Source organism: Hyperoodon ampullatus, assembly GCF_949752795.1.
Source record: "Hyperoodon ampullatus genome assembly, chromosome: 19".
Classification (NCBI taxonomy): Eukaryota; Metazoa; Chordata; class Mammalia; order Artiodactyla; family Ziphiidae; genus Hyperoodon; species Hyperoodon ampullatus.
The window spans coordinates 47,746,527-47,806,363 of record NC_136932.1 but is presented as its reverse complement, the minus strand read 5'-3'; the positions used below and the strand labels follow the sequence as shown (position 1 = coordinate 47,806,363).

The 59,837-nt window shown below is 36.2% G+C and overlaps 1 protein-coding gene across 2 annotated transcripts; it reads right to left on the bottom strand.

The window, feature by feature from the left end:
• Window positions 1–8,532: 8,532 nt before the first annotated feature.
• On the bottom strand, window positions 8,533–46,580 carry SUZ12 (SUZ12 polycomb repressive complex 2 subunit; the record flags this gene model as incomplete). 2 transcript variants are annotated; one of them, XM_079726200.1, is made up of 16 exons in its annotated part: window positions 8,533–8,878; window positions 10,509–10,588; window positions 11,067–11,265; window positions 11,648–11,805; window positions 12,287–12,430; window positions 12,640–12,731; window positions 14,232–14,409; window positions 17,816–17,921; window positions 22,131–22,224; window positions 23,354–23,585; window positions 25,362–25,447; window positions 28,892–28,941; window positions 38,739–38,807; window positions 43,788–43,852; window positions 43,937–43,983; window positions 46,307–46,580. In XM_079726200.1, the coding sequence occupies 16 exons, from the start codon at window positions 46,578–46,580 to the stop codon at window positions 8,533–8,535; spliced, it is 2,220 nt and encodes a 739-aa protein (XP_079582326.1). The 2 variants fall into 2 exon arrangements, with proteins under 2 accessions (XP_079582326.1, XP_079582327.1); XM_079726201.1 differs by lacking the exon at window positions 38,739–38,807.
• Between the last annotated feature and the right edge of the window lie 13,257 nt (window positions 46,581–59,837).

The window sequence follows — 59,837 nt, the reverse complement described above, 5'->3', positions numbered from 1 at the left end:
CTTCATAAATGGTCTTTTAGTGGACCAAACAAATGTAGGGTAAATACTTGACCTATTTTTTGGAAAACTTAAATTTGTTTAAAATATTTATTTGAAGGACTTAGGATGTAAAAATGATTATCTTGCTATATAACAGCTTAAGATCTTTTTTCTTTAATGTGAATTTTTTTTTTTCATTTTTAACAGAAAAGTGGAAAAGCAAGTTTGATATTTTTGTGAGATAATTTATTTGGGGATTCCAGTTCCCTATTAGACAATCATGACCTTTTCCCCTTGCCTTTTTATAAGTAAGCTGTTTTTCACTTGCTTAGTGACTGTTAAGAAGATGTGCTAGAATGTAGATGCCTCTCGTCCAACTGTCTGAAACAAAATAAAAAACTAAAAGGTATATGTGTGTATTTTTTTCTTTCATGAGATTTAATTCAGATTTAATTTTTTAAGTAGAGGGAGAAAAGTCATCTTCACTTTTAAGTGGGAGGATCCATATATATATAAAATGAGTAAGTTATATATACATATATAACATATATATTGGCAAGACTGTACTCCCTCCAAAGGGTCTAGGGGAGAATCCTTGTCTCTGGAAGTTTCTGGTGGCCGCAGGCATTCCCTGACTTGTTGCTGCATAACTCCAGTCTCTGTCTTCCCATGGCCTTTGGGCTTTGTTTTTAGCTGGGCCGCACAGCTTGTGGGATCTTAGTTCCCCTACCAGGGATTGAACCTTTGGCCGCAGCAGTCCTAACTAATCCCTGGACCACCGGGGAATTCCCTCCTTTGGTCTCTTAAAAGGACATTTCTCTTAGATTTAGGACCCAGTCAGATAATCCAGGATGATCTCATCTCAAGGTCCTCAGTTTATATCTTCAAAGACCCTTTTTCCAAATAAAATCACTATCACAGGTTCTGGTGTGGACATGTCTTTTTGTGGGCCACCATCATTCAACCCTGACGATGGTGTTTGGCTGGAGTGGAGTGGTGGTTGGCTGTAAGTTTGTCTTGCTAGGCTGCCCCTTTCCTGGTCCTTTGGCTACAGAGAGCAGGCTTTTGTTGGGGCTTTTTTGTCTGTGTCTGTTGGTATTTCCATGTTGCTGGCTTCTTCAGCCCCAAGTCGGAGATACATAAGACAACAGAACCCTAGGAATGCACAGTACTGAGTTCCTTGAGTTTTGAGGTCCCTCGGCCATCTGTCAGAATCTTCTTATGTTTGTTTTATATTTTTTCCAGGGTTTTTAGTTGTACTTAGCAGGAGGAATAGGGAAATTATGCTATTCCATCTTCTCAGAAGCATGAATTCTGAAGCTATATAATAGATTTTAATATCAAAACAAAAATAGAAGTAGAGATGAAAGGTAAATACATCTCTTTATGAGGGGTTTTCCTGCAGAGGGAGCAGAGTGAGCATCTAGCTCCTGTGTTAAATATGAAGGATTTAGTTCAAGAAGTGAGATTTATTCAATTATTGAGAACTATTGTGACAACTGTGATTGACGGTCACACACTCATTTAGGTATCTCCTAAACTGGTTCAGAACTTTCCATATGTATGTAAATCAACTAGTGTCAGAATGGATAGTTTGCTCAGCTCAAATCTACTGCTGCATTACTTGTTTCCTGTGTCCCATGTCTTCCTCCTTCTTGGATTATTCCTTTATTTTAGTGGAGCACTTCCTCCATTTCCTGAGAAAGGGTGCCCAAGAGGTAAATATTTTGAAAGGTGGAGGTCTGAAAATCTCTTTATCCTACATTTGACTGTGACTCATTAAGAATTCTAGGTTGGAGATCATTTCCCCTCAGAATTTGAATGCATTGCTCTGTTGTCACCTAGGATACAACCAAAAGTTGATGCCGTTCTGGTGCCCATTCGTTTGTAGGTTGTATGTTTTTTCTCTTTGGAAGACTGTGGTATCTTCTCTTTATTCTGTCTTCCTAGGTTGGTATAACACTCAGCTACATAGCTCATTTAACTCCTGACCCTATGGGTAGATGAATTTCTGACACCTGCTTTAAACCCACTAGATTATAAATTCCTTGAGCTTTTGTATCTTCTGTAGCAATTATTCTCAATCCTGCTTGCATGTTAGAATTTCCTGGAGAGCTTTTAAAAATAGCAAAAATTCTGATTTAATTGGTACTAGTGGCACTCACTTTTTTTTTTTTTAAGAAATGAAATTATTCTATTATGAAGGCAGATTTGGGAGTAACTGCTCCAAAGTAACCAAAAGTCCAGTCTCTGTAGTAATTTTTTTGGTAAATCTAGATTTTATTTGAAAGACTCTCCTTTATTCTGAAATTATCCTTCTTGCTCTTTTTGTACTGTGTCCTTCTATAACATGAAAGTGACAGTAGATGTCAGGTTTGCTTGTTTTGTTCATAAATCTTATCTGACAAAAAGTCAAAAATTTTTTGAATGTATATTACTGGTCTATGAAATCCAAAAGTCTGGGATCTACTTATTACCCTACATTTCCTGATATATGGGCATCTGATAGATACTTTTGAACTAAAACCAGTACTTTTCTTTTTAAAAAACAAAAACCATATTCAAAATAAAACTAATCTCTCACAAAAGCCTATCTCTCATGGAATTTCATGTTGATTAAATGAAAAGTGACCTTTCTATGTCACTTCTATTCATTAGTCTTACATAAGGCAATGTTAGAAAACTTGCAGTTTTGTAGAGAATTAGACTTTGTTAATGTAATCTCAGGAGACTTCTCCATGTTCTTAAAACAGCTTGTGGAAGAGGGAGCAAGCATATGGTTTTTCTTTAGAGGTGAGAGCTGAGGATTGAAGTTGGCAAAACCGTGTGGCCATAGGGAAGGAAACAATGATGCTAACCAAGAGCAGGTTACTGTGCTAGATCCCTTGTTGAAGGGGGCATTTTAATCCCATTTTACAGTTGAAGAAACAAACTCAGTGTCATTAAGTAACTATGAGTTTTGAAGCTGCAAAGGCACCAAGGTTGGCATTCAAATCCAAGGCTATCGACTATCAGTTCTTCTACCACAATAACCCTCTGCCCACACTACCCAATGCCTCAGGGCACCAGTTGGAGATTAGACACTTGGAAATATGGCTTACTAAAACATGAGTGAATGTCTCCCTCTCTGGAATTTAAGATTCATGAGGACGGGAACAATGTCTGGCTTATTCATCTTTTGATCCTCATGCTTAGCTTAAGGCAAAGGCCACAGTAGGCGCCCAGGAAGTATTTAACGAATAAGTAAGGCTCCTTAAGGCTAATTACCCACATGGCAACCTTGGTCCTTTCCCTACAGGGCTGCACAGAAGAACCAGCCCCCAAAATGAGAATTAGGGATAGACAGAATCCATTCAGAAGAAAATCTTAGTTGAATTAGTGAAGAAGCTAAGATTTATTGGACCCCTGTTACGTTCTAGGTACTTGTATTACGTGATTCATAAATTTGTCTCAAAATATTGGGCTTCCCTGGTGGCGCAGTGGTTGAGAGTCCGCCTGCCGATGCAGGGGACACGGGTTCGTGCCCTGGTCTGGGAAGATCCCACATGCTGCAGAGCGGCTGGGCCCGTGAGCCATGGCTGCTGAGCCTGTGCATCCGGGGCCTGTGCTCCGCAATGGGAGAGGCCACAGCAGTGAGAGGCCCGCGTACCGCAAAAAAAAAAAAAAAAAAAAAAAATTTGTCTCAAAATATAAAAAGGTTTTATTCTGCTATCTGTATAACTTCACCCCTTCTCTGGAGTAATGAGCAATAAATCTAGCAGAGAGGTATATGATTGTTTAGGGACAGGAGGAGAAAGAAGTGACTGTAGTTTTGATCCATGGGGACTGGGAGAATCCTTGAAACAGGATCTGAGTCTTATTCAACTTCTCATTCCCAGTGCTTAGGACAAGTGCTGGCACACATTCACAGATGATTGACAGAACGGCTGCTAGTGGTAGCATGCTACAAGAGCAGGTGGAAGCTATTTGGGTTCTGAAAAAGAATGGGGTAGCATGGACAGAAATATGATTCCAGGAGATGGTGCACCTGCAGGTAGCCCCTGGTTGAAGCTTTGCCATGTGGATAGGATGGTAGTCAGAAATGGGAAAAGAGAACAGATGAAATATAGTAGTCCAGGAGATAGCCACCCTGTTCTCTAGAACCAACTTTATAACGTGATTCATCCATGTGACACTTAAGTAGCAATCTTGTTTGCCTAAGAATGGACTTGAGTGAATTTTTACCTCTGTATAAAAATCAACCTTACACTTGTACAAATAGTACATAGGAATAGAATATGCTCCAGAAACTGGATCGTAGACTATGTACGGAGAACACCCGAATGCATGGTGTGTACCATGCTGTACTCTGGTATCTCACCTGGTTGGAGGGGAGACTGCATACATGAGAGAGAAGACTGAAAACATAGTGAATTCAGATCAGGGAGGACGAATATGACTTTTACGCTGTCAACAACTGGGAACCATCAATGATCCGTTTTAATATGGTACTTGGTATAGTTAATAAAACCTCATGTATTTCCCCTTTTCTAAGATCAGCATACTATTTAGATTAACAAACAAAATATAAATTGAATGTTTAGAAACTATTTCTTCACAGTGAACTTCCCGTTTTACTTAATACAAATTTACTATGTTCCAATTCTGTGCTAACCACTTATCCATTTTACCTGGTTCCCAGTGAGAAATCATCCCTCTTCTTGAACTCCCTTATCTATTTTTTTAGATTTTTTAAATATAAGAACTACAGAAAATAGGCAGTACATTTAGATTTCAGAAATGGCAGTGAAAAGCCGCCTTCATACCTGTCCTTTCATCCAGCCATCTTCTCTGAAAGCAGTTGCTTTTGTGTATCCTTTGTCATATTCTATAACCCAAGCAAATATGGGCATATATTAATTTTTCAAATTTTAAAAAAATGGAACTTGTATCTTGGCATTTGTTCCACATTGGTTGAAAACAAACCTTCCCGATCCCCTTTTTATGGCTGAATATTTCCACTTATATGGATTATAACTTACTTAACCAGTCTCCTGATGACTTGTGTCTAATCTGCTCTTTTCAACAGTGGTCACAGTTTGTCAGTTTACATGTGTTCCAGTTTATCTGTAGGATTAAATTCCTGAAGATGAAATTGTTGGGGCAAAGGTTAAACGCATTGTGATTTTAATGGGGAGTACCAAATTGCTCTCTCCAGAGATGGTACTAATTTATTTTCCCACCAGAAATGTCCTGAGTACCCACTTCCCCATTTTTTAGCAACAGTATTATTAGCAAGCTAAATCCATCTGTGTTCTTGATCTCATTCCTTCCTTTTTCTGGTAACTTGCATCTTTGGTCTTCTCTGTGTCTTCCTCAGTATACTTGCTCAACCTTCCCATCCACTCTCCCCGGTCTCTTCCTTTGCCTGTTCCTTCTTCCTATGGCCCTGTTTTTCACATCTTCATGATGAACTTCTCCAACTCATTTTCCATTTACTAAGCTCATTAAACCTGTTTTCTATCACTAAACTCCCTTGAAGGTGGTATCATACTCATTTTCTGTTACAGCACTACTGTTTCCTTTTTGAAACTCTCCTCCCTTGGCTTTGTCACTGCGTATTAGTTCATTTTCATTCCTTCACACCGAAACAAACACCACTCAGTGATTACTTCTTGGGCACTTACTTCACGACAGGCAGTGTTCTAGTAGTTGGATATTTCACCTGGAGGACTACAACAGCATCCTAGTGATTCTCCCTCTGTAGAGCTTCTCCCCTCCCAAATTCTTGTAACCATGGCTCACCTATAACACAAATGGGTTTGTGTCATGTCTGTGCAGTAAATCTCCAAATACTTCCTACTGCCTGAAATCCAGTCACTTAGCATGGCACGTAAAGCCTTCAGTTCATGTGGCAAATGTCTGAACACCAACTAAGATCATGAGGCAGTACTAAGGCCAGTGAGACTGACTTGGCAGTCTAATGAAAAGGAAACAGGTGCTTAAAAGAAACACACACAAACACAGTGAGCTTTGGAAGCAGAGGGGTGCTCAGCTCAAAGAATACAAAGCAACATGTTTACAGGCAAGCTAGTACTTGTAAATAAAGCAAGCACAGTGGAATTGTCAACACTTCTGTAAGGTTTCCCTCAACTCTTCTAAGTTAATTTCAACAAACTATTGACCTCACTGGATGTAGTATACAATTTTATTATATAATATATTGTTATACGTTATCATTTGTATCCCACTCTTAATCTATGGGCTTTGAAAAAACCAAAGATGAATTAACATTAGGTTAACTAATATTGACATTACTCTGGACTATAAATTTTAAAATATTTATGTAATACCATAAATAGCATACTAGTTGCAACTGATGTTACTAGAACTGAAAGCAGGATTTCACATTAATTTTTCTCTTAATTTCTTATTAGCTCTGACGGGTGTAATTTTTTTGGATCCTTACTATCTTAGCCGAGCCCAAATTTTTGTGCATGTATTGACAATGCATAATAATAAAAAACAAAAACAAAACAGAATACAGCTTTTATATTATTGAACTTTATGTACAAAATCATTTGATTTCAAATAAACATTTAATGTAAAAACAAACGTTCTTTTAAACTGATTTTTTTTTTTTTTACATCTACTGTACCATTCAAATGCTTTATCATCTTACATGATTTCTTCAAAATCTCTTAACAAGGGTACATATAGAAAAGAATTTTTTTTTTTATAAATAGAAACAAAGGGATTTTTTCAGCTTTTATTATAAGATGACATAAAAAGTTTACTCAACAGAAGTAATTTCATTACTATTTGGGGGAGGGAATCACCAACTTTTTGTGCAAACAATGCTAGCCTTCTTTTAAGCATTTAAGAGCATAACTGCTTAAGAAATGACATAAGCAATAATTCTACACCTACATCTCCCCTAAAATAATCTATTTTTTTTCTTTTTACATATGTGCACAGCTTTATTAGCAAATTAAAGCCCGAGAAAAATGCTCGAAATCCACTATCCAGAGGCATAATCAGAGTTTACTGTAACTCAGCATTTGGAGAGCTTACCAATCAAGGAGTCTGTAATGAAAGCTGCAGTTTCCCTCTTTCCTATTTTTTTTTTTAACACAAAAATCAATGACTAAGAACTTAATACTGGATGACAAATCACATCCACACTATTAGTTAAATAGCCTCACAGTTAAACACATCTCAAAGACCAATCAAATCAGTATTTACATTTTATAAATTTCTGAAGACACCATTAGAAAGCTTATATATCCCTTCATTAAACAAAATAGGGAACTGCATCTGATGGTGGTGGAATGAAATAAAAAAATTAAAAATACCTGTATTTACAGCAGCATTGATCCTTTATAAATAAAGAATATGAAAATGCATTTATCTTTAAGGATAATAAAAAATTGAGGTGATGTCACTCAACCACAGTGCTTGGAGTTGGACCAAAAACTCTATTGGTGCTTGTTAATGTGCCAGTAGTGAAACCACTTTCTGTTGGAGAAAATCCAACTGCAAATATGTGCATAAGACACATATAACACAGGGCAAAATTGCTCAAAACGATTCAAGTCAGCTTATTTGTATTGGATATTCTAATCGTGAAATACATTACGAAGACATCCTTGTGAAGAAAAAAAAGTTGTATCATTTTCTGATTCATTTTTATAGAACATTTCCTCCCTCAAAAGTGGCATCTTAAAAACCTCGAACTCATTCTTCCCTTGGTTTACAATCCTAATGAAGAGATATGGACAGCTGAATTTTCCATGTGATTACCTAATTGGGAAAGAAAAACAAGAAACAAAAAAAGCCAGCAAAATGTTCAAGTTTAAAAAAATATACTGGGTGAGCAATGCACCAAAATTATCCACATAAAAACAAATGGATGGTCAGTAACCTTATAAGCCAACACATTTCACCATCGACAATGTGAAAAATTAACATGCTCTCAAACAGGCGTAAGATGAAGAAGTGCTATTTTTAAATTGTAAAATGAACTTACATCATGTAAAATATCTTATGTCGTAATTTTTCATTCCAAATTGATAAATGATTTCAAATCAAGGATCAAGGTTTGACTGCAAATAGTAATGCAACATAATTTCACAAAAATCTTCAATTTCTAAAAAAGGGAATCACATTCCAATTTTCCCTCCCCAAGAAAATGTCTCACAATTAAAGTAGAAAAACAGCCAGTCACAACTGCAAAAAACCATAATTTAAATATATGAAATAATTTCTCGATTATCAAGTCAATATATTTCATAAGACAATTGTTGAAGTTAAAAATACTTTCTTTGAAGTATTGCTTTTCATGCTCAAACTTGAGAATGTTTTAATGACATCAATAAAACTGATATACATGTAATGCTGCATAATGAAGTGAAATAGAACCCTGATAAAAAATATCCTTGTTGAAATCATTTACTTCATCTGACAGTGCCTGTTTGGAACTTATGATTAAAAACAAAAACAAGACTCTTCCTAGAGGCTGAATTCCCTAGAATGAAATTTCAGTGTTTGTCCATAACATGGGGTTAGGCCTTTTCAGAGTTTTTGTTTTTTGCTCTGTTTTGAAACCCCTGAGACACCATCTGTTTCCAAAGCTTTCTCTTTTGAGTTAATTTCACTAAAGCCATTTGCTGTCCCATTTTGTTCTTCAGTGATTTCTTCATTTGCAGGGGAAGCAGATTCTCCTTTTTCTAATTTTTGTTGCATTTCACGGAGCTTGGTAACAGCTTTATCTATTGACATTATGCTAATAAGGTTAAAGTCATGCATGCTGACTAGATGAAGCATGAAGTTTCGACATAAATTCTTCTTAATTATTTTCTGTCCATAGTTTTCTACAAACAGCATACAGGCATGATTCATTTGATTGTCAGCAATAAACCTATTTAATAAAAAACAACACAAAACATCAATAGCAATACAAAGCATTTCTGTCAAATGCCAGTGATAACCATTATAGAACATTAAGACTATATCCAAATCCAGTTAAGTGATGACTTAACAGGTAGTAAAACTATACTGAATCTGAGATTCAATCACCTGAATGAGCTTACAGTTTTAGAAATTTAAACAAATTTAACCAGAGCTTAAATAGATGTCATTTCTGTTGTTCCTAACAAAATAGGAACTCAGCAGTTAAAAGTATAAAACATTTTCTCTTGCCAGCACCACTTTCATTAACTACATAATACTAACTATTCTCTCAGTTTCCTATTTCAGAAGCAGTGTTTCCTCTACATTTTCAGTTCATGGTAAACCTCTGAAAAGATGAAGATGTCACAACAAATGTGGTACAGTGTGATTGTTTTGGTGGAAAGCAATGAATAAAATTTGAGAAGCAAATTAAAATAGGAGAAGGCTGCTCAGTTACCGACTGAAACTGAGACTCTAACAGAGCCTGTAAAAGCCTGCCTGCAGATCTGATAAAATCCAAATAGTTTACCAAATACCTGCCAGTCTGTAATGCCAGTGTATCATGAACCCAGTAGTTGTTATGCTAACAGATTTGGATCAGGAATTAAAACAGAACTCAATTAAGTAATCTGACTAAAATTCTATCTTGAAACTGGCATATCAGGACAAAAGGAAAAACAGATTTCAGGCAAGCCTTCATATACATACTTCACTCACAACTGAGTTTTAGTGACTAGACCAGGGATCAGGCAAACATTTTCTGTAAAAGGGTAGATAGTAAATATTTTAGGTTTTGCAAGCCATATATGATCTCTGTTGTCTTCCTCTTTTTAATTTTTTACAACCCACTAAAAATGTGAAGAATACTCTTAGCTCAAGGCAGTTTACAAAAAAAAAGGCTATAGGCCATGCACCCAGACATCTGGACTAGAAGTTATGTACCAACTCCTCTTCACTCCCCAAGAGTAAGGAAACAAAAGTGCCCCCTCCCACTTATTTAACTATAAATGAAAAAACCTTACATGCTTGTGCTATACAAGAAAGCCTTATATGAGGATCTAATACTAATGAAGGTAGAGAAGAAAAATATATGTACTGACAGGTAAATAGTTCACATAGGGAAGGAAGCAGATCTGCAGGAAAAACAATGCTTCAGCCACAAAGGCACAAGAAATAAGGACTGTTCTACCTTGAGCTTTATGAAATGCTAATAAGAAATCAGAAAAGCTGCTTATATTTTATTCTGAATAATTAAGCAATTTTTAAAAATTGTGGCAATAAGTGTGATAGTTTCCAGGAATTCCAGGTGTGTAGCACATGGCGTATTATTTATGTATCCCCTAGCAATAAAAGGAATAAAAATTGGATTATCATTTTTTAAAAAAAGGACATTAAATAAAAACCTGTTAGATGGAGCTAGCACCTTCCTTAAACATTCTTGGAGGATAACCATTTTTCTTTATAATACTTGAATTAGGATATTTAGGACAAATTATATCTAAACAGAATTTTAAGTAAGGGTCTAACAGATTTATAGAATGTGAAGCAACGAAAAGAACGTAAAGGAAGTGGAATATTTGAATTTAGAAATACCCTACCCATGCTTCATGACATGGAGATTCCAGAGTTTCATCACTTCTTTCTCTCCTTCATTAACATCAGAAAATTCCTCAATTTGCTTTAAAAAGAAAAAAGAGAAAAAGAAGAAATATCTATTAGATACAGAATAAGTATAATTGGTATTTCTAAGAAAAAATTGTGTCAAAAATAGAATTTTTTGCAACTAAAAATACCACAACTTACTTATATAGCAAAGTGGCAATGTTTCTTAAAATCATCTATTTAGGTAGTAACTTTAAAAGGGAAATTCTATGTTATGACAACAGTTACCTTTAAATAAAATGAAAAAACACAATACAGAATCACAAGAAGAAAATCTATATTTCCTTTAGTTGGTTACTGTTAAAATGACACAATTATAAAAATTGTAGATTCCTGAATTCCTTAATTTAGAAAAAGCTCCTTTATACTAAATCAAAATGTAATTCATATTAAACATTAGTTTTCAAACAAAAATCATTTAATCATAAAATTCTAAAGTCACTGTCAACAATAATGATGATAACAGCAACAACAACAATAATAATAATAATTACAGTAATGGTTTTTTCTCTTAGCCATTCAGGATCTTTTTCATCTTCACTATCTACTTCCATTTCTTGTGGACGGAGAGGTAAACAAGTATCACTATGGAAATACAGGCGATTGTGTCCACTACTGTATGTTCGTTGCTGTTCCACTTCTCCATCTTCGGATTCAAGAAATTCAGACATGCTTGCTTTTGTTCGTTTTGGCCTAATGAAAAGCAATGTTGATGTAATGTTAAGTAACACAGAGAAGGCTCACACCCCCGAAATAGAGTACATTCCATTCCTACAGGTTTCTACCTAGGTATGCACACACAAACTTCCACTGGGAGACACTTGAATCCCCCTATAACCACTAGGGCAGTAGCAACATTAACAACACAGGAAAAAGCTGTAAGGAGGAAGTGAGAAAACCTCTGTAGAAACAGGAGCCGTGGGAGGGTTACACAGCACTATACCACCCCAGAGGCTTAGCTAATACTGAAATAAGGATTCCCACCTAAATGTAGCTTTGTCTGGCTTCCCTTTGTTCCTCCAACATCATCAATAGAAGTCAGAATAAATTTTTGTTGTATGACTTTTTTACCTACCTGCACACAAGAATGTGTGTGATAGGTGTTCTCTTTACTGGTCCATTGCGACTAAAAGCAAATCCAGGTTGGCGATGAATATCCTGAGGATTTCCTGCATAGGAGCCATCATAACACTCGTTGATAGAAACATCTATCCTAGCACCTTTTGGATGATACTGTAACAAAAATGGCAAGGTGTTTAGGAAAAGAAAATATTAATTATCCTAACTTAAATACCTATCCTTCCAACTTAATTAACTAAGAAGTACTTGTGGGTTCTTAATGTTTCAAAAACTAAAATATGCTAGGCATACCAGCATGGTGAACAGGAAGTCAGAAGACCTGGAGTCAAAAAGATCTATGTTAAAATCCTGGCTGTGCCATTTATTGGCTTGGTAACTTCGTACAAATGATTTCTTGACTGAGCAAGGATAAGGAAATTACCACTTAATTCAGAGCTGGTGTGAGGATTATGTGAGTCATTATAGGTGTACTGTGCAAATATACATAAACTCTGAATCATTCACTGTTAATTCATGCATAAGCAATCCATCAGTGTAGAGATTTTGGTATTTTGCATAAAGTACAATTTCTGAAAGTCAAATTGTATTATAATGTACAATATATTATGAGTAAGAAAAGATGAAAGTCACTCACCACATAGTTGAAGATAAACCTGCTATGGCAGAGTTTAAGATGTTTGAGCAAGCTGTAGAGTTTGCGGCAGTTCAGAGTGCACCAAGGGCAATGCAGGTCATCTCTTGCTTCAGTTTGCTGTCTTGTATTGTTGTTATAAAGGAACTTTAAAAATAACAGAAAACAAAAAGAAGAACAGCAAATCTCAAGATATTTTGTTTCATTATTACCTTTAAAAATAGTTAAAACAATTTAAAAGGAAAATCAAGTCAGAGGCATTCTTTTTATTTAAATATGCCAAAATATTTCAGATACAACATGCAAAACAAAGGCATCTCGTGATTACTTAAAAAAGAAGGGTAAGCTTTGTTTACCTGATAAAATATCCTTAATTTTTGTCGGTTTTCATTTGAAGTATCTTTTTCTTTTCTTGTTTGCAGATCTGTAGTCAACGATTCTTTAACAGCTGAAAACACATACTTTTGTATTTAATGAAAATAGTTGCTTCTTAAAAGTGAAGTAATACATCTTGTGAAAATAATTAAACAATAAAGGTTTCACAAAATTCTTCTTGTGGTATTTAATACAATGTTTGTTCTCACCCTCAACTGATGTTCAGGGGAACAATCCCCTTAATCAGCAACCCTAATCAGATAGTAAGGTCTTTATTGGCAGGAGCCATTTTTTTTTCCTTTAAAAACCACCTATAATGTCCTAAAACATTCTAAAAATAACCCCAAGTAATTATATGTAGTCACTGTAATGCTCTCAGCACTCTGAGGTCAGAGCATGGTTTTGATTGGACTTTGTATTCCCAGTGCACAGCAGTGAGCAGATATCCACTAAATGTTGGTTTAACAGAAATTAAAGTGATTGCACTAATATCATTCCAAATCCAAAAGGTAATCATTTGTTAATAATTCCGGTATATTACTTTACTGACTTAAAAATAAAAATTTTTCTTTCCCCTGATATAAGTAATCATTTCATATGTACAATTTTGTATAAAACTCTTCTTCTCAGTTTCTTTGAAACTCTTTTATCTACTTGGCCACAGAATTCTTTGAGAAGTGCCCAGACCACAATTTACTTGGGAAATCTTTCCTCTGACATGGGTCATTTCTTTTATCTCTTGAATCTGACTCTTACAGTGACCTGCACACAATTAATGGACATGAGTGGCATATGTCAAAGACAGCTGTCTTAAGCCTTCTGCCTTCTTAAACAGTCTTAGATAAAAACATACAGATGCTCTCAGGTCAAGGACAGTGTTCTTATCAGGCAGATAAACAAAATGAAAGAATACTGCAACCTGGGCCTTAACTAAGCAGAGCTAACTGCTACAATTTGTAAATGTTTTTCCTCTTAAAAATTTACTGCAAAATTTAACCTGGTAAAATTCAGGTTATGATGATCCTTTTCCAGCCCTAAAATTGTACAAACACTCTGAAATAATGAAGTCAGTTCCATAACATAAACAAATTTTTATATGAATTTTTAAAAGCATACAGTTCCAAAGCCCTTTAAAGCTGCAATTCCAACATCTAAAAAGCTCTGAAAAACAATCATTTTCTCATGAGTTTATTTATTTAATTTATTTAATGGAGACAAATTTATTTAATTTATTTAATGGAGACAAATTTATTTAATGGAAAAACCCTAAACTGACATAAGGCTATCTATAAACCTAATTTGGAGGTGTTATATAGTATACAGCATATATCCTATATACTATACCACACTTATAAAATTAAAGAAACCAAAAAACCCCCAAAATTCCCACATACATCTGGCACAAAGGTTTTGAGTAAAGGACTAATAATAGGAGAACCCTAATTTACTCATAATATGCCTAATAAGTCAAATAATACTTCCCAAAGATTACTGGAGCAAAACACAAACTAATTAATCTAAAGCCTAAGTCCTAACTCTGCAAAGCATTATTTTGACAGCAAAGTTTTCGTACCAATAGTTTGAGTAGGTTTAACTGAACCAGGCTTGTTTTCTTGATGGAGACTCTCTGAATTTCTAGTGGCAAGAGGTTTGGCGATAGGAGCTGTAGATTTATCATTGGTCTCTCCTGTCCAACGAAGAGTGAACTGCAACGTAGGTCCCTGAGAAAATGTTTCAAATGGAGGCAGTCTCTTAAAAAGAAAAAACATGAAAACAGTGAAGATTCCAAATAATGAACTGAAAGAAATTGTAGGAGTAAAAAGAAAATATTTATTATGACATGTTAATGTGAATTTGACTTAACAGATTTTTCCTTAAAAACCCCAAATGCCTACATGGATGGCCAGGCAAATAAAATAAATGTATAGTGTAGTAGAGCCTGTAGTACTGGAGGGCTCAGATTGTCTCCAAGAGTGACTACTTATTGGCAATTGCTGAATTGTTGCCCCATATAAACAATGGCCCAACACAGCCAGATTTTCAGATCTTTTTCCAAGTTTCCAAGAGAAATATTCCAATTTTTATTTGTTGGTAATTAAAAAATTAAAACAAAAAAACTATGATACCCAAAGCCTACTGGTCTGCAACCTCTCTTAGATGACCAATTACTTTTTCTGTGTAAACTGAATGATTATTAAAACAATTAGTAATTTTCCTTGACTTCTCTCAGCTTCACTGGCGACTGCCCTTACTTCTCTTCTTTGGATTTTAGGACACTGAACTATCTTGGCTTTCCTCCTCCACCTCTAGTCACTTATAAAACCACTCTTCTCTTGGCCTCCTTAATTCCTAGCTAACATTTAGCCATATGCCCGAGTCTCTCACCCATCCTCAAGGATTTACCCATTAGAGAGATGATCCCAAATTGGTTCTCCATTCTTTATACTTGAGCTCTAAACACTGCCACTTGGGTATCAAGGTCACCCTGAACTAAAATATGTTTTTAGATGTGAATGTATTATCTTTTCTTTCCTTCTCAGGTACAATTATTTTTGTTCCAAGCATTATCAGTCTACTAGTGACCCTGAACTAAAAATTTCAGAATTACATTTGACCCCTATTCTTGCTTCTGCTTTTCTTACATAATCATCAAGTATAGATCCTTACTATCTTATCAGTACAGTATCTTAGCTGCTCTCCCAGCTTCTAATTTTTACTTCCCAATCCATATCCAGGAGACCAAATAATCTTCTCAAAGACTGCTTTCATGCTATTCCCTTTTACAGAAACCTTCAATGGGCTCCTATTTATTTTTACTGCCACACAAGTCTAATCTCCCTCTACATCTTTATTACAAATAATCCTCTTAAAACTATCATTTTAGACTGGAATGAAGTGAAAGTGTAATCATATAAACCAATTTTGACACAGTTGAGTCCATATCTAGGAATTTATCTTATAAAAATACTTGCAATGCAAAAAGATACATGTATGGGATGGCCAGAAAGTTTGTTTGGGTTTTTTAAGATCTTACGGAAAAACCTGAACGAACTTTTTGGTCAACCCAATACAAGTATACTCACTACAACATTTTTGAAAATGTAAAAAAAATTAAAATAATCAAATTATCCATTGAAGTGACACTGGTTTAGTAAATTATGGGACATTATTTAAAAGAATAACACAGAGCTGTTAAAAAGAAGCAAATCTATATGACCTGACTTAAAAGGATACCCATTTCATATTGCCTCAATTTCTTGGGAAAACCCAACAACTCATATAATAATCCTTATTTTCCCATGGATAAACGTAACAAACTTTAAAAAAGAAATTTAAAACAGCAAGATAATAAATACCTGCAGAAAATTCAAGCACTGTAGATACACATAAAGAAATAAAAATTATTTAAAATCCCATCACCTAGAGGTAACCACTATTATGATTAATTTTATAAAAGGTGGATGTATTATTATATAAAAATTAAATATCACGGAAATCTTCTTGTCAAAGTATTGTTCTTTCAATGTATCTTTTGAGAGTTAAGGTGTTTCCAATTTTTCACTATTTAAAATTTTCAGGCAAGACTTGTAATCTACATCTTTTCAGTTAAACAGTTACTACCTTGTGACAAAACTGTAGAATGAAAATTAACTGTTACATAAAACTGTTAATAATTATATACACAATCAAAATTTTTATTCGTATCGCCAGTCTGCCCTCCAATAAGGTTATACCAACTTATTCTTACATTAAAGCATTATTTGAGAGCATGTGCCCTCACGTCTCCAACTAGAAACTGTCAACCCTTTTTAACTGTTGTCAAACTAGTAGTCAAAAGTAGTATCTCTGATTTTGTTTGCGTATCTTTGAATACTAGTAAGGTTGAATATCTTTTTAAAAGCTTACTGGTCATCTATATTTGTTGCTTTAAAAACTGTCAGACTGTTCTTTATCCATTTTTTTCTAATTAGATTGCTTATGTTTTTATTAACTGCATATTCATATTAGCCTTTTGTTATGTTACAAATATTAGCCCCAGTCCATCATTTGCTTTTAACTTTAGCTTTGTGCAGTATATGATTCACTTTAGTCATTTTCATTTTATGCTTTCTAGCTTTTGTAGCATACCTAGAAGGGCTTTCCTCATAGCAAGATTACATTAATATTCACCTATATTTTTTTCTGAAGTTATATAGTGTGAATTTTCACATTTACATTTATGAGCCTTCTGGAATTTCTTAGGTCTAAGTTTATTTCCAGATGGCTAGAGACCAATTCTGTCACATGGATAATGAACAGCTTATCTTTCCCACACAGATCTAATACCTATTTTATCACAGATTAAATTCAAGATATACAGAAAACTATTTCAAGACTACGCTTCAGTGATGTGCTTATCTATTGCTAAGATTTTACCATAAATTTAAGTTCTTTTAACTTTATACTATGTTCTATTATCTGGTAAGTAAAGGTTCTCAGAAAACTTTTCCATAATTTTCCTTAGTATTATTACATATTGTTCTAGGTTAACTTGAGACTAATTTTTTAAGGCCTAAAAATCAGGATTTTGCTTGTGCTGGTACACTGATCTAATATATTTAGAAATAAATGACAGTATTCTGCTGAGTCTGCCTATCCAAGAAATGTATGTATGCCTATTTATTTTTTTAAGTCTCTTAGAAGAGTTATTTTAAGCCTGCTTCATCTAAGATTTGAAGATTTCTTGATAAATTTATTAGTCATATGTTACCTGCTGTTACTATGAATGGAATTTAAAATATCAGTTAACATTTATTGAGCACTTATTTTATGCCAGGCACGGTGCTAAGCATCTTTAATCATTTCATTTAACCCATCAATTCTATGCCTCGTTTCACAAATGAGAAAACCGAGACACACAGGGGATTAAGTAATTTGCCAGATGCCACATAGCTAGGAGTGGAGATTTGAAGCTGGCAGTCTGGTTCCAAGGATGATGCCTTCCATTAAATACTCTGACTAGATAATTTTGACTTGTGTTTTTCAAAGTATAAAAAAAAGGACTCTTCCTTCCAACATGAATTCCTTCCAATGTGAATTTGCATTTGGGGAAGAAAACATCAATCAAAAATGGGAGTTCATAACTATAACGTGCTCAGTCTTCTAAGTAGTCCATACCTTCCCATCAAGAATAGTCTCCCATGTTGCTCTTTTCTTGCTTATTGGACATTCTTCCATTTCCTGCATGGCTACTTCATATTCCCCATCTAAAAGCTGTAAGCGCCTGTTAGACAAACACATACACTTTAAAGTAACCTGAGTATTACTGTAAGTACACAAATTCTACATCTTTAGATTTATACTAAAAAGCATTTATTAAATTTATAAACTAGCTTACATACCCAACAAGACTTAAAAATATACCTACACTCCATTCCTGACAAAAGAAATTTTAATGATTTGTACTGATAATTATTACTAGAGAATGATTTCATTACTGTAGCTACTCAGATATAACTTTAAACATTTAAAGTATAATATGCCTAAGGTCTTAAAACTTGCTAAGTTTTAAACGTTAAGTATAAAGCATGTGTGCAGGCTTTATACTTTTAAAATCAAGGTTAACAATGGTGTTATAATACTTGCCTTAGGGAACCGCTAAGAATTATGTCTCTGTTATCTTTAACTACTGTAAGTACTTGAACTAGAATTCTTGACTTTTATACTTGACCAGTAAACTAATTAACTGTAAGATCCTGGGGGGCACCTGGCACATATAGGTGCTCAATAAACATTTCATAGGTGAATGAATAAATGGAATACTGGTTGAATCGAAGAATCGATTAAATTCTACCCATACTCACAGTATAGTTTTAATGTGTGTGTACATATCTGTGTGTGTATACATAGTTTATGTTATTTTTTCCATACAATTAAACACTACTAACCTAAATACCATTCTTCAACCATACTCAATAATTAATTGTATATCAAGAATCTGGCATCTCTTCATCAGTCTTAGAGAAATTCTGTTAGGTGGTATTAGCTGACATTTATTGAGTGCTTACTATGTGCCAGGCACTATTTTAAAGACTTTACAGAGTTCATTTAATCTTCCCAACACCTCTATGAAGTAGATGCTTTTACTCCATTGTGCAGAAGAAGAAACTGAGGCATAGAGAGGGTTAAATAACTTGCCTTAAGATGACACAGTAAGTAGCCAGAGCTAGCAACAGAATCTAGGTAATCTGCCTCCAAAGTCTGACTCTTAACACCAAATGATTTTGAGCCTTAAGAATTTTTGTCTTTATGCTGTGCTACTGAATTTATTCTACTTCAATAATATATCAATCAACAAGGCTGTTCAACTTAATATTTTTAGAAGCTAATTTTATTTACTAATTTGAATAGGTAATACATTAGTATCCTTCTAAAATGGAAAGGACTTTTCCTCCTGCATGTTTACATGACTACATAATATTCTATTTTATGGCTGAACACGTGATAGCTACAATCCAGTGTACTCTCCTACCTGTAGTGTATGAAGAGGCCCTTTTCCCCCACAGCCTCATCAACAGTGCTTTATCAAGTTTTTTGATATCTGTCAAACTGGTAAGTGAAAAAATGACATCTCAGTGTACTTTTATATTCAGATGTTTTACCTTTTAGTTGTTTAAAAACCATATATATTTTCTTTTCTTGTAAACATTTTCACGATATCCCTTCCTCATTCTTCTATTGGCCTGTGGTGTTTTTTTTACTTAGTATAACCTTTTTATATTAAAGGAATGAGGCATCTATCTATATATTATGAGTTGAAATTAATTTTCTCCTGACTTGTCATCTTTATTTTGACTTGGCTTATGATGGTGTTTTTGTTTTCAGAAGAAGTTTTTTTATTTCACTCTATATTTCATACTCTTTCGATATGGCTTTTGAATTTTGGTCATTCTTTAAGGAGACTTTAGCTTCTCAGAGATTATAAAAAGAATTTTTAAAACATCTAACTCCTCAGATCTTGGTTGGCAAATACTTCTCCTCTACTGAAAGGAACTACGACCCTTTGAAGAAATAGCCAATTCCAGAGCAGAGGTAGGAAAAGGAGAATGTAAAGCCTGGAACATCTAGAATATTCCAGAAAACAAGGAAATAAATAAATAAAAACAAGTCAAAGGGACTTAGGAGCCTGCTTGGAGGGGCTCCTCCTGACCAAATTTGGGACAATTTGAGCATTAAAATAGCAACATCAATAGATTAAAACAGACTGAATAAAAGTGGAATTCGTTAATCCATACTGATTTAAAAAAAAGGTTGAGAGAAGGAACGCTCTTCTTCACAGAAAAATGCCAACAAACCAAACATGGAAGAACTGATAGAAAGTTACCATGTGGCCACCGCCACAGAATAATTTATTCAAGTAAGAATCATCAATGGATGCTAAACTATTGCGTTAAAAAAAAAAGACTATTGGGAGAAAAAGGACATTTATCCAGTTTCATGTATTAATTATTACAGAGGTTGCAAATTAATTAATTAAAGTGAAAAGGGACCATTACAATGGAGAAATATGGTAAATACCACTTTAGCCAAGCGATCAAACCTAGTATCAGCTGTGTCTGTGACGTGCACAAAGAACACATCACCAATTAGTGTTCCTGCCCAAAATGTTTAACCCGAATCTAAACGTAAAGAAACAATCACAAAAGTCCAAATTGAAAGACATTCTGCAAAACTACAGGCCTGTATTTAAAGTGTTGTTATAAAAGGCAAAAAAAAAAAAAAAAAAAAAAGGCTGGAAAACTGTTCCAAATTGAAGGAGACTGAATAGATATGGCAACTGACAGATCGCAATCCTTGACTGGGATGAGTAGGGAACAGAAAAGGACATTATCGAGGAAACTGGGGAGAGAGTATTGTATTTTTTGTATCATGTTAAATTTCCTGAATATGATAGGCGTACTGTGATTATGGAGGGAAATGTCCTTGCTCTTAGGAGATACACTCTGAATGAAGTGTTTATGAATAAGGAACGAAATCCAGTGTCATGATCTAACCCTCAAATGGTTTGTCACAAAAATACACTCACAAATAAAGCAAATGTGGTAAAATGTTAACAACTGATGAATCTAGGTGAAGGGTACATGGGTATTAATTACTACCTGTATTGTTCTTTCAACTTTTTTATAGGTTTGGAAATTTTCAAAAGAAGTTGGGAGAAAATTCTCCCATGATTTCCTCTTGGTACTTTTTTAAAAAGCAGTTTTTTTGTTTTAACGTACAAGGAGTATGTTAATATAAGGTAGAAAGAATTCTTAAAAGAATATAATATACCCCTCCCCTCACGTTGCCTAAAATATACAGAACATCTACCAACACTGATGAAGCCCAGTGTGCAACAGCAGCCTAACTGCTTCTCCCACAGACACAACCCCTATCTCCTAGCATATATATTTCTGTTGTTCTCCATTTAAATTTTTGATCCACATTCAAATTTCTGACTTTAAAAAAAACACTATATTGGTTTCTGCCAGTAACATTAAACAACATTAAGTGGTATATTCTAAGACAATATGGTAGCAAAATCCATGGCATTATTCCTAATCACCTTTGCTTTCCCATTAAAAGCCCTATAACCTTTCTTTACCCTAGTGGCTAATAAGTGGATTACATTAAAGCAACAATTTACTTTTTAAAGAGCAGGAGAAACACACTAATTGCTTTTCTTGGCTCTTTCTCCTATACCTGACTGTGAACTGTGTTAACTACCAGTGAGCAGCCTAGGACAAGAAATCATGACATATTATAGGTTTCATCCTCCAACCCTATCAAAAAAGAATGCTGTATTTGCTTCCCAGAGGTTCTTTTACTGGCACTAAGATGCTTCATTCCCAAATGAAAACTGTAGAGATGATTATAAATCCAAGTGTTCCTTGCTACCCTGTGCCAGATGCACACAGAGCCACACAATGATGATTACACACACTTTTCTTCCTTAACTCTAGTAAATACATAATCTCAAGATTTGCATGGGGCCCACTTTATTCGGGTCTCTGCTCAAATATGACCTTTTCTCAGAGGCTTTCTCTACAAAACCACCATTTATTCTCTTTATTTTTCTTCACAGCATTCCCACTAAGTGACATTAGTTGATACAATTTTGGGGGGTGGTGTCTGTTTCCTCCACTAGAAGTTAAGCTCCATGAGGGCAGGGGTTTTGTTGCCTTCTCACCGCCTAAAACAATGTCTGACAAAGAAGAGACACTCAGAAAATACTTGCTGAATAAACAATCTTAACTGAGCCATTCAAATAGTTCCTCATCTGTGTTTATTGCTTTCTATGTGATAAAGAGAAAAGTTCAGTATTTGCAAATTTGTTTTTTCATCCATAAGAATAAAGAGAAACAAAGGCAAAGAAATAGTATCACCACTATATTCTGCTTCAAAATAAAAACATTTCTAAAACATGGGAGCCTTGCTTGTCCATCAACATTACCTGTTTTTATCAAATACTGTCATTTGTGCAACAAATGTTTTTTCCCCATCTTCACGATTTCGTTTTCTTCTAGCTGGAAGTTCTTCATTGACATCTGAATTTGACAAACATTTCTCATGAATCAAATATTCAAGCAAAAACATATTTATGATATATAGTCCCTTCACATAACATACTACATTAATCCCAAATGAGGTACAAATAAACTTAAGTTACAATATAATAATATCCAAACACTCTTCAACTTTATGTCTCAACCTTATGTCCTTACTTTTTGATATTCATTGACATTATTAACCCCACATTTTTGCAAATATTATTTTCTGTTCAGAATGATCTTTATTTCTAGGCAAGGAGAAAAAAACCCTCCTCATTCATGGTTACTTTCCAGGAACTTCAAAGAATACTTCAAGACTCAAAGATTATTTCTTCCAAGGTGCTTCTCCCCTGAACTTCACAAATACCTCTATTATACCACATATCATTTAGCTGCAATTATATTTTATGTTTATCTCCATACTCTAGGTTATGAGCCTTTGGAAGATGGGACTGGATTTTTTTATCATCTTTGTGTCCCCAGCACCTATATGTTGTTTGAATGATTACCTCAAAGGTGGATTCAGAACTGTTGGGAGGATACAAGGATAGATGTATGGTAAGTATAATAAAATGTTAACTGTAGACTCTAAGTGGTGGGTAGATAGGTGTTCACTACCAAATTCTTTTGTCTGCTCTGTATGTATGAAAATTTTCACAATAAAACGTTGAGGGGGGAATGAATTCATTGTTTGCTGAGAGACTAATTTAAATACCAGTCTTTTCCATCCAGTGTTCAATATATATATATATATATATATATATATATATATATATATTTTTTTTGCTGCATGAAATGTTTCATCATACAATGAGAATTTTACAGATTAAATACCTAGTACAACACAATAGCCAAAAGCCTAAGAGCAAGGCCTATCTACCATAAAATTAATTATCTCATTAGACTATAAGAGATTTGCAAATAAATAAAGGCCATGCTATTAGAACACATGCGTTTATTTCTAGTTTGGCACCATTTTTCCTCTAATTATGAAAATAACTAAAACAAGGAATATTCTGTACACAATTATGAATACTACGAAGATGTATTAGTTCAATCATTTTCACTGATCACCTTAATAATCTCCAACAACAAAATCTAGTAAAATTATTAAAATAAAAATTACCAATATTTTCATTGGTTTCTCCATTAATCATTCCATTAAACTCTCTTCTTCCTGGACGAGTCACTCTAAATAGCAATGAGTAAGACTTCACCATATGGCTGTTACTAGGTTCAAATTCATTACTGGAAACTGCAAGGGACGGGAAATTTCCAGGTTTTGTTTGATTGAGGTCAGGATTCAAAGGCACCTGCTTTTTACCTGTAGGAACTTGCCTTATTGGACAACTTACATCCTGCAAAGGCAAAGATTATTATATTTACTTATGCATATGCAATTGTAAGAATTACCATAAAACCTCTAATCACAGCTATAGGAAATATGGTATAGGCCACGATTTCCAAATGGCATGCTAAAATTCTAACCGTACGTCTGAAAATTGTGATGAAGCAAAAAGAAAATTTGGATCAGCTATCTTTCAAATATTAGCACAATTGAGGATATCCTCAATATAATGAAAATAATGATATAATGGTGTATCTAATATTTAGCTGATGGTCATCTGAAAGTTTTAAGTTAGAAATATAGAACTAAAACCATGCTTAAAATATTACAACTCATGTAAATTAATCTTTTCCCCTTAAATATTCTATTTTAATAAAATGACTGATAGGACTATTAGAAATGAAAAAGATTATTACAATAACCCCATTGTCAACAACACTGAGAAATAGTAAATCCATATATTTAAATATATTGTTTATAAGAAGTAACATTAATCATCTTATGAGTAATGTTCTGTAATTCTATAACTAGAGTTATGCTGAAAGAGCAAAGTTGAAAAATTGCAAGATGCAGAAGACCTTTTTAACAAAAAATATAGTACATATTTTAGGTAACTTCTTTTTAAAAACAAACAGAATACATGCTTATGGTCTTAAAATTCTGCTCTACAAGAATATAAAATGAGAAAAATAAAAGTCTCCTCCACCCCCCAGGTCTCATACTCCAGAGAAGACTAATATTAGCAATTGGTTGTATATATCCTTTGAAGGAAACATTTACGCCTATTATTTTTTTTAACACAATAAGGATCATACTATAGTTACAGGCACATTTTTTTGCCTAAATAATAATATTATCTTGAATTTTCACATCACTACTTGTTGTGTATGGGGGTTGGGTGGGAGCGTGGAGTATTATTAACTAACTTTATAGAGTTTTTGATACGTACTTACACTGCTGTCTCCCATCACCTTGGTCTATTACATACCAATGCTCTAGCACAGTTTTCACCATAGCACCTTACTGTGATTGATTTTGGAAAAGCATGAGCAATCAGAACCTCTACACAGGTCATTCCTTTTTTTTTTTTTTTTGGTCTCACCACATGGCTTGTGGGCTTTTACTTCCCCAACCAGGGATCGAGCCCAGGCCCTCTGCAGTGGGAGCATGAAGTCCTAACCACTGGACCGCCAGGGAATTCCCTCCCATTCTTAAAATACCCAAGGACTTAAGGCTACTAAAAGTATATCTGTTGGCTTTGGTGGGCTGCCCAGGAAATTTAACCACCATAATACTTGTTTCTATGGTGAAATGATTTCATCTTATAAATAAAAATTTGAAGCAATATATTTATAAGTTAATGGCTGATAATGCTAGAAACAGAAATTTCTTTGCCTGAGAGTAGTGTTACAAGATAATCCTTTTGGAAAAAACTCTCTCTTAGCCCTTATTTAAAACATTAATGTGTACAAATAGCTAAAACAAATAAGCTAAGAGACTGGAGTGGCAGGAAGCAAATGATTTATGTCCTAAGATGCTAAAAGACAGCTTCTTCCCTTCACTGTCATACTCCTGTAACAGAAAGTTTTATGCAGATACCTACAGCCAGATTAGAAAAAACATGAAGATATGGGAGGTTGGCAAAAGACGTTATCAGTTTTACAATTCAGCCATCAACATATTTAAAAGCTTTTAAGGTTTATATGCATAAACAATATATATGCATAAACATATTCAATGAAAAAAATTATTCCATTTCATCTACCAGTATAATCCTATACATTACCTTTCTTTTTTTGTGGCAAACTTTCACAAGCAGGACTTCCAGGGTAACAGAATTTTGTTCATTTTCTGAATTTTGTGATGGCTTATCTAAATAGAAAATCAATACTTTAAAATCGATTTTACACTTGATCTTAGCCAAAAGGCCGAGAAGTGATTAAAATCTATTTTTAAAAAAATAGTATTCATTTTCCTAAGAAGTCTGAGAATTTACAAAAAAGACTTCCTATAATGAAGTCTTCTCAGAAGTTTACTCATTCCTTTTTCCCAAAATCAGTTTCAAATTTGACAAATACAGTTAAGGCTTCTTAGTAGAAAGCACAAATGAAATAGTTCAGGAGAGGTAACACACAAAATAAACATTAAATTTTTTTTTCCTTCTTCTAAAATCTATTAGAAAAATTATTTAGTTTAAGATACATTTAAATTGAACTGGTTACCATTTTACATATTTCATTTCATTCTGAATGCTCAGATATTTAAACTAAAAGGCTCTTTTTGTTGTTGTTGTCTTGTTTTTTTTGTTTTTGCGGTACGCGGGCCTCTCACTGTTGTGACCTCTCCCGTTGCGAGGCACAGGCTCCGGACGCGCAGGCCCAGCGGCCATGGTTCACAGGCCCGTGGAAGTTGGAAAGAACTCGCGGCATGTGGAATCTTCCCGGACCGGGGCACGAACCCGTGTCCCTGCATCGGCAGGCGGACTCTCAACCACTGTGCCACCAGGGAAGCCCACTAAAAGGCTCTTTGATTTGATCAAAACTTATAACCAAAGGGATTAAAAAAAGTTTTCAAAAAATATTAAACATAAAACTTACATGCCTAACTGGGATAGCAAAAATCAAGATATTATTTACTACCTAGGGAAATCTCTTGGTTTATAATGTTTAGGAAATTTAATTTTAAAGTAATAGTCTATATTCTCTATATCAATGAACTAACAAAGGCTTCTGCAAATTAAGGTTCCAGAATACTTCCCTACAGCTTGTCTTTAATCCCAAAGGCATTAATAGTCCAAAAAACTTAAATATTTAATCATTCATTCATCATTAAGTTCCTAATATATCAAACTACTATGTACTTCTATATAGTTCTCCATATATTATAAATAAATCCATAAACATATACAGAAATAAAATAATTTTTGTTCTGAGATTTTGGACAATACTTCTTTCTACTTGAAAACATTCTTCTTACTCAGGGTGTATACATAAAATACATTTCAATCAGTCTCTTGAAAGTTGCATCCAGGATAAAAATAATTTAATATACCAAAAAATAACCGAATATCTAAAATGCAGTAACAAAAATACTCTGAACAATACTCACCATGAAAATAGTACCCTAATAATCTTTGTGTATTCATTCTAAGCAGTCTCAAGTAGTAATTGCTAAACAAAAGTCTTCATTTAAAAACAAAAGAAAAAATGATCATATTTTAGGGATTGTGATGTTGCTTTTCTATCCTGATTTCTTAAAAATATTATATCTTAAAAAAAAACTACGAATATACCTTGAATAGACAAGGGAGGCAATATATCTGCTTCTTTCCAACTTCCACTAATTTCAAAGTTATAATGGGAAATTATTTTCTGGAAATAGAAGTATCAACAGAGTTTACTTTCTCATTTACTTCAGTAATATCAAGAAAATAAAGTTCAAGTGAATTTGTGCAATTTTTGAACTTTTTTGTCATGTAGATGGGAAAAAAGTTTATCGTACCATGTTCCAGTTAATTTCAACTAATTAATTCAAGTAAATTCAATTACTATTAATTAATCAAATAATATTAATTACTAAGTATTATTCTATTAATACCCATCAATGATTTCAGTGATGAATAATTTATATGTTTTATAGAAGTCCCTGAGAACAAAGGGCTAACAAACCTATAAAATTCAAATTATAAGCTTCTAAAGTATTAGAGCTCATGTACTTTTTAAGTATCACAGAAGACCAAGTATGATGAATGATTAGAAATATGAACTCTACAAGATGATTATAAATGATTTAGGAGGAAAAAAAATATGAAAATGCTACTGAGGTTACTTCTATATAAAAAAATAGACCAGATATAAGGCAAAACTAGAAGTAAAGTTACATTAGCTGCTAATACATGTATGACCAGACTTCAAATTTCTTACATTGAAAACCTGACTAGTTATCAAACTGTTCTAATATAACCATTCTGCTTATTATTAAACTTTGTTTCTTACTAAACAATACCAAGGATGACCAACTTGACCTGTTTCTTATAAAGGTTTTATTCCATTACATGATTATTAAAGGATACACACACAAATTTAAGATGGACAAGCCTAGAGGCATTTTATCCATTCTGAAACCAACTGAAACTTTACCCAGTATGCTTTCACCTCTTTTAATGAATTAACATTTAAGACTATATAATTTTCTTTATGTAATATCTAACACATTGATATATCCCATTGGTAGCAGTGGTTGTTTCAGTTGTCTTATTATTGTATTAAAAAAATACTCAAAATGTATATGCAGAAAAGGGTCCTACTCAGGAGACTCTTCACCTATTCCAGGTTCTAAGGCAATTAATTACAATTCTCATCATAAGTCTTTATAATTTAAAGTTCGAAAAACGTTGGAAATAAAAAAATCTACGAAATTTAATTTCATTACAAGTCCTTCCCATTATTTTCCACTTACGATCTTTGGAAAGACGATGGCTCTAAGTTGGGTAAGATAATGTTACACAGCATTTTTTAAACTGCAATACTTAGAGCCCTAAAAGGTACGGTTGAGCGGTAAGAGCTGGAATTTCATCTATTTAGATATGAGCCAGATGAAGCTAACGTTTACCTTCAAGAATGATCCCACAAAGCACTGATTATTTTAACAATTAAAAAAATCTACTTAAAACTTAAATAGACAGCAAGACAGCAAGACAGCAATAAGAAAACCAGGCGATGAACACAACCTTACGTATAAAGTCTACCTACAATTTTTAAAAACTTTTAAGGCAGAGTTTCTTATTTATTTTTATTGAAGTGTAATTGATTTACAACGTTGTGCCAACCTCTGCTGTACAGCAAAGTGACTCAGTTACACACATATATATTGACATTCTTTTTTTTTTTTCTCACATTCTTTTTTTAAAGCCAGAGTTTCTTAAAACTTGCTCCTCAGACAACCAACTTCTGAATTACCTTGGTGCTTTATTAAAATGCAGACTCCTAAGCTCCACCAAAACCCTGCAAGATCTGAGTCCCTGTAGGGTCCAGGTATATGTATTTCAAACAAACTGTCAAAATGTTTCTACACACACTAAAATTTAAGAACTACTACTTTTAAAGTTTAATGAGTTGCAAGTTACCTCCTCCATATCCCACCATTGACCAAATAAAGCAATAATTGAAACTGTTGGAGAAATCCACTAAAGAGAAATTAAATTATCAACATCAACATCTTTTCCATTAAATATAATTTTATGAATTTACATGCAATTTTATTTTTCAGTCACAAAGGTGTTTTGTTGTTAGAATGCCAATATGTTTAAGTACATACCATTTTTGTGGAAGAAACCAGTAAATGTAAGCTGCAGATGAGCTGACAAGCTAAACAGAACAAAAAAATTTTATCACTTTAATATTCTGTAATAAAAATAACCTAAAATTTAAAATGTAACACTGAAATCAAAGCTACTTCAGCTAATTTACAAACATTTGGCTGTCTAATTCTTAACTCTGTTCAAGCCCATGACTCCATGCTCTCCCTGTTAAGTATGACACCCAAAACTGTGTTTATACACATTAAAAACACACACATACGTACATACACACACACACACACACACACAAATAAAAACAAAAACACCAAAGAAGCAAGGCAGAAAAAAACAGACCACCAAATAAGAGGCAAGATAATTTACTGTGCTTTAGTGTGCTACCTATAAAATGGGGGTTTCCCTTCCCACCCGTCAAAACGGTAGCTGAATCCAGGCAAAAGTGTTTGAGTATTTTCAAGCTACAGAATTTCAGCCTCCTAACAAATGATGCAGAACCATCACTTTCTACTTCAATTAGGGATGAAATACACAATCACAAATCTGCTATAGATTTGTAATTTACTGTTTCAACTTGTCATTTTCACTTTTAGTTTTAGAAGCAATGAAAAGGAAGCATAAACTATAATGATCCTTTTGTTTTGAAAAATATTTACTACCAATGGAAAAACTATTAAGTTGGGACAGAATAAGCAAAAACATCAACAGGCTTTTGTAGTACCTTTAAACTGGAAAAAGAGCAATCTACCTCGTGATCAGGAGCCATTCATAACTTTCCAGAACAGATGTTGGGAAAAGGGAAGCAGTACTTTTACTCAAGAAATTTACTACAGAATCAAAGTAAATAGCAGTAAAAGGGCAATAGGGATCAATAAAGGGTACTTTTTTTTTTTAATGATGGTGACAATCTACGCATTCTTATAATCAGAGGGGAAGAGTTATGTAAAGATTTTGAGGCAAGAGAGCGTTAAGGAACAAGTAATGACTGGAAATGAGGACATACTATAAAGAGGTTAGCTTTGTAACTTTGCCCAGGACTCTTCTTCTTCTTAGAGAAACAGGAGGTAAGTGAGATATTTCAACAGAAGATGTGAGGATGCCTCTATTTTCTTAGTGAGGTAATCTATGAAAGTGTATGCTAAAAAAACTACAGGGTGGGGGTCCTGAAGGGCATTTCTAGAACGATACTAAGAAAAGTATGCTAGGATACCAGTAGAGAGCAAAATGACTATGGTGGAGTAAAAGTGTAAGGGTTCAAGCAGAGTTAGAAAGCATAAACATAGAAAGGAAAAACTAAGAATAGCAACTATAACTTAAGTATCAAGAAAATAAAATGGGGGGCTTCCCTTGGTGGCGCAGTGGTTGAGAATCTGCCTGCTAATGCAGGGGACACGGGTTCGAGCCCTGGTCTGGGAGGATCCCATATGCCACAGAGCAACTAAGCCCGTGAGCCACAACTACTGAGGCTGCGCGTCTGGAGCCTGTGCTCCACAACAACAGAGGCCACGATAGTGAGAGGCCCGCGCACCACAATGAAGAGTGGCCCCCGCTTGCCACAGCTAGAGAAAGCCCTCGCACAGAAATGAAGACCCAACACAGCAAAAATAAATAAATAAATAAACTCCTACCCCCAACATTAAAAAAAAAAAAAAGAAAGAAAAAGAAAAGAAAATGGGATTCTTGAAAACAGGTAATTCGTGTATATTACTTTCTGACACATATCAGATACATTTCAAAAAAAAAAAAACCACAGCAGCCGGAGTGGGGAGTTGACTATAAACAGGGCATGAGGGAATCTGTAGGGTTTATCTTAATTGTAGTGGTTGTTACCTGACTGAATGCATCAGAACTATACACCAAAGAGTGAATTGGACTGCATATAATTCATACCTCAAAAAAAAAAAAAGTACAGGGCTTCCCTGGTGGTGCAGTGGTTGAGAGTCCGCCTGCCGATGCAGGGGACACGGGTTCGCGCCCCGGTCCGGGAGGATCCCACATGCTGCAGAGCAGCTGGGCCCGTGAACCATGGCCGCTGAGCCTGCGCGTCCGGAGCCTGTGCTCCGCAACGGGAGAGGCCGCAACAGTGAGAGGCCCATGTACCACAAAAAAGAAAAAAAAAAAGTACATTAAGGGGATCAACTGTAAAGGAGCTCAAAGGACTTTTTCAAGGTAATGAAAATGTTCTATATCTTAATTGTGGTTATGCTTGTGCGAATGCATACATTTGTCAAAACTCAAACAATATACTTAGGGTGAGTGTACTTTATTGAATGTTAATTATACCCAAAGTTGATTTTTAAAAAGTATATCTACCATCTATGAAATCTACATGCCATTTTACTAAAAGATAATTGGCATTTTCCTATCAAAACTGTTCCATAAATGTAATCTACAATGCAGAATTGGGGAAACTCCAAAACAAAACTGAAAGAAATATTCTACAGTTTCCATGTTAGAAGATAATCCATTAGTCACAACCAGTCTATCCGATTCTTTTTTTTTTTTTTTTGCGGTACGCGGGCCTCTCACTGTTGTGGCCTCTCCCGTTGTGGAGCACAGGCTCCGGACGCGCAGGCTCAGCGGCCATGGCTCACGGGCCCAGCCGCTCCGCAGCATGTGGGATCTTCCCAGACCAGGGCACAAACCCGTGTCCCCTGCATCGGCAGGCAGACTCTCAACCACTGCGCCACCAGGGAAGCCCACTCTATCCTATTCTTAGTTGCTTCAGTTAAACCTACATACTAAGGCCAGGTAAATTTTCTTAAAGTGATTTTGTATGAATCATTCCTTTCTCCAATTTTCTAATGGGTCCCCAACTGCGAAATCTTTTGTCTAACTGCTGTCTGTAATATGGTTCCCATTCCTTTTTACCTCTACTAAAGCCATATACAGGAAAGTAGAATAGGATGACAAAATCCAAGCTTGAATTCTGGCTCCAGTTATTAGCTGTGACCTGATATCTATAAAATGAGATAACCTCTCTCAAGATTGTGAGGCTTGGATAAAATACTAAACAATCCATCAAAATACCCTCTCCCTCTTCTACAAAGACCCATCCCCAAACATCCCAGAGCTTAATTTCCTTTACAAGCACTTGTATTTACCACTTTTTTGTCACAATTTTTTCACACACATTCTCTTTTGACATATCAGTGTCCTTAGCACCTAGCAGTCTCTTACAGAAAGGCACTCAACAAATGATTTTCAAAAGGATAATGATGTCCTCCCTAGAGTAATAAGATTTTTAAGGTTAGGGATCAGAACCCATTATACTGTAGTACTTATAATATTATTTACATTGTTTTTATAGGGAATGCGATTCTAAGTTCCAACTGTGAAATGACAGAAATACTTTGCATTGATCTACCCCAGAAAATATTTTAAATTAGTGTTATTCAAAACGTGGTCTGCAAACTGAGGTCATTCGGGAAACTGTTACCATTCCACAACAAGGCAAGAAGTTGAGAATAAGACTTTAACCACTTTCATAAAAACGTAACATTGCCATAACATCCAAGTATGTGATCAGTACATTTACAAAAGTATCCATCTACAAAAGACTGGAAATTAGAAACAAACAAAAAGGTCGCCAAAGGATGGTCTGAGACACAGTTTTAATTGCTACATAAGTTAAATAAGATGGCAAGCACATTCAGCCACCATTATAATGTTTCTTTGAGAAAAGGAATTCCAAATTTCAATTTACCAACTTAAAAAACAAACGGGAATGTGATTTGCTATGCACAATTTCCCCTCCTCCTTCCCTTCCTAAAAGTAAACACTCTTGATATGTACCTAGAATAAAATGTAACAATGAGGCCTAGTTGATGGCCGAGTACAAGGAAAAAGGGCAGTTTTCTTTCCCTTTCTGATTTACCCTCTTCCCTCTCTTGTGGCTACTGTGTCCACATCTTAATTGGTTAAACTGGATCAGAAGAAGGGAATGAGAAGAAGGGAAGAAAGAAACATGGTCAGGCCTATTTAGTTTTAGGCAGCAAAGGATCTAGCTTAGATGATCAAGATAAGATATCAGATAAGGATTTGGTTCACCTTTGTGATGTGTTCCCTATCCGTATCTTAGGAAGCAAGCAATATGGCAATAGGAAACTAGAGGGGGAATGTGAAATTTGGGGATAAGATTCTAAACACAAGTACCTGACAATTCTAAAGAAGTCTGCAGAACAAGGTTAAGTAAATTTAAATTCATAAGGGACTAACATTTTGAGATGAGAGGAAACTCAAATTTTAAGAACAGCCAGATCCCACAGAAGGACCAACATTTTTATGCAGGAAAGAAACCAAGATTTGTACCTTGAATTTGTACACATTAATCTCATAGTGGCAGGTGTAAGGCTTCATTTCTAGGGTCATGGCTGTATCACCTCAAAATAGCCCAAGTGTGATGATAAGCTATTTGGCATCTACACTGTTACATTCATGCTATGATGTATTATAAAGCTGAGGAATTGGTGACTGCATCAAGCCCATTATTCTGGAATCCAATGTCTCTTTCCAGGTTCAGACCTAAGGATGAGAACACTTTGTAGTGAGAAGATAAAGTTGAATGAGGGGTGGGAGTCCATTACATATAAATGAATCACCTCCCAGAAGTATCCTAGACAGAACATAAAGGGATTATTGTAAAGCCAAAGATTATACAAGAAGGAACATTTAAAAAATTTGTTCCTATCTGGGCTCATTATATCTGGCCTCATTATATAGTGTATATATGTATACATATACATAATATATATGAAAACTGTAAATGTTAAGATGACTAGTGTTCATAATTAGTATATTGCTTCACCCCAAAGACTATGCATCGAGCTGTTTCTAAAAGTTGTTTATTTTCTTTAAGAGTGAAAAAACAGCCACTGCATTCAGGAAAAAAGAAAGTCAATAGAGATATGATTGTTTTGGGGAAAAAAAATTTGTTCTTAAATACTTAAGATTTTAAGAATCCTATACGTTCAGTGGTGAATGATAAGGCATCTTCAGGAGTAGGTATGTACAAAGAAATCTATGGCCCAGATTCTGAAAAACGAACAAAACTTAAGTTTGAAAAAATGCTGATTTGAAAACAACTTCAAAACTTACAATCAAGACGGAACTGTTAAAAAAAAAAAAGAGAAAGGGGAGGAAGACATCAGATCTTATTATGGTGGAAAAGACAATCAACTTAAGAAGCAGCTTGAAGTTTTAAAAATGCAGCTATATCTGCAAAAGAGGTGGCTAGGGAAACACCATAAATGCAATATATCTATTTAAAATAATTTATGGCTTTCTTAGGATAAAGACCAACATCCTTAAATAGCCTACGAAGCTCTGCATTATCTGGTCATGGCCATCTGCTCTAGCCTCATCAAATGTCACTCTCCCTACTCTCTCTAGTCAGCGACTCTGGCCTCAAATGAGGTTATGTATAATATTCCCTTTATCGAGAATCACCTATCTGCTCACCCTCTATCCCCATTTTACTCCTATATTCATGTTTCAAATCTCAGCTCTCACTGAACATCACTGTTCCCAAATCCAACTTTCAAACAAGAGCTGATTCTCCTGCTTTATATACCCATAGTTTCCCTATGTGCATTTTTCTTTCCCAGCACTTATTTTATAATTATATTTATTATACAATCATGTCTTTTTCTCCTAAATGCCGATAAGTTCCATACAGGCAAGGTCTTCATCTGTTTTGCTCATCATTATATCCCCTAGGACTTAGTATAGTGTCTGGGTCATGGTACACTAAGGAAATGGGAATCCCAGAAAAAAAATCCCAAACTTTGTTACAGTACAAAAAGATGATAAAAGGAAGATTACTAATTCAAAAGTTTAGGTTGTAATAACAACAACAAAAAGTGATGAAAGGTACTTTACCTTATCAACCTACTAAAAACATAGGTTTGAAAATATATCTAGTAGATGTTCTAGTTCAGTTACCTTTGGAGGGGATTTCTCCAGCTACTAACAGTGGACCAGGAACAGAAAATGATTAAGTGGAAATGCTTCTAATTTGACCACAGGAAATACTTTTGGAAGCAATTCCAATTTGGGAATCTTTTCATGATACCTTTCAGTCAGTGGAGATGCACTTAGAAGACAGGAGATATGACTAGAGAACTCCAAAATTGGTAGGATTAATAGCCCAAGAGACCCCCTGGGATCCTGCTAGAACAGAAAACTACACAAAGATCAGAGATTTATACCAATAAACCATGGTGCTTGGTCAAAACTCAAAATAAATTCAAAACCCACAATATACTGGCATGCCAGAAACAAGAGACGGAGAAGATAGAATATAGGGCATTATATCAGAAATCCTAAAAACAAAATAAAGATATTTTAAATATACATAACCACACCAAAAGAGCAAGGAGAAAGATTAGGAAAAACCTGGAGACTAAAGGTTTGGTCACTAGACTATGTGAAAAACCTGGTCAAATAGTGTGACCACTATGAATTTCTAAAATTTGCTAATTGTTGTGGAGTTTCAGAAGCCACTGTTCAAGAAAAGAAACCATCTTCATAGTTGGTGGGTGTTATGGTTGAGTTTTAAGGTTACAAATGCAATTCTGGTCTATTGTCACAATTGGATACCTTAAAGAAGTGAAAACCATAAAATGTCCCATGTTTCTTTCTTCTATCGGCTCCTTCCCCTAATAAATTTCTGCCATTATCTGCGACAAGCAAGACAAATATAGATCTAGAGTATAAAACACAAAAAAGATCCTGGGACACCAACTTTATTTTGCACAGACAATGCCAGGAATTTGGTTTTGTTTATAAGTCACTACAACTGTCATAAACAGGTCAGGCATTTGACTGTTCTAAGCTTTGGGCTGTAGTACTATAGTAATTTGGGGTAGCTTGATATTCTCCTGGAACTTTGAGAATGAAGTACATTGGGTTTGAGAGTGGAGACATTAAAACTGTGGAAGTACTAAAAGAACATGAGTTCCAGTGGAAGACATCCAGATAGTAGCTACTGAACAGACCCAGGATCCAATTAAACTGAACAAGATCTCTATGTTTGAGATGGTAAAGAATAAAAATATAGATGGAAATACCTTTTTGTATATGATTTAAGATTTTAACATCTACTAATTAACGACATGGAACAACAAAGGTTTATTTTGTTCTCTCAGAGAATTTGCCCATAGATTTTACAAGTAAAGTTTTACAATGCTGGCATTATATACTGGTGTCTAGAGAACTTCTTACAATCCTAAGTGATAAGTTTAGTAGACCTATTGGTCTACTAAACCAACTGTGCTTAATTTGAGATGAGAAATACACTGAAGAAATTTAATAATATAGGGCCTTGGGGGTAAACTTAAAATGAAGCAATTTCTCAATTAATTTTAGTGACTCGGGGAGCAACAATGAAACATTCATAAAGATGGGGGCCAGGGGGGTGGTTGAAGCACCTAGTACAGTAACTCAGTACCTCCTGGGCCTAAAGTGCCTCACTGGGTATTAAATAAGCATGGTCAACTCCAACAGAGTTAGGTCTGTTTCAAAAAAAAAAAAAAAAAAAAAAAAAAGATCTTGGGTGTTGAAATGACCAACTTACTGGTCCCAGCTAGATCCTAAAGAATGAAAAAGTTGTTTTTCAAAATTACAAGCAGGAATTCGATGCAACCCTCTGATGTTTCTGTGAGTTGGTTAACAATACCCCTCTTATAGTACTGGCCTAGCTACTGAACACACTGGGTCGAAAGAAATAAAATTATTGGGTGAGTGATTATTCAGAGAGAACTGACCAGTATAATCTATCTTCCTCACAACACACATTATAAAGGAAGTTCTGTAATATTTATCAAAGCCAGTGTCACAAGGAGATAGTAGTAAGGTTTAGCAGGGATGAAGGTGGAACCCTGATGGGAAAGATGAAGAAAAGGGTCAAGTTTTCTTCTTCTTGGTTCATTCTTCCTTCTCACATGAGCCCTGAAAGACCTGGAGAGCAAACTATTAAGGTGTTTAGGAGAAAAGAAGTGAGGATGTCAGATCAGGCTCTGACTATAGCTTTATACTTTAAGTTAAAAAGGCCCTGAAGATCCCAAAAGCTCTGTCCAGGGTAGGTGAACAGTCAATATCTGGAATAGAAATTCAAGCAAAGAATAGAGAGTGCATAGCTGGGAATATTCTCAGTCTTTATAAACCTGTATTGTAAGGTATTCCTTGGGCAATAATAGATTAGGTAAAGATTTGGGAATGGACTATCAAAGTTTATTTACAAATCAAGATCGCCTAGATATGGAAATATAAATTACACTTCAGTCCTACAAGACTGCGAGATACTGATACAAAAATTTTTAAATGCAATAAAGAAATTCCAGTAACAAAATAATCTAATTGAAAAGGCGAACTTAAAATAAAAGCAATTGAAAAATGACATCTTATACTAGTCACAAAAATGAGAAAGCAGGGCTTCCCTGGTGGCGCAGTGGTTGAGAGTCCGCCTGCCGATGCAGGGGACGCAGGTTCGTGCCCCGGTCCGGGAAGATCCCACATGCCGCGGTGCGGCTGGGCCCGTGAGCCATGGCCGCTGAGCCTGCGCGTCCGGAGCCTGTGCTCCGCAACGGGAGAGGCCACAACAGTGAGAGGCCCGCATACAGCAAAAAAAAAAAAAAAAAAAAAAAAAAAAAAAAAAAAAAGAGAAAGCATAAATGAAGCATCATTAAGTCAGTGTACATCCTATCTAAATTGGTAAGATATGATTTAAAACTTCAAGAGAAAAAGAAAAATCCATGTGGCAATTTTCCCAATTCCATTTTTTTTTATATCTAGTATTTTTAGTTCTACATTCTTCCTAAAAGTAGTCAATGAATAAACAAATACCACCCAAGTCCCTGGTTCTCTTTAGAATAATATTCAACTTTCTTTAGTTTACATATGAAAGAATAAATAGAAGCATACTGTCGAGGAATGGAAGCATACTGTGTAGCCTAGGCAGATATTAGGCTAGTCAGAACATTTAGGGATTAGTTCTGGGTAACACATGTGAAAACAGACAATAAGATTCCATCCAAAGGGCCAGGTTTCTGAAACTATCATGTGATAAACATATTTCAAATATAAACTAAAGTTAAGAATATTTTGCCTGAAAGATGTAAATAAGAGCAAGGACAAGATGGGAAAAAAAAAGAGAGAGCCTCTCTCAGAATTGTAGATGATTACTTAGAAGAGATGTGATGTTGTGAAGCACCTGGCACAGCACCTAGTGTATACATTGAGTATACCATAAAAAATGAGTCTCTGGGGCTTCCGTGGTGGCGCAGTGGTTGAGAGTCCGCCTGCCAAAGCAGGGGACACGGGTTCGTGACCTGGTCTGGGAAGATCCCACATGCCGCGGAGCGGCTGGGCCCGTGAGCCATGGCCGCTGAGCCTGCGCGTCCGGAGCCTGTGCTCCGCAACGGGAGAGGCCACAACAGTGAGAAGCCCGCATACCACAGAAAAATAAATAAATAAAAATAAATAAAAATAAATGAGTCTCCATCATTCTTTAGATGAGGGAGTAGGATTAATACTAACTACAGAAGTTACAAAAACTTTGATTCAGAATGCAAGAAATTGGTAGCAGAGAAAAACAATAATGAACAGAACTGCCTTAGAAAACAGTGAGTTCCCAGCATTAGAGATATTCAAGATGAGGCTTAAGAACTGATTCTCTGCCAGGGATGCTACAGAAGTAATCCCTGATTTGTGAATGAGTTTGGACCAACTGACATCTAAGGTTCATTCTAGCTCCTTACAATATTGAGGTGATCACTAGGAAAATGATCACTGTACTTTTTCCTCTTTCCTGAAGTATGTCACTTAATGTAAACTTATAGGTTATCTTACCTATGAGATTCTTGCTCTCCTTTCATTTTCTCTACTTTTGATAACATATCATCAACTTTAAATGTTTTCCTGGAAGAAACAGATAAACAAAATAATCACTTCTCAACTGGGAAAAACAAACAAATTACACTTTATTGTCACTATAATAGGCAAGTTGGAGATCTGATTTTATTTATAATAAGATAAATTATGGGATGGTTAGCCGTAACAATGAATACTATCCAGACAGTGTATGTTGTAATACAGCAAACAAGCCTTCAAGTCCCATCTCAAATGCTAACTTTTCCACGAAACCTTTTGTAATTATTCCCAAACCAGAGTGATTTTTCCCTACCTATGGCACTTGGTTTACATTTATTTTGACATTTAGTCTCCTAAATGTGAAACTTGCATCAATATTTTATTTCTACTAGATTATTAGCTCCTGAAGGGCAGAGATTTGTTTTCTTCAAGGAAAGCCACATAGTGCTTGGCATATTGCCTTATACTTGGTAGGTGTTCAAGCATTTGTTGGACTGAGCCAAACAAATGCAAATTATGTATATTTTGAAACACTCATATTTCCATTAAGTAACCTGACAAATATGGATATTCCATAAAACAAATATGAAGTTAGTAAAACACCCTCAAAGATTAGCAGCAATGGCTAAAGTTAAGTATGTCATTTTAAAGAGATGGTTGTCACCATCATGAAAAAAATTTGAAGTTTAAAGGACATACCCATCAAATCATAACAGAATTATCAGCTTTTAACTTAACAACTTTAAGAGAAAAAAGTAATTTCCAATAATATAGAAGCTTATATTAAGAATAACCACACCCCTAGCAAGCATTTTAAGAATGACTGGATTCTAAAACAAGCCTCATCTTAGTTCTGAAGGTGCTCGACTATATACATTTTCTAGAGGCTGGAAAACTAGACCCATGTATGTTAACTGGAAACAAATATTTCTATTTATACTCATATATTTCCTTCAAATTTAGAACTTGGAAAGATTCATGTATTCTTGTAAAATTTGAATTCAGATATTAGAAATGACTAATATGCTTATTCCTCAAAAACAGCTATTGTACTCAATTACTAAAATAAAAATTATCAGTAGAGAAATGTTAATGTAAATATATTGTAGTAAAACACTGATAGGAACAGCAGAATTGATACGATCTATATTTCAGGTGAATCAACAGCCTCCATTAACAAAAGATTTTTATAAAAAAGCTTCTCTCTTTACCTTCAGAGTTACTGAAAACCTCAATATTAAAGTTTCACCCAATAAAGCATAGTAAGGAGTACTTTATGAAGGATGGCAGGCAATACATTTTCAATCTCCATAGATAAGAGAGAAGAAGAAAAATGTAGGATTCTTTTAGGCTAGTTACAAAGATCTTTTCGGTATAAATACTGAAATGTACTACTGAGGAGGGTTGTAAAGTTACTGAAAACTTTTTAGAATAATATGTTTATCTTTGTGTAAGGATTAAGAAGAAACCCTGTCTGTAGGAAGAAAAGTTAAGACTGTAGGTCACAAGGTTCACCTCTTCCAACTTTATGGAGTTGTACATAGGAAAACTGAATATTAACAACCATTTGAATAGATCATACAGGTAACCCAGCATTCCTCAGGAAAAACAAAACAAACTGCATAGGCAACTATACAAAAGCAGCCCCACCTCCCAACACCAAGTATTTCTGTTTCTTTAGAAAGGTACTGTTACTATAGCTCAGATTTAACAAGGGAAATACTTATCAAAAGGTCATCATAAAGGAGAATATTCTTAAAATTCAAGAAATTTTTTGGGGAGTATTCAGAAACAGCTTACATAAAACCTACTAAAATGGATTCAATAAAAGATGCCGTTGTCCTCACCAGTATTTCCACTGTGCCAGTGTAGTGTCAGCCTACAGAATCTGAATACCTCTATGAAGTGCAACTAAAGTAAAAGGCAAGTTTAACAAATATATCAGATTTAATGTTACACCTGCTTGTACAACTTCAAAACGAGTGATAAGTGTACTCCAACAATGAATATTATGTTGTTGTGTAACAGTACAAAAGGAGTTCCAAAAACATTCTGAGCAAAGGGATTGTACTAAAAGCAATTCTGTAAAAGCAGTTCCAAAAACATTTGGAACAAAGACCACAATCACTGGGCTGAATTCATCACCTTCCAAAGTCACCAACTACTTTGAAAAGGACAGTGCTCATTTGAAGATATTAAGTTGTAGTATAATTTGTTAAAAATCAGTCTTATTCTCTTTTGTCATTCCGGTGAAGTCTATGGACCATCTTCTCAGAATGATGTTTTTAAATACCTAAAGTGAATTACATCGAATTATAAACATCATATTGAAATAGTCCTGTCTCTATTTTCTATTGATTGATTGACTGATCTATTATCTATCACTTCTCTATTAGTGTAGTAAATAAAAATATCTAGTAATTTACTAATAATTGCCATTATTGCAAAGCAGGGACCTTAAATTGTATTTCAAGATCTCCATAAAAGTTTTAATTTGCTTGAAACTATCTTGGATTCTTTTGGTAATAATAGTCATAGATACTGCTCATAATAGTGTTGTTTGTTGCCTAAATTTATAGCCAAATAAAATACTAAATTTCACTTAGACTTTAGTAAAATAAAGTGTAATTAATTTTTCCACCCAAAAAAAAAAAAAAAAAAAAAAATCAGTCTTATTGTCTTATATACACCAGGCATACAACAAAAGAATTAAGTGATTCCTAATGCATTTTTACACGGAAGTAAACTAAATGGAATGTATATGTTTCTTGGCTGGAAAACTGCTTCGAAACTGTCCAAAAGGACAATTTTTTACCTAAGGGGTACTAAATTAAGAAAGTTCATTTCTACTGCCATGCTTTTAAAATTGCCTCCACTCATTAGCAGACAACAGAAATGTATCCCACAACGAGGCAGTCAAATAGTCTAATAAACAAATATGATGTATATTTTTTAATCCACTTATGGATTAAACTCAAATTTATTTTGAAAACACTTTATCACTTTAAAATTAAAATCGGGGGCTTCCCTGGTGGCGCAGTGGTTGAGAGTCCACCTGCCGATGCAGGGGACACGGGTTCGTGCCCCGGTCCGGGAAGATCCCACATGCTGCGGAGCGGCTGGGCCCGTGAGCCATGGCCGCTGAGCCTGTGCGTCCGGAGCCTGTGCTCTGCAACGGGAGAGGCCACAACAGTGAGAGGCCCGTGTACCGCAAAAAAAAAAAAAAAAAAAAAATCGGGCAGCATTCTAGATGATAACTGCAGTACTTAAAAAACATTTTTTTTTGGCCGCACCTCAGCACGTAGGATCTGAGTTCCCTGACCAGGGATCGAACCTGCGCCCCCTGCAGTGGAAGCACAGAGTCTTAACCACTTGACTGCCAGGGAAGCCCTCTAGATGGTAACTGATCTTCCATATTAAAAATACTAAAAGAAAAAGTTTACTACTTAATCAAATTCTCCTAGTTTTATAGAGTAAATCAAGGGTCTGCAAATTATGGACCATTGGCCAAATCCAGACTACTGTCTGTTTCTGCACAGCCCATGACCTAAGAATGGTTTTTACAGATAAAACATTTGCAAGTGATTTGATAACAGAGAATACTAACTCTAAATCCCAATTAGGCTAAATGTTATCCCTCCCACCCCACAAAAATAAAAGAATCCCACATTTCTCACTAGTAGGCACATATTATAAAACACTGTACTCCCTGGCTCCAGTGGTTAGGACTTGGCGCTCTCACTGCCAGGGCCGAGGTTCAATCCCTGGTCAGGGAACTAAGTTCCCGAAAGCCGCGCAGCAACCCCCCCCACCACCCCCCAAAAAAAAGAAAAGGAAAAAAAAAACCCACTGCACTCAATTATTATGTTTTGAATTTCATCAATAAAAAAAATTCATTGATATTCATTTTCTCTTTTTGTATAAGTACCTACATACTACCTAATATCCTCAATTCCGTTTCCTGGACCACAAAGCCTAAAATATTTACTATCTGGTCCTTTAGAGAAAAAGTTTCCTGAATCCCGGCATAGAGTAGACAGGTAAAGAGCTGACATAATTCTGCTGCCTAATCCATCACCTTCTTCCTAGTTATTTAGGCACCTGGCAGGTTTCACCCATTAAATGCAATGCGCTCTCTCTCTCTCTCTCTCTCTCTCTCTCTCTCGATTCAGAGCGATTACCAGATGACAAATAGTTTTAACGTTTCAATCTTTCAAAATACATCTAGATATATCTACAAAGCTAAACTATGTCTCGCTGTAAAAAACGCGGTGCTCATTTAATAACCAGTAGGAGTCTCCAAAGGAGTTTAGTTTCAAAGTTTATTGAAAAGCTTAATGGTTTTACTAAGTCAAGACTATAACAATACCAAATGCTTAGTAGAGGTTCTCTCCTTTAAAGCTGTTCACTTGATATGCTCAGTAAATAATCATAGGTGCAGAACAAGAAACTACCATTCTATAATTATATATGGTTAAATGTTACAAAGCAAAAACAAGCTGACACCTTCGGATTCCACTTTAAGACTAGGTGATTAAGGTTAAGAAGTTTTTAAAGACATTCCTCCTACTGACTTCAAAAGTATTTCCCTTTTAATAAGACAACCACCAAAGATATAAAATGAGACTTTCTGAACCTATCATCATAGAAGTGAATTCTTTATTGTTAGAACATTTAAGAAATATTCAGACATTAACTGTTAAATTTATGTATCAAAGATAATTCCCATGAGCCCTTTAGTAAATATTTAAATCCTCAACTTCTACCAAACTTGAAAATAACTATTAGCACAGAGTAAAAAACATTAGTCAGTAAAATCACTTCATTTACTCCACTACCAAATTATTTTTGTTAGGAAAAAACTGGCAATCAACTGGGATTTACAAAAATGATACTATTAAAAATCACGTTGCAACCAGTTCACTCTTTCACCTCAGTTTTCATATTTAATCTTTCATCAGAAATCATACTTTAAAACAAAATTTTAACATGGTTTGAACAACTTGAAATAAGATTCATAAAATGTACCTTTTGATGTTTGTTCTGGAGTTTCGATGAGACATGTAAGTAAGAGTTCTATGCAAAAATATTGGCTATAAAAAAAGTTAAAATATTAAAATTAAATAGGTGAAATTCTAGGAAAAAAATAATATCAGTAAATTTTGTTGATTACTTACCGCTATAAGATTTCGTGTTCGAAGAAACCTATAGATCTGCGTTGGTTCTAGGTAACAGAAACAAAATCCAAAGTTATCTAAATTTACTCATTACTTAAGTTGTTAAGAAAATACCAACCCAGCCCATGTTATAACCAATATAAACCAATAACCTATTATGGAAACTATGTAGTGAATATTTACATCAAGAAAATAAGTACGCACAATTAGATCAAAAGACATTCAATCTATAGCATACATTCACAAAATGCATCTACATTTACTTTAAGCTTCTCTACAATCTAGTTCTTAAACCTTGCATTTCTAAGGTAGCTATTTTTAAACCAGTCTGTATGCAGAACTGAAAAGAAGTAGTTACATTCATTTAACTTAGTTAATTTAAACTATTTATAACCTATCGCCTTCTAAAAAGTAGCTAAAATGAGGTAGTTGGATTCAGTAAAAGAACTCTTTATTGAAGCCAAATAACAAAATAAAATGTTCACTTTTTAACTGGTCTTTTCAAAAATCTGTACAGTAGTCATCCGAAATGGAATAAAACGGTTACCTAGATAGGTGTCCTAATACAGATATAATCAAAGTGAAATCCAAGACATAAGTTAGCTAAAATTTTCGATGAATATTGCTAGTTATAGTTCAAGTTTCTATTTTGCTCAGTGTAAATATTACCTCAGTATGTAAATACTACCTCAACACATATTTTTAAAATAATAGATTCCCAAAGTGTTTTTAATGCTGTTTAGTTAAAATCTGTTATAAAGGACTTAGGTTACAGATAGAAAATATTTTACATACAAGTACCATAATACCAGTTACATTAATGACCTGTTAGTATTATGTTTCTTTAAATAAAGCAGTACAAAAATGACCTAATATGACTAACTATATTAGTAAATACATCAAAGCATATAAACTTCTCAGAAACTAAGATCAATATCAGAGAAGAATCAAGTTGTTTTGTGACCATATCTAACTCTTAATGACAGTTCATCTCTCTAAAGTAGACTCATCAAAAAAGCAAAACAGCTAAAACTTTCTTGCAGGATTTGTCTTCTCACATTTAGAAAGAATTTTTTAAATTTCCACTTAATCTTCAGTTAGCTTAGTTTTAGTTTCAAATAAACTAAAAGGAGATGAGATGTTTTAGAAAGGCTGCAAACACGTATGTTTACTGTCATAACTGTGCTTTAGTTCTCCACCATATTTCCAACTGAAAGCCTCTCCAGATTTCTGAAAGTATATTGAGCAAACGCTAGAATAATGTGAATCTTTCTCAAGCAGGTTAAATACTAATTTCAATAAAAACCGAAATTCCTTGTATTAAATTCCAATTAGAATTTCATGAAGCACTAATGAGAGAGAATGAAAGAAGGGTATTAAACAACGTAATACATCTTTCCAAGAACAGCTGATACCATGTCCTTAACATATGTCACAAAAAAATTGTAAATAAAGACATTGAGTGGTAGAGCTGAGTTTATTCAAGTCTCTGTAAGATATCTAGCTGTAAAAGAGCATCCAAATTACAACATCCATACAAAAGCAAAGAGGAAAACAATCAGGATGTAGTATTCATTAAAGAACAGTTCAAATTACTCATAGTCATGACATTTCTTATATATTCTATTGTTTCTTTCCAGACACCTTGCCCCCCTTCCCAAATTAAGTCGTAGCTTTGCCCTCGAAACAGACCTTAAAAACAGAAACTGACATCAGAAAATGTCCCGAAATTAAGACAACTACAAACGGGCAGAATTCCGAAATCGTCTAGAGAGAAATAAGATGCTTAAACACTGCCTGTCTCAGTTTACGTACCCATGAAACGGGTGGAAAGATGTGAAAGATGCAGAGCATCAAAAGGTGCCATGTTAATGCACCAAGTTAGTGCGAAGGCATTTCAGACTAATGACAATTGGGTCGATTTTACTGCACTCCTCTCTTCACAGGCTTAATTTTGCTCCTCTAAACCTACAACCGACAGCCTTGTACTTCTATAGTACGGAAGGCATGAAAGAAAGCAAGAACTAGTCCTGAGATCTGACGGTAGATCCAACTGTACAGTCCAACTGTGACCTCCCCACCTAAAAAGCAGCCTGCTCTCAACGCGGGGCCCCATGCCTCAGCTCGCGTGTAAATCTTCGGGGAGGCACGAACCTCACCTGGACCCCCTAGTCCACCTCCTCCAAAGGCCCTAGACTTCGGGCCCCCTCGAGCCGTAACCCCGGAAGGCGGAACGGCCCCCTCAATTTCGCCCTCCACTCCCGAATCAAACCGACTCCCGGTGAGGAAAGGGGTCCCAGCACGAGTGTCCCGGCCCCCTAACGCTGCAAGAGTGGGGATTCCTGCCCTCAAAGCCTTCATCACACTCACTCTCAAAGGCCTGGAGGAAAAGCTCGTGGTCAGCCTGGACGTGCTCCATTTTCGGCTTCTTCACCGGTAACACCGCGGCCCCCGCCGCTGCCGCCACGGAGGAGGAGGAGGAGGCCGAGTAACTGCCGCCGCCTCCACAGCCCCCGCCGCTGGATTTGCCGCCCGACGCCGTCGCCGCCGCCACCGCCGCCGAACCCCCGAAGCCGCCTCCCCCGGACCCCGCGCTGGGCCCCGAGCCGCCCCCTCCCCCACCGCCGTGCTTCTGAGGCGCCATCGCGGTTCCTGCCTCCTCCCCCCGCCAGCTACCCGCCGGGCGGCCCCGGAGAGTAAGCGCCGGCAATACCAACCGCTCGCCCCAGCAGGCTCCGGCGGACCGAGGGGGGAAGGAGGAGAGAGGGGAGGAGAGGGGAAGGGAAGGGAGGAGGAGAGGAGGGAAGGAGGGAGGAAAAAAAAAGTGTCTCCTCCTGAGAGCCCCGCTCCGCTCGGGAGACCGCTCACCCTAGCCTGGCCTTGCTCCGCCCACTTCCCCCGCCCGGCGCTCTGATTGGCCGGCGGGAGCGCGCGCCGCCCGGCCGCCCAGCCTGTTGGCCCGCGGATTCCCCCGTCAGTCACGCGGAGGCGCTTCTCGCGGAGGCGCGGCTTGGTTGGCCCGTGCGCGCTGCCGATCGCGGGCCCGGCCGCCTCTTTGAACTGAATTCGCGGGAAAATTAGGGGTCGGAGCGGCCTTCCTGCTGGCCCCGGTGCATTGTGGGGAGAGAGGGACCCAGCGAGCGGCTTAGGGAGCCGTTTCTCGCCTTCTGAGCGTCGTCAGTCGCCGACCCCGGGGGATACAGGACCCCTGAGGAGAGGCGGGCCTCTGAGGAACGGGGGGGCGGGTGCTGGGGGGGGGGTCGAGGGGCTTGTTCAATGAACTGAGATCCATGCCGGATCATCGAGTCTCTAACTTCACAGGAAGGGGCCTGCCTGGCGGTTGGTCGGGTCGCTTCTGGTCTGAGGGGCTCGCAGGGCGAGGACCTCTTCCCCGGTCCCCTCGTCACCACGTGCCTCAAGCCACCCTTGGCCGAATCCCACCCAGCGAGCCTTGGAGAGGACTGGGGGCAGCCAAGGGGTTGCGGCTGCTGCTCCACCCAAGGGAGCGATTTCTAGGGAGCAGGAATGTCCTATCAAATGAGGAAAAGGATTTTCTGTAGGTGCGGTGAGGCATCAGGATCGTTACTGAGAGCGGTTGTGGCTTCTCAACGTGTTGGAAGCAAAACTTAGATTTTTGACTCCCGGACACCACAGGAGTGGCCAGAGGGACAAACTGGATGATTTCTTAGAAGTACCTACACCCATCTTGAGAACCTGCTCATCTTGCGCTCAAAAACTGGGGAGGGGATCCGGTGTTTAGCCGGTCTCGCCTAAAAAGAGAGATGCATAGGCCCGGACGGGCTTGGAGTTGAGCTAATACTCTTCACGATTTGAATTTCAGGTCGGACAAGATGATCTCTAAGGCTGTTCTTCCAGATCAAATCCTGTAATCTTGTGTTACCTTAAAATGAAACATTATCTTCAAAAATTCCAATCTGTAAACAGAGCCGTTTCATACTTTCAATAATATTTTTTAAATGCTTGCTTTGAGCCCTTTATAGTTCACTTCAAAACGCTGTTTACAAAGCAAGCATCTTTGGAATGGCTGTTTAAATAACCAAAGTGCTGACTTTACAATGCATTTGCTACATAAGAAAGTGAGCTCTACAAATGATGCCAGTAGTATAAAATTTGGCATTTCAGGAACACATCTGAAATTAGGTATACCTGTTGCTGATTTTTAAGTACAGTTTATACTTTTAGTCAGACAAAAAGCTCAGGATGCTCTCTTGTTTTACTGTTCTGTACTCAGTATTTTTTAAAAAAATCCCCCCCTGCCAAGAAAAAAAAAAGAGGTTTTGTTTTGTTCTTTAGATTTCTCAAATAAGCCTCCTCTGATTAGTGCCACCCCTAGAGGCTTGTGGCGTTTTAGATCTTGCTAAACTGCTCATCTTTAGCTTTACAGGGTTAGAAAATGAAGTTTCATCAATACAGTCAAGGTCTGGAGAACTAAAGCTCACTAAGCAAATCACAAGATATGAAATTATAAACCAGAATGCTAATTTATTAATTACCAGTAAATGTAACTGGCAGAATTACCGGTCTTCATCATTTATACAGGGCTCTTCTTTGGGGTGAAGGGAGGGTGGAGATACAGGTACAGTCAAAGAAAAAGACCGAGTCACAGGTTATCATAACTCTTTAATGAACAGAAAAATGGAGCCAAAGGATTGGGATGTTCTTAAAGGGTATTTCCTTTAGGAGCGCCATGGTGGCGTTCTAGGCTTCAGCATGGACATGGTTTTAACGTACAGTCGCTTACCAGTACTGGTCATGAGAATCAAACCCATCCATTCTATGGGAGGGACATAGTAACAAATTCTCCCTTTTTGTATTCTCCTTTGTGGAGAATGTATGTAGAACACTAAAAAAAATCCTTATACCCTCGGACAAATTAGAATGAATCGAGGGGCTTTCTTGGTTACATTACAGTATTCTTAATCAGACTGTCCTACAGGTAAAATGTCTGTATATCACCTCGGTATTGGTCACTTCTGTGGCCAGCTTATTTATTTTGTGCTGTTGTTTTTAAGTTTGGTGTGGCAACAGTTTCTGACACTTTCAATGCCAATTCACTGTCCAAGACAGGTGTGTGTTTAGCGCCCTAACTCACACTGAATTTGAATTGCTTTCCAGGGTTTTGTTTGTTTCTGCCTTCATGCATATTTGGAATTGGTAAACTCCTAAAAAGCAAAGGCCACTGTTCATTTCTTTTATATTTCCTAGCACAGGACTAGATATACGTGCAAGGAAAGAAGAAGAGCAATCGTTTTGACCTTTATAGTTGTGAGTATGCTTTTATATATATTACCTCACTTTGTCATAATGATCCTGTGAAATTGGCACTATTTTCATTTTACAGAAGAGAAAATAGTCTCAGAGAGGTTAAGTGATTTGCTCATTTAGTGGCAGAGCTGTGAGTTGGACCCAGGTTTTTTTTTTTTTTTTTTTTTGGTTTTGGCTGCACCATGCAGCATACGGGATCTTAGTTCCCTGACCAGGGATCGAATCCGTGCCCCCTGCATTGGGAGCACGGAGTCTTAACCACTTCCCTGGACCACCAGGGAAGTCCCTGGACCCAGGTTTTTAAAATTCACTTTCTATGCACTTTTGCAATCAGAATAAAGTTATCCTCAGTACCTCAAGTTGACTGTTAAGTATGTTTTAAAAACTGAGGACCACTTAGCTTCTCTTACCAAAAAAAAAATCATTTTATACTCCTTCCTACTGTGCCCTTTTTCATCAGTGTCCCCACTTGGCCTTACACAGACTTCTGTGCTGGGATTTTTAACCTTTCTTGTGCCATGGACCCCTTTGGCAGTCTGATGAAGCCTATGAAAACTTCTTTTGTAAATGCACAAATATAAAATGTATTGGATTATAAGGGAAACCAAAAAAGTTGTGATGTGTTAATATAGGTGCTTCTTTTTAAATTTACTACATAAGATCTAGCAGCAGGTCAGTCTTATGACGATCATAATTTCAAAGCAGTGATGAGGGCAAATAATATTTTGAGATAACTGCAAGAAGTGTAATGTGATATGAAAATATCTGTAACTTCTCTTGGAAACAAAGCCGCGGGCATTGCTAACACTATTGTGATTTGTCACCTATATTAGTAGTTGAAGGAAATGCTAAATTTCAGTTAGTGGTTAATGTACATAAAGATGTAATTTATTTTCTCCTCTGAATTCGGGGACTCCCTGAATGTGATACAGATTTACAACTTGGAGTCACAGCATCAAGTCTTTTTCTTTCTACTTGGCTGTAAACTCTTGGGGGCAGGGATGATGGGTGATTTGTTTTAGCAACTGAGGTGTCTGTCACTGTGCCTGGCATAGAATAGGGGCTCATCCAATGAGTTTTGATGAATAGGAATGGACACCAGTGCATAAATATAAATACTGATAATAATAATTAAGTACTTACTATGTACCAGGCAGTATTTTAAGCTTTTAACAATTCCAACCCATTCAGACCTCCCACCAACCCTCTGATGTTGGTAACTATTATTTTTCCCATTTTATAGATGAAGAAACAAAGGCAAACCTTGTTAAGTAACTTGCACAAGACAAGTAATGGAGCTGGTATTCTAACCCAAACAATCTGCTTCCAGAGCCCTCACTCTTGACCATCATGCCATGAAATTGGAGAGCTTTAGAGATATAAAATATTGCACGTGTCATTTCTAGGTCAAGAAGGATTAGTAAATATTGCCTCTGATGCACTGGAATGAATGATCATCAGTATTGAATGCATTTGCTGAAAAATAACCTAGGTATCAGTTTTCCTTTTTACTTGTATAGTGTCTTTCTATCCTCCATCCACTCCCATCACCTTAAGATTAAGCACTGAGTCTAAGCCAACAAAAGCTATATCAGAAAAAAAAATATGTTTAAGTCTTGCTTTGAGGGAACTGAAGTTATATTTGCTGATAAATTCTTGGAGAGATAGAATCAAATTTGATTTTTCAAAAGGAACAGCCTCCAAAGTAAAAATACTAGTAACCTACTAATAAAAGTTAGTGTGAAAGAACAATTTTAAGAGTTCTATTTGACATTTAAAATAAATAGCTTGCACATTTTTGTTTCCTTTGTCTAGAAAAGAAAAACATGAGAACCATGGAACGTTCACTGTGTATTATGGGGTTTTCATAATAAACCCCTGATTTGTGTGTGTGTGTGTGTTTATCTAGGTTTAACTAGATATAATAAGGGTGCTAGTAAGGCATAGTTAGAACCCCTGAGACAAAAAGAAACTTGACACTAATAACTTGAGGGAGGAAAAACCACCTGAGACAAATTGGAAATATCTAAACCTGGATTTTGGGAGGCCTACATCTGCAGATAGCTACTATGCCCATTTTTAAAACTATAGGACAGGTGGGTTTATCTTTAATTTTAAACAAAGGCAGGAGTGAATTGATATTTATTGAGCATTCTATCCATACAATAATCATAAACAGTTATGTTATTTACTACTGTTAGCCTCTCACACACGAGTAACTGAAGTAACTCTCTCCCCATCTCACAGCTTTTAAGTGGGTGAGCTGAGATTTGAACCCAGTTACAGGGGACTCAAAACCCCATGTGTTTTCCAGTATAACAAAGGTATCTAGGAAGCATTTTGGAAGCCCCAGAGTTTCAAAAAGCTACCTCAAAGGAAACAGTGTGGACTCTGCTTCCCCTTTTGTTCATCTTCAATCAGAGCTGTTCTGCTTTTATGTGTTGTATAATTTGTTTGAAGATAGTGGATCTACTTGCTGAAAAAATATTTTTTGAAAACCATCGCATTACACTCAGCCACCTTCCCAAGCCTGATAATGAGAAACAACGAGCTAAAATGACACTAATAATGTATTCTGGGCTATACTCACCTCAAAATTTGACACCATTAAAAACAAGAGTATGCTAAGAGTAATGAAGATTACTTTAATAGTAATGAAATATAGATGAAAAAAATCTGTGTATATCTCACGCACGCCCTGCCCAGAAAAAAAAAAATTCAGCCTTGCTGTTGTTACCCCTTATCTTTGTGTGAACTGATTGTTTCCAAACTAAATGTTTCCTTCATTTTCTGAGGAAAAAAGAACATTACTATGTCACCATTCTTCATAAATAATATCAACAAAACTAGGTATTATACCATTTCCATAATAATAGTATAGTCTGGATTTCCATTTAAAGTTTATAAGTTCACCTTCATTTTACAATTGCTGATTACTACTTTTAATCAGAACAAATTAAGAGATACAGGTCTTTATTTTTAGCTAGTTGTCATTTTACAAATATTGTTCTTCTTTCCATGATATGGTTTTTGTTTGAAGGATACATTTACCAATTACTGTTTATAAATTAATTTATTATATGAAAACAAATTTTATAGCTAGAGGAAACTTAGATAGTATCTAGCTTAAGCCTCTTTTTATACACCTGAGGAAACTGAGTTCCACAGTTTAATCTGCCAAAATCACACAGGAGGTTTAAGTATATGCTGAGAGAGAATCTATAGGGCTAAATATTTGTGGAAAAGCTGCCTCTTAGCTTATACATTCAGTATTCTTTAGGTTGTTTTTTATGTACTTCATAAAAAAAAAGTCCTCATCCACCTTACTCTACTCAGAATTTTATTTCTGCTTGCACACTATTCAGTGGAACTAGACCCTGGGGAAACATTGCTATTATTCCTGGTGGAACTCCTTTTTTTCTTCATACTCATGGCTTCCTACAATAACTTATTCACGTGACTAATTTGAGAAGTTGCCACCCTCATGGTTGAGCTGAATAAGAAAGGTGTACTGAGGAGACCACAGAGTGCTTTAGCAGCTGTTTTTGATAGAACAACACAGACCTTACATGTTGCCACTGGGATAGTGAGTACTCTATGTGCCTGGAAAAAATTCCTTGAGATCATAAAAGCATTTGACAATAGATTTCAGAATTCTGTAACCATTTTCTATCACAGAGGCATTGTAAGTGAGGAGAGAGAGTGACTGGGGGAGTAGGACTTCAACTTCATATCAAGATAAATTGTTTCTGTACTTTTAGTGTATCAGAATCAAAATTAACATGCAGAGGCGAATTTTAATTTGGTTGGGCTTTCTTCAGAGAGTATTCTTCGAAGAGAGTTTTCTTAATAGGAGAGAAATGCTTCCGGCTCTATTTCTATTTTTAAAATCTATTTTTTTCCTCAAGTTCCACTTTGCAACAAACTTAGGAGAAAGAACATTATACTATCAATCAAGACTTGACTTGGTCATTATTTCACAGTGCGAGTTTGAGAAAGTTATTTAAGTTCTCTGGTCTTTCTTTTCTCAAATATAAAATTAAGGATTGATTTAGACCAGTGATTTTTGTCCATAACAGAATCCCTGGAAGTTGAAGGTAGATCATGTGTAATGTGGAAAATCATGTGCAACATTATAAGTTTATTTTTGGAAAGCAAAAACAAAGCTATCTGCAGTTTTTACCCTACAATCAGTGAAAATAAAGTTCTTTATCAGTGGGTACATGAAGAGATAGACAGTTTTCCATATATCAGTGTTCTTAAGGCACATCTCCCTAGAAAGATAGACATGGGTTACAGGGGTAGAGGAATAGGAATTTTTTAAAAATCAAATTAGATATCGAGGGAAAAAAATCAAGAAACACTGATATAGGTTATTGTTAAAGTTATCCCCGTTCTTTAATTCTAAGAAAATCACAGAAATCACCTTCTAGTGTGCTATACCAAAGTTAATTCCCCCCCAAAAAAAGTTAAATTCATCCTAATGTTCCTTTTCTGTAAAAATCATAAAACTTGGGTTCTATTTTTGGTTCCTGAATGATGAATAAACAAAAGGCAAATAGTGTTATCTTTTCTCCAATGGAGCAAAAAAGGGTTACAAATTCAGCTCAGAACATGTCAAATGATGTAGAAGAGTGCCCGGTAAGAAGGTGAACTGCACAATATTTGGAATGGGAAATGAAAAAGGAAAATTTATATTGTACTTATCATGCAAGAATATAAAAATCCTCTTTCACAGATTAAGACAAAAAAATCTGAAAAAATGCTGAGGATACAGAAGGATCTGAGCAGTCTGAATTGCCCACAGACAGGAATGTTAAAAAATAAGTCGTTAGGCATTTTTAAAAATATTCAATAATTTATTCAACCAATCTTCTATTAATTCTGTGTTACACTATGGTAAGAAGAAAAAAAAAGGCCTGTATAAATTGCTTTTGGGAATTTGTTCAGTCTTTTTGTTTTTAATTACCTTTACTTCTTTTTATTTTTTAATTAATTAATTAATTTTTTGTCTGTGTTAGGTCTTTGTTGCTGCGCACAAGCTTTCTCTAGTTGTGGCGAGCGGGGGCTACTCTTCGTTGCAGTGCACAGGCTTCTCATTGCAGTGGCTTCTCTTGTTGCAGAGCATAGGCTCCAGGCGCACGGGCTTCAGTAGCTGCAGCACACAGGCCTTAGTAGTTGCAGTACACGAGCTCAGTAGTTGCGGCACGTGGGCTCTAGGGCACGCGGGCTTAGTTGTCCCTTGATGGCATGTGCGATCTTCCCGGACCAGGGATGGAACACATGTCCCCTGCATTGGCAGGCAAATTCTTAACCACTGTGCCACCAGGGAAGTCCCCAGTCTTTTTTTCAGGGCCCCAAGTGGTCAATTATTTTTAATGTTCCATGGATGTTTCAATAATATGGATATTTTCTGTTGTGTCCAAAGTTAATCATCTAGGGAATTCCCTGGCTGTCCAGTGGTTAGGACTCAACGCTTTAACTGCAGGGGCCTGGGTTCAATCCCTGGTCAGGGAACTAAGATCCCCGCGAGCCACTTGTGGCAAAAAAAAAAAAAGAAAGAAAGAAAGAAAAGAAAGAAAGAAAAAGAAAAGAAAACACACACAAATAAAGTTAATCATCTGTGTCTGTCTACCTATCAATCCATCTATCATCATCCAAGATACCACATTACTTTTGGTCCTCATGCTCCTTAGTCTCCTCTGGTCTGTGGCCTGTGACAGCTCTCAGACTTTCCTTGTTTTTGATGACCTTGACAGTTTTAAAGAGTACTGGTATTTTGTATAATGTTCCTCAGTTTGGACTTGTCTGATGTTTTTCTAATAGAGTGGGGTTATGGGTCTTGGGGAGGAAGATCCCAGAGATGAAGTGCCATTTTCATCACTTCATATCCAGGGTACCTGCTATCAACATGATTGTCATTGATGATGTTAACCTTAGCCACCAGATCAACTAAGTATTTCACAGTCTTCTCCACTCTACTCTTTGGAAGCAAGTCCCCACGTGAAGCCCACACTCAGGTGTGGTGATAGAGGTTGTGGTGGTGAATTAAGCTCCACTTCCTTGATGGGGGAGTAGCTTTGTAAGTTATTTACAATTCCTCTGTATAGAAGACTTTTCTCCCTCATTTCTGTATTTATTCAATCATTTATTTATGGATATTTACTTGGATACTTTGGGCTATATTCAGTACTACATCATTTAATTTGTTGTTCAGATCGTTGCTGCTTTGGCCATTGGGGAGATCTGCCCCTTTGACATAGCACCATCATTTGTGTTTTGCTTTTAGCAATTTCTTACTTTCTTGTACTATGACAAGTGACAGCCTCATCTTGTATATTCCCTACCCCGGTCCTAGAGCAGCCATTTCTCCAAGGAGCTCTGGTTCCTTTCATTATGATAAAATGATGGAGAAACCAAGATGTGGGTGCTGGGTGTGCTCATAGCTTCTGAGGTGTCGTTACTTCTAGGCCCTCTCAGTGGATAGGATATATGTGTATGTATTCTAGCACGTGCATACACACAAATCTGTAATTATTTCTGCCTGTCATGTCTATTACATGAAGCTTGAGTTTGTACTGATGTCTCTGACTCTATTTCTTTTATTTTAATGTTTGCTTTTCAATAGTAGTAGTCATGTTGTTTTCAATCTCTCTCCCTTTCCTGAGCACTTACCCCAAGAAGCCCCAGATGGTGCTGTTAATATAATTACTTATGTGTTTAACAGGTGTTACCACCTTTTTGTTTTTTGCAACATGCAGGTTTTAATTTATTTTTAATTGAGATATAATTGACATATAACATTATATTCATTTTTAAAATAGATCTTTATTGGAGTATAATTGCTTCACAATACTGTGTTAGTTTCTGTTGCACAACAAAAGGAATCAGCCATATGCTCGAGAAAGAACTAATTTCATTTTCCCAGGAAACTTGAAATGTTACAGAGGAGAGAGATGACAACCAAATCCCCCAGTAAAAGGAAGGGTGGCACAGCTCATTGCCCTTCCCAGCAAACACTGAGAGAAAGAGGCAGTGGGGACAGCAAACTAGTTGAAGGTATACTTCTCAGTTATCCTTCCTCTTTCCTGGCAGAGCTCACTCTCCAGACTGGGGGCTTCCTCTTCACTTTAATGTGAGTCCCCATCATAAGGGGCATGTTTCAGGTTTCTCACGTTAAGGGCTCCTGGAAAATTGTAGTATCAGTTATATCTTTCTGATTCTAATTATGTTTCTCATATACTCAATTATATACTCAAGAGTTCCTTTTTTTCTCATTAGAAGCTAGTTTTCATTTCTTGGAAATCTTAAAATTTTACTGAAGTGTCTGAGCAGAAGAAGGTAAAACAGAATATGTCTTGAACAGAGGGAACTTCACCATGAAACCCCAAACAGAGTTGGGGAACTTATTTTATTCTGGGATAAATGTTTCCTGACACTGTGAATTCAAGAGTATCTCAGCGAGGAGTATGGTATATAGCAAGTAGTCTGGAAGGTCATGAGTCTTGAAGACTTTTTCAACTGCCTAAGCTACTGAATCCTGCTTCAAACAACACTATGACAGAGCCTTTTGCAAAGTTAATAAATATCCCTAATTTCTCAGGAAAACGGCTTGCAAAATCGGAGTCCTTCTGAGACAGGCTGGGACCTGGGACCCTTTGCTGCAGTGCTGCAGTGCTTGCACATGGACACACCTCGAGCAATAAAATACAAAGAAACTATATGGGACTGGATGCAGGCACAGCTGGGGCAAATTCTGGATCCAAAAGATACAAAGAGACCAAAAAACCCAACTACCACTTTTGAAGAGCCTGGAGCAAAAACAGGTTTGGAAGCAAAAGCCAGGTACTATGCGTGCCCTCTGCACACAACACCACTTAAGGGGTGAGCAAAACACCTAAGCCACCCCTCTGGCCCGACTCCTGGACACACCCCTACCCTCACCCTGTATAAGGAACAAGCTTGCCCCCCCTCAGGGAGCCAGCAAGCAAGGGAACCTGTTACTTGTTTTCACTCCCCCCTGGTGCAGCTGGGGCCCCAATAAAGCCTTGCCTGATTTCTTGTCTGGCCTCTGGTCAATTTCTATTGATTGGGGTAGGCCAAGAACCCTGGTCTGTAACACTTCCTACTTTCACATTTCATCTCTTTCTATTCCTGGCTATACTGCCTGCTCTCCAGTCATACTGGTTTCAGCATTATTCCATGAGCACTTCTATACTTTCTTACTATGCTTGGAATGCCTTCCCCCCTTCCCTCATCAAAGTTCTGCACATTTATCATTTTCACTTAGATGAAATGAAAATACTGACATGAAAATACTGCCTAATCTTGCCAGATAGAATAAATTACCCATAGTGTATGTGCTTGTCTACCCTATTAGCTAACATCTAATTCATCTGTGTATCTTTAAAGCCTATTGCCGAAAAGGCATTCGATAAATGTTTGTTGAACTAATTAACAAAAAATGAATATATCTACATAAAGTTGCTTCAGCGTTGCTTGGTGGACATCAGAGCTTGCCCCTAGGTAAATATTGAAAGTATTTAAAGGGAAAGACACACTGAAGTGGGAGCCAAGTCACCTAGCTTCTCTGATCCTAGCTCAGCCAACATCTACATAGCCTTAGAAAAGTCGCTTCAACTTTCTGGGCCTATTTCTTTACACAATTAGAAGATTCCGCTGGATCAGTTATTCTCAGTCTGGAATGAGATCATAGCCTCAAATATTTTGGGTCAGAAAAATCTTTGTGATCCTCTGATAAGAAGATTGCTAGTCCTATGAAATTCTACCTGTATGATTTCTGGAAAGCTTCTTATAGCTCAGTTACAACTGTTAAGTGTATTTCATCCACTGCCTTATATTCTATTACTTCCATTTATGTTTTACATTATTTCTATGACATTTCTTCTATTCATACATGTAAATATGGTCCAGAAACTTAGCATCATATACTTTAATATTCCTGTCTTTCCCATACATAGATAGCTTTAAAAAATCCTCTATTAGTTCAGTCTAAAATTTGTGCACTTAACTGAATTAACCAGCAGTTTATTCTGAGGACATCTCTTGTAGCTAAAAAAAAAAAAAAAAAAAAAATACACTAGCATTTTTCAAAATGAAAACTCCACTTTACCTTTAGGGCTTGTGATGAGAAAAGTATATAATGCTGAATAAAATTTAAAAACCTGACCCACTAGTAGACCTAGAAGACAAGGAAAAACACGCTGATTTTTTTCTTGGTAGATCCCCCAGGCTGAATTAGTCATTTGCTAGACATTCTTATAGTACTTTGTACATACCTTTTTTTTTTTTTTTTTTTTTTGAGGTACACGGACCTCTCACTGTTGTGGTCTCTCCCGTTGTGGAGCACAGGCTCTGGACGCGCAGGCTCAGCGGCCATGGCTCACGGGCCTAACCGCTCCGCGTCATGTGAGATCTTCCCGGACCCGGACCGGGGCACGAACCCGTGTCCCCTGCATCGGCAGGCGGACTCTCAACCACTGCACCACCAGGGAAGCCCTAAAAATTAATTTTTATTGGAGTATACTTTCTTTACAATGTTGTGTTAGTTTCTGCTGTACAGCAAAGTGAATCAGTTATACGTATACATATATCCACTCTTTTTCAGATTTCCTTCCCATTTAGGTGACCACAGAACACTGAGTAGAGTTCCCTGTGCTATACAGTAGGTTCTCATTAATTATCTATGTTATATATAGTAGTGTTATATTATTCATCCTTGGATCCTCAGCCTCTTTTGATTTAGAACTTAGCAGATACCTGATCAATATTTGTTTGATGAACAAATAAGAAAGGTAGAATGTGAATTGAGCCTTGACTTGAGGGTTTCAGAAGGCAGAGAAGCAATAAAGAGTTTCACTCAGGGGAGTGATGTGATCAGAACTGCATATGGAGGGTTACTCTGATTTAATTTTATTACATTAGAGACCATGGTTTTTTATTTTGAAACAATAATTTGCAGGAGCTGGCTCATACCAGCTTTCAAGAGCCAACAGGTGGATCTTGAGGAATTTTATAAGCCATTTGTTAAACACAGTTGTTATTTAAAATTAGGTTATATAAGGTTAAAATTAAAGATATTAAAAATAAAAGTAATACTCAAAACCCATCACTTCCAAATTATTTTATTATTGATATTTTATTATCACCTATGCTCTTGAGATTGTCTCTTGTACCTATATTATAGAAATACTAGTATAATGGTATACTATTGTGCTTCTCTTCCCAATTCTGCATTCAACGGTATAATGTTGGTAGCTTAAAATCAGCCACCGTGCAAATATTTACACTTTGAAAATGGGCAAGCACTACCAATCAAGGCTCCAGCCCCCCACACACACACACACCCCGCCTTTGGAGAGTTGGTTGTTAGTCATTTAATACCACACCATTGTTTAGAAGGCAAAATTGACCAAGGGGTTATGAAAAGTTTGGAAAACAGAGTTGAAGAAATCTGCAGACAGTAGGGAAAAAAAGACATGAGAAGTGGAAGAGAAAAGATGAGAGAATTAGAATTATTTGGAGATTCTGATTACAGAGAGCAGAAATTTGAGAAAGTAAGAACAGAGAAGCCGTGTGGATGGAGTGGAGTATG